At 40.4% G+C, this 72,089-nt stretch overlaps 2 protein-coding genes across 3 annotated transcripts in view; one reads left to right on the plus strand and one right to left on the minus strand.

Moving 5' to 3' along the window:
- Positions 1 to 32,266: 32,266 nt before the first annotated feature.
- wnt4 (wingless-type MMTV integration site family, member 4) lies at positions 32,267 to 55,011 on the plus strand. The gene is made up of 6 exons (XM_044350005.1): positions 32,267 to 32,931; positions 50,963 to 51,044; positions 51,998 to 52,151; positions 52,440 to 52,571; positions 52,806 to 52,948; positions 54,090 to 55,011. Exons 1-6 carry the CDS (start codon positions 32,855 to 32,857, stop codon positions 54,558 to 54,560), a joined length of 1,059 nt encoding a protein of 352 aa, XP_044205940.1. The 5' UTR covers positions 32,267 to 32,854; the 3' UTR covers positions 54,561 to 55,011.
- A 9,845-nt stretch (positions 55,012 to 64,856) lies between these two features.
- cdc42 (cell division cycle 42) overlaps positions 64,857 to 72,089 on the minus strand; it is a 15,934-nt gene continuing 8,701 nt past the window's right edge. Inside the window, exons 2-6 of one of the 2 annotated variants that reach the window (XM_044348976.1) lie at positions 71,918 to 72,056; positions 71,552 to 71,624; positions 71,067 to 71,176; positions 70,084 to 70,281; positions 64,857 to 66,756 (exon numbers count right to left, since the gene is read on the minus strand). In XM_044348976.1, the coding sequence (XP_044204911.1) occupies positions 66,667 to 66,756; positions 70,084 to 70,281; positions 71,067 to 71,176; positions 71,552 to 71,624; positions 71,918 to 72,022 (576 nt within the window). In that variant the 5' untranslated portion in view covers positions 72,023 to 72,056 and the 3' untranslated portion in view covers positions 64,857 to 66,666. Of the gene's footprint in view, positions 66,757 to 67,487; positions 68,577 to 70,083; positions 70,282 to 71,066; positions 71,177 to 71,551; positions 71,625 to 71,917; positions 72,057 to 72,089 lie in introns of those variants that run through there. The other variant, XM_044348978.1, reaches the window with a different exon arrangement.

The raw sequence follows: 72,089 nt of genomic DNA on the forward strand, positions 1-72,089 counted from the left end.
TGCCTCCCTCACAGTGAGATTTAAATCACTCCTTGTTGATTCAAGCACTTGTATTTTTAATCCCTGACACTTACGATGATACCTTTGGTAAGCCGTGGTGCGGTGTCTGAGTGCATGCACGTGTGAGCTGTTTTTCTTGGCAGTGTGGTTGACTTAGCGAAGGAGAGACGGAGCAAAATCAGTAGAAATGTTAACGCCATCTGAATGTCTGTACATGTTTTTTGCATAAAAAAGACATAAAATGAAATAGATGAAAGATTAGAGTATTCTTTTTGAATTATATTGTAGCTGCAAATAAATAATCAACTCAAATAAGAAATGCAGTATACAGCAGATTTAGGGCTCTAATGCAAGCTAATTGCAAGGAAAGACATAAAATAGAATGTGTAAGAACATGTTATGGGTGTGTAAAAAAACTGCAGCCAAGCACCAAAGAAAACATACACAATATGAAAATGTAGTAAGAGGCTTTGAAGTGGATCATACTGCTGTAGAGAATTAAAATAAACTTTTACTCAAAAAATCTGTCGTTTTGGAGCAGCTATCAGAATAGATATATACTGTACTGTGTATCTCAAATCCCTCTGATTATCCACAACATGCTGGTTAATACAGGACACGTTTTTTACATGTGCTGCGTTTGTGTATAGTTTATATGAAAAACACCAGTTACAAAACAAATCAGACAGATTCATCGCAAATGGAAACAAAAGTCCGGAGTCAGCTGCGATCAGATCTGATCCTCTGCCTATCATCAGATAGCATGCGGAGCCACCCAGAGATTCCACACAAAAACCACATCTGCTCAGCATATGACCCTGCAGCCATGCCATACAGTACTGTACAGCAGCCAGAGACAGCGGGGCTCTGCTCTGATGCGCTTTTACAGAGAAAAATGAGTCAGGGTTAGGGAGAAACACAAGACACAAGGGACGAGACTGGAGCAATAGTGTACGGCGAAGAAGTTGAGAAATGACAGCATCAGGGCAGTTATCACTTATTGATTTGTGGTGAATTTGTCTTGCGAGTGCATTGTTTAGGCATGAACGTGTGCTTTTGTGATTTCTTCCAGATGATGATTTATATGATGATATTGCACTGCCTGTCATTCACATGACTTACAGGACTCTGTGTGGTGACCTAACCAGCAGTCATATACCCACCCGGCATCATTCTTATGGCTTGGCGTTGATCCATCTGCGGTATTTCCCCCTCGTATATCCCCTCATCCCTCGCGGCTTCACCCTCATCACTCCATCCAATCAACCTACCCCACCACCTCGCTCATCATTTTGACCATGAAGGGCACAGACGGTTTACCCAGCCTGAATCTGTGCCTCTATATGTGTACATATTAATGTATGCATTTACAACCCATAGCGTACATGTGCTTTACGCAACGTTTTGCACCGTATCTGTGTTAGAGCGGAAACAGGTCCCTTTCACTGCCAGTAAAGTCCCATTAATCACCCATACAGCCACAAGGCAGGCCAGGCCAACGGATGGGACCGTATGTCTGTAACTCTAAACCACAATGCCTCGCTGCTTATGAACATTGTCCGTCCACCATCGATCACGCATCTGGATCCCATTGTCTCATGCCCCGACATCAGACAGTCATCTGGAGACCATGGAAGAAGAGAGAGGGAGCGGAGGGGAAGAAGGGCACTCCGATTACTGGTAGAGTGATTAATCATAACCATATTGGAAGCAGGATGAGGCAACAACAGAGTTGGACCACAGGGCAGAATGATAATGGCTGCTCCTTTGGGTCTAGGGTGTCAATAATACTGTAAGATCGAGGGGCTGAGGCCAAAGTGTGAATGTGGAGCCTGGATAAAAGGTTAAAGGGTAAGACCTGAACTGTAACCGAGAAGTTAAGGTGAATTAACACTTTGCGTTAGCAGCCATACTTCTGTTTTACATTAGCATAAGTAAGTAATTGCTCTGTGATTATTTAAGGATGATGCAGATCACTTGCACCTGAGGTTCCATGTTCGATCATGAGTTTGTTTCAGAATGGTGCTCTTTTAAACTCTGATAATAAGGTGAGTTTCCATTCATTTTTTTATGCATTTTTTCAATTTGCACATAAAAAATCATGAGTGGAAATGCTGGAAATTCAAAACAACGTTGAAATATCGCAAAAAGAACGTTTTTATGCTTGGATGAGGTGGAAAAGTTGATGTATCGATAAAAGCAAAATGCATTAAAGTGAGATGGAAAGAGCTTTAACAAATAAATGATCCCTGAAGCTTCCGCCCCACCGGAGAGAAGAAAAATGATGGCAGATGTTTTTCACTGTCAGCTCTCTTCTTTGTCTCTGGGCGGCATTCAATATATGTCTTTATAACTGACACAGGGCTGTTATCAAAACGCTTCCAAAAGCAAGAAGCTGTGATGTTAGCTGTTCTCTCCATTTCCACTGTCCATCATGCTCTCCATCACCAGGATTTGTATCACTTTTTCCATTGCTTCAGCTTTGACTGTCACTCTATTAATTACGCCATTGTGTTGCGCCATCTTCTTTTTGTGGTTTACTGCACTTGATAGGAGAATCAGCAAACTGTTTACTTTGATGGGCTCAACTATTAATATTTGCAAAACAGTAGTGGAAGGAAACTCAGATTATTTTGCATTTGCATTTATCGAATTTCTGAAATTTTGGTTAAAATTTGCACTGCATTTGGATGGAAACCTGATTATAGTCTCTTTTATTGTATTTTTATCCTGATTGACTGACGCAAGTGAGATGGAAGACATATATGCTGTTAGCCATCAACAGAAGTCTGTTTGATGACTGACTGTTTGATGAGTTATGAGTTGTGTTCCCTACCACTGCTGCCATTATTACAGTGGCACAGTCGAACTGAATGCAGATTCAGTGACAGTGTTAACACTCATGTTTGGGTTCATCATGGACATCAATCAAATGTCAAAGTCATTATGTCTCAAAACCTTGGTTTGAATTTTTTTATGACACAGGCAAGCATTGGAATAAAATAGTTTTGTCCAACCTCCACAATATAGAAGGGAAAGTGTTGAGACGCACTTAAACCCAGCCAATATCACTTGCTAGCTTATAAGTCAACAAATTTGCAACCCACAATTTCTTATATCATAAATACATAGTTCAATGAAGAAACAGAAACACATGGACTTGTAAAAGTGCGATTTCATTCCAGCTGTCAAGGGATCTTCACCCAAACTAGCCTTAATTGTGTTGAAAATGTTCTATTTGAGATTATAACCTTAATTGAAGTGGCATTTCAACTCTATTTTTCAACATGTAATCAAGGGTCTAGGGATACAGGTTGCCGTATGCTGGTATGTGGCTGGTCCGCAAGTCTATAAATTGAGGAGGCTCTAAAAGGGAAATATGATTTATCCACCAAACACTTCTTTTGTTATTTGCAACTGAGAGCCTTCCTGAAAAAAGTTAAGGTGAGTAGCAGATACTACTTGACCTGACAAGAGTGGAGGAGGTGCTTCTTAAATTGCTCGAGGAAATTTATTAGTTGGGTATATTCAACAATGATGGATCACTGTCCAAAACAAAACATGCATCGGTCAAGAGAGAGGTGAGAATCTGAATTGGGCATTATTATAGATGAGGATCTATGGTCTGATCTATGTCAGAGCAGCATGTTCGCCACTGTAAATGCCAGATTTAAGTTGGTCAACTACAATTTTCTTCATCAGCTTTACCTCACAACTCAGAAATTACACCGGAACAAACCTACAATCTCAATTATGTGTTTCAGATACACTGCACATGTGCCAAAGTCACAACATTTTGGTGTGACTTATGTGACATGCTGAGTAAGTTATGGGAAACCAGTCCCATTACACCCAGAACTCCGTCTCCTAGGAAACATAACAAAATTGAAACTAAGTCAGAGTTCCAGAGAATTCACTATCACAGCTCTTGCTGTTTCCAGTGAATCTGATCTGGCAGCCTTTTGTTGATAACATTGGAAACATTACCTCTGTCACCTGCAGACTCAATGTAACCTTGGAACTGGTTCCAGCATAGGCCAACGCTAACGTCCAGGTACAATGGTTGTCAGTGACAAATATGTCATGACATTGGAATTGTGTTTGGTTTTTTTTCACTTCCTTGTTTTCTGTTACCTGTGTATCGTATTATTGAGTTATTGATTTTTTAGTGGGAATACGTTTTTCAAATTTGAAAATTCTAAAATAAAATAAAAAATAAAAAAAATTGTGGAAGGCTGCAGATTAAAGAACGTGGATAGTGGTGCACATGCAGTTCTGTTTAAATTGGAATTATACTTTCCATGCCCACAGATGATGAAATTGATGTTGAAAATTATAATTTGAGTTTAATGTTAAACTACCAATTAAGCTCAAGGAACAGTTTCTAATTACAGCTTGCTAGCTAGCACAGTTAGCTAGGCAACACCTGAGCGGTCAGAAATTACATGACTAATACATAAATAGACTTCTGGTACTCTATTGTCCAAAGAATTTATTGGTAGTCTGCCATTTTTTGTACCTAGAAAAGATATATAAATGATAAAACATATATAAAGATAAAACAACAAGTAACGGTAACAGAGGTTATCTCTGAGTACATAGTAGTAGTATTATATTACATTTAAAGTACAGTTTGTTTCAAATCTGACCAATATGTAACCTGTAGCTGTTTAGTTTGTGGCCAGCATGGCATACATGAAAATACAATTGCAACCGTAGAGCATTAATTTGCTGTTAACATAAAAAAATGATTGATACAATTACTCCATTGTCCCTTGCCTGATCATGTGTGATGCAAGAGCTTGAAAGACAATGTCTCTGTTTATACTAAGCAAAGGACAAGGAGACATAGAAAACACTGCTGTGACGAAACATGAACATAGGAAGATGTGGGACATGATGTAGGAGAAACGGAAATGATTCAAAAGGGAGAGGGGGATTTAAAGAATCTCTTACTGTGATGACATTTTGGTTTTTGACAGAAGATGTGGAGGGAGTTAAGACTGTATGGAAGGTTGACTGGCTTGCCAAGAAGTAGTATTCCCTGTGTACTGTCTTACAAAGCTATAGTCTGTCATCCACATGTCAAAGTCTACATGGAGTATGTCAAACCCATCTTCAAAATACTTCATTTGATGATGTAAGGAGGGGACAGAGGAAGGAGTGGGACTTGTTTTTACCTGGGTGCATCCAGGATCACATCAGGAAACACCTATAGTGAACTAAAAGTGCAGCTTCATCCAGTTCACCTCACTAACTCACCTCCCTTCAGAGACAATTCCCTCCTAACAAATCCTATCACCCTCACCAACTGCCTTTTGGGCTTTAATCTCTAAATTCCTCTCAAGTTCACTCCATGACAATCCTCTCATTACGTGGCAGAGAAGAAGAAGAGCTGCTGAAAGACAGAATGTTTAAAAAAGAAATCAATAAAAGTCTCTTGTGATTTAAGTGAGGCTCTCCAGATGCTGCAGATGCCAGACAAAACTATCTACTTCTTCTTTGTCTTCAGCCTCCATTTCTGCTCACAACAACACCAGCCACCGTTCTCTCAGGTAACTCTCCACTTGCACAATGTAGTGTGATGTATATCCGTTTTATAAACTGCACGTCTGTTTATTTCCAGTCAACCTGCTGTCAACTCTACAGTAACGTTACCTTCGCCTCCACCTTACGGTTACTTCTCTTTTCACAGTTCATTTTGTACATATTGTTAATAATATTTGTCATTTGTTTTTTGTATATAGTGTTTTTACTGTTTTTGATCATTTTGATAATCACCTCAGTGTCTTAGATAACCGTTAATGACATTAGTCAGTCACTCCATGTAGCACCGACACTGATTTTCACAGCTTTAATGTTAGGTCACTATGGCTCTTTTTTACACTCGCTGCTTGGAAGAGCTGCCAAAACTGAAAGCAACTGACATACACTGTCTTGCAAAAGTGAGCAGTAAATCTCCAAACTCAATGTTGGATGAGGGTTTCAAATTGTATGTGTCCAGCTATGTCTTTAATTACAAAGGTGAGTAACGTTAACATAATTTAAAGATTCACCAACATTGTTCCATTAACTTTAGCTACCACAGACAAATTAATCTTGGTGGCTTTCAGTTTGAATCTTTCATGTAACATTATACCCGTTATTTTGCCAGGTAAGTTTTGAACACTGCAAGCTGTTGGGGGAAGTCAGCGTGAGAGCGTTAATGTTACTCACCTTTGTAATTGAAGATATAGCTGTACGTCTGTCACTTTCAATTTTGGCAGCTCTTCCAAGCACCAAGTGTAAAAAGGAGCTATAGCAACCTAACGTTAAAGCTGTTGGTGCTACACTGAGTGACCTGCTAATGTTACTAACGGTTATCTAAGACACTGCAGAGATTTTAAAACGATCAAAAATGCTAAAAACACTATACACCAAAACGAGCAGTAAATACTAATAACAATAAGTACAAAATTAATTGTGAAAAGTGAACTGTAAGGTGGAGGCGATAGTAACGTTACTGCTCCCTCGCAAGGATGGTTTTCCCTCACAGATACTGTTCTGTCCACTTCTATCATGTGCACATGCCTGGTTTTTATGTGTGTGGGTTTTGAGACTAATTAAATGCCATCATGTAGCAAGTGATTTGCAAACATGTTAGCCAAAACAACTTGAAGGTGTATTTCAGCTTTTTGTCCTTCTTCTGCCCCCTAGTGGCCAAAATCAATGAATGCAGCTTTACGTGTGTTAGCACTCTGACTTAGTGGATGTGGACAACTGAGATTCTGATGTTTCTATTTTCAACAACAAACAATAAACAATGGCAAGTGGAAGAGCTAATGAGCTGCATAAATCAAAAAAATCTTTAATTGTGTTTCTTTTTTAAGATTTAGATTCATCCTTTTACTCATTTATCTATAAATCAGGACTTTTTGAAGATAAGAGACACCGAATAACACAAGGAGGGCCTATATTCCATATTTGGCATCTTCATCTATCATTTATCTATTTTAAATTGTAGTAAATCAATCAAGTGAAAAACAGTAAATAAAACAAACTATATAGCCTATGTTGGCAGTTTTACTAGTTAAGCAGATAAGCTTAAGATAATCATAAATAACCAGTAGATTATTTTTATAATCACCAAAACTGTCTTGGGGGCATCCAATGGAGTTACATAGAAGTAACTGCACCTGTTGTCATCTACAACAATAAGAGAGAAAGAGAGAGAGGGAGAGACAACACTGATTTTGAAATTGGATTATTTATTCTGTATTTGGGCCAATTGCTTGTCTCAAATTGCCCCATGAGGGACAAATAAAGTATTTTGAATTGAAATGAATCAGTAATCCCCACTATAGGTTAGGGACAGTTAAGAAAAGTCCTACAATGATGAAGTACAATTGAAAGCTCAAAAAAAAAAATGCTAGTTAAGATTTAGTTTAGATTTTAATTACATCTATAATTACATTTTTTTAAGATGAAGAATATGTAATCTAAATATGGTTGCCTGGTTACAACTGGATAACCATGAGTGTCAAGCCTTAAAATTGAGATATTTGTCACAGTTTTAAAGTTGATACCACAGTTGATTTTTGAGCTTCACAATACATATAATCTGTATCCTGAAATATCATCCTATGACATATTGTTATATCCCTTATATGAACATGTGCATTCCTACTAGTACTTCTGCAGGTCTCTATGTGAAAATTAGGGCTGTAACTAACCATTGTTTTCATAATCAATTAATCTGTCAATTCTTTTCTTGATTAATCGATTAGTTGTGTGGTCCATAAAATGTCAAATGGTGAAAAATATCAATCACTGTTCCCCAAAGCCCAAGGTGATGCTCTCAAATGTATTGTTTTGTCTGACCAACAATCCACAACCCAAAGATACTGTCATAGAGGACTAAAGAAACCAGAAAATATTCACATTTGAGAAGCTGGAATCAGAGAATTTGGACATTTTTTCTAACTCAAAACGATTCATTGATTATCAAAATAGTTGACGATTAATTTAATATCCAGCAACTAATTGATTAATCGACTAATTGTTGCAACTCTAGGGTCAATAAATTGCGTTAAGGCTAGAGGGATCGGTCACGGTGAAGTTGGCCTGGACTTGCAGAGGTCAGATAGGAACTGTCAGGGGTCGGCCAGTATGTTGATAAAAGTTTTGTATCATTCCAATGTGTTGGCAATTTGATACAGTAAAAGTAACCGGACGTATCAGAGCCCGTCTCTACCCTGAGCAGGTTCCAGAGAATACGAACAGATGAACAGAACAGATGAACATCAAACATTTTGTGCTATCTTTGATCTGTGGATTAAAGTAATTGATGCTGAGTTTTATGGCATGGACTGTGTTCAGTATATGGAATATGTTCTCCGGCTGTGTGAGGCTTTGACCGTAAGAATCTGGATGACTCATTACCACCACCACCACCCCCACAACTCCCCCATTCAACTCCAACTCCAGTCAGACGCCCCCAATCCTGCTCTGGCACCTCTCCTTCTGCCCCTTTCAGGGCGATAAGCCCCAATTATGACTGCCCTCGTCCGGAGTTCACACACACATGCACACTCAAATTCACATGCAAAAACACATGTAAGTAAGCAAGCATATACATAAACACACACACTGAGAGGTCTGATGGTCAGGTGCCCCAGACAACATTCCCCTGTGTGATTAGGCTTAGTGAGCCATCTCCTCTCTCAAACCTGTCGCCAGTAGCTCTGCCTGGCCTTAACACCCAGCCAGCCAGCTATACAACACCACTGTCTGTGTCCGTGCGTGTGTGTGAGAGAGATTGAGTGTGTGTAAGTATGTATCCACAAATCCAGGCAGTGTGTGTGTGTCGAATTTCTCTTTCACATAGATCTACACTGTGTGTGTGTGTGTCTGCTGTCTGCAACCCCTAAAGCTGTGTGGATTAGTGACAGGACCCCACCAGAGCATGACAAGGCTTTTGTCTCTGGAGCCCAGTGGTTTTATGGTCGAGCACACTCTTGTGTGTGTTATGCATGTGTGTGTGTGTGTCTGTGTGTGTGTCCATGCAGCGATGTGTGAGATGTGTGAGTGTATTTGAAGGCATGTTCTAGAAAATTTATTTGTTGTCTTTATTTCCTGGCCTTTATTTCTTAATCATAGCGTGGAGATGGGTTAGTGGAAGGGGTAAAGGGCCTTGTGGTTTGAGGGCTGGTTCGTCACTGTGTGCGTGTGGTTGTGTGTGTGTGTGTCCTCCACAGGCTGGAGGAAGCTGCTGTGTCCCTGCAAAAAACCTCAGATCACTGTGTGTTTAAGCCCATACCTGAATGAAAGTGATGGATTCAGGCTACGTTCCCAATAACAGTTCATCATGAAATATATTAGCAAACTAGCTGCCAGCCTTAGGCACATTAGTTCCTTATGTTTATCAGTCTGTCAATCTCTACTTGAGGTCCTGTACTAATTTAAAACAAAGGTGACTTTGTTTTCTACCCTACACTGCCTCTTTGCTAGGAAACAAGTCTATTGAAAACATTACAAAAACTACAGACGTTACACTACTCGCCTTTATTTCAAATCAAAGAAGTGCATTATAATACATCTCTACAGGTCAGATGTGTCAGGTTCACCGACAGTGGACAGAGTCAAGAGCACAACCACCTCTCAGGGTGAGGAAAAAAATTATTGCACACAGTTCTGGCATTTATTGCTCATGGTGTGGTGTATTGGGTATTTGGGTCCAACAAAAATAAATAAATCACAGGGTGTACAACTATTCAACAAGAGTTAAGCTGGTTGGAAGTCAATGTCAGGTGTATATCAGGTACACTGAAAAGAGCCTTTAAAAAGTTGTATACATTTTTTTTTACATATATTTGTTTGTGTTTTTTACACTTTCTGCGGAAATTAAATCATTACACGAAAATCATTCATTTGAAATCTGACAATGAGCACACTTCTTTGCAGATGGGAATGCGGCTCTGCAGTGGTAGATGTCATTTTCATGACAAAGTTATGAAAAAAGTTATGACAACATGTTGTTGATATTTTATATTTGATTTTTTGTTAATTGTTTTGTTTTTTGTCAGACTCTTCTAATGAAACTGATCTGTGTGAAATAATAAGACAGGCAAAAAAAGTTCCCACTAAAGTACCCTTGTAATAGACGTTCTTGATCTGCAACGATTAGTCAATTTAACAATTATTCAATCTGCAGACAATTAATCATCAAATATTTTGATAAAAGATTAATTGTTTAGGTCATTTTAAAAATCCAAATATTCCCTTGTTTAGGCTTCTCAAATGTGAAAATCTGCTGTTTTTCCTTGTATTAACATTGTAGTAAATTGAAGACTTTTGGGTTTTGGAGTTTTGGTCAGACAAAACAAGGCATTTCATGACATCTTGGGCACTAGGAATTTGCTATGAGCATTTTACTGTTTTCTGATGCTATATAGGCCAAACAAATAATCGATAAATTGACAACATAATTGGTAGATAAATCAATAGTGAAAATAATTGTTAATTGCACACTAGCTTGATCAACAGGTCATAATGTGAGTGATGGCTGGATTATTGTTATTGTTGTTTGTTGATCATTCATACTCTTAATCAGACTTTGTGAACACCCTCAAACTGAAAGTCAAACAACAACTGATCTGACAGAAGTTTGTCAGAAGCCTGAGATGATCAATTTGGGGTAAAAATAGTCCATGGGCCCAGGCCAGAATTTTCACTGATTGGTACCACCCAAAGTGGCAAATTCTAGTTTGGTATTTTGAAAAAGTCTATATCTCTAGATGATATTTCAACATGATAACCCTTCCCAAGTGACAATTTTTGTCACTTTATTTGAACAGAACATGTCATACATACAAAAAAATTAGGAATTCTACCTCTTTTATTCCCTGAACATCACAAAAGCGTCTTGTGGCAGCCATGGTGGTCATTTTACTTTCCATCATAACCAAATTATGTATTTTGCGTTATATCTCCTGAACCAAACTTGATAACACAGAAAAAGGGATGTCTACCCCTATGTTTTGATAGTCAAAGATTACAGTGATACCATATACAATATCATAAACTCTTCAGGTGAATAGTTAATGGTATATTCAGTGATGCCGTGAGTATCTGAGAAGATGCAGAATGAAATTTCACTCTCTGGGGCCAGAATTGTCTATTATGTTAATGTTGATAAGGGGGAAGCATTGCCTGTCAGACCTGTGATGGGAACCTAGAAAACTTCTTCAAACATGAAAATCAGGCCTACGCCCTGTCACTCTCCCTTCATGGTGGACTACGCTTAAGAAAACAAGTTGCCTAGAGAACTCTGTAAGCAGTTCCCCAGACAGTGAGATCCAAATACTAGATGGGTCAGCAGTCATAAACATGCTAAAACCAGGTGTAGCTAAGACAGCACTGAAAGGGGACAAGAACAAGAGTGGATGGAAAAAACAAGATACCAACCAACTGGAAAGGCTTCCTGAGAGTGGATGAAAACAAAACAGAGCTCTTTCACTTTCTGGCCAGGAACCTTGTGGAAATGTTGACTACCAAATAAGTTGTTTCACATGTGGACCCAATGGTATATCGTCTCACCCACAAGAAACAGATCAGATTGCCCCTTTCACACATGAAGAGGCAGATACAAGGATGCTACTCCATGCTGCAGATGCTGCAAGAAAAGGATTTAAAAAGATACAGACACAGATGTTGTGGTCCTAGCCGTTGCACATGTGTCAGAGCTGGACATTGAGGAGCTGTGGGTGGCATTAGGGACTGGCAAGAACTTCAGATACATACCTGCCTATGAGATTGCCAAGTCTTTGGGTCCTAACAAATCGAAGGCCCTTCCTGTGTTCCATGCCTTCTCTGGCTGTAATACAGTATCTGCATTTGCAACCAGGGGCAAGAAGACAGCATGAGATACCTGGAATGCCGATGACATGGCAACAGAGGCCTTCATGGCTCCGTCAAAAGCTCCAAAAAGCATTCCACAGAAGGTCATTTCCATTATGGTGTGCTTCAAAATTCTCCTCTACGATCGCACGAGCAGCAAATTCAACATCGATCAAGCTCATCTTGGAAGAGGAATGGAGAAAATCCCCCCCCAACTATGGCCGTATTCAGACCAAATCAGGCAGTGTGGCCCAGGGTTGAGCGGAGGTGTGTGGGGGTGTGGGTGTGTTTATTTGTGCTCTAGACACAACCAATCAGAAAACAACATTTTATTGATCTGATTCACTGGCTTTCTCGCTACCATTGCTCCCTCTCTTTATTCACTCTCTAGCTTGTTCAACCACAGCATTCACCTCATGTTAGAGTTTACTGCTCTGATCAATCTGATCTCTGGCTGTGATTGGCCACCGCAGCCTTAAGCTGCAGTGACATCGGGTTGCGTTTCTCCAAAAGTAAACACTGGCTCAACTTTGCAGCTGCAGTCCAGTGTGGCACCACTGCGGCTAAAATGCCCGCCGACGAAATGCACTACCCCAATTCAAATGAATGGGAGAACTGGCCTTTTCACCGCACCGCCTGATTTGGTCTGACTACGGCCTAAGGATGCATTGGTGCCTCAGAAGAGCAGTGTACCGAGGACACTGTTGACACTGTTGGGGACAAGCACTTGAGATCGCAGCAAATATGCCATCTCCAACAGACTGGGGTTGGATGAACTGACAGCTCACAAAACTCTCAACTCAAACTGTCAAACTGGGCAGTGCTGATCAAATATGGATCAAGATTCTGTTACTGCATTGCCTATTTCTCGCCTCAAATGTTTTCGGAAACATATTTTAGTGTACTGTTATAGCTGTAATATGAGAAAGGTTGTAACCTGGTCGCCATTTTGAAAACAAACATGGAGAGGACACAGAGGGACTCACATGCATTAACATGCACACACAGCCAGACTGACTATCGAAACAAAGAACTGAGAAGCTTGGATATTCATTCTCTGATCAGGTTGCCATTACTCCACTATATCTTTACATAGCAAATATTTGTTTGCTGCTATATTAATGTTCAAAATGTCATTTATTGGACCTTTAAGTTTTTAAAACTCTACACAACATGCACACAATAGACATGATATTATAAATTCTAGCCTAGGTATTCAAATACTGTGATTTCCTTCTCACGGCGTTCAGAATATTTAATTCACTATCTTTAACTATTCACCTGAACAGTTTATGATGTTGTATATTGTATCATTGTAATCCTTGACCATCAAAACATATGGAAAGACATCACTTTTTTTCTGTTATCATGTTTAGTTCAGGAGATATGATGCAAAATACATAATTCTGTTATGGTGGAAAGTGAATTGATCACCATGGCCACCACGGGGCATTTTTGCGATGGCTCCATTTCTGAAAATGTTCAGGACCCCAAACTGTACAAGTGTGCCAAGTTTCATGCTTTTATGAAAAAGTGAACACATCACCTCAAATTTGGCACACATCACCTGGACTATGTGCAGATACTGTAGAGCAATAATGGCATAAACAATTATTGTCCCAAAAAAAGCTACTCATTTGAAACGGTTATCATGTTTCAAAGTACTTATATGGACCCCACAAAGAAACTGGTACCAAATAGATTTTGCCACCTCAGGTGGTACCAAATTCTGGCCTGGCCCATGGACTAAAAGGGCTGAATTTCTACGGTGTCTGCGTGGCATCAAATATACCTTTTATCCAGTTATTACTGCCCCTGCCCTCTGAAACCCAAGCACACACTGCTACTACTTTCTATACTGAGAAACGTACCTCTGACTTTATCCCCTACAGGTCAATAGAGTGTACATACCAAATCTAAGTGTGTGTGTCTTCACATTGTCCACATGGCTGGAGCTGAGCATTAACCCTGTTGTCCCCTGTGTGTGTGTGTGTGTATGTGTCTATGTGTGGTTGACACTGCGGTTTTCAGTGGAACTGTGATTCCGACTGGAAATACCAGAGCTTTGACCTCACACAGCAAAGATCCCCAACTCTAAATCCCTGTCTGCCATCTGATAGTCCGACACAGAGACACACAGAGGTGTGTAGAGTAGAACCACGGAGAGGAGGCAAAACCAAAACCAGCAGTAAGTTGGAGATTACGGGGGCAGAGCTGGAGAGGCAGTGATGATTGGTGCCAGTGTTGCAAAAATATTTATCATTCTACTTTAAGATGACACTGATTATTATACTATATATATGTATCTTCAAGGACTTGCAGCATGTTGCAAAAAAAACAGAATAAATCCCTGCAGCAGCTGAATGTAAGCTTATTGTTCTAGTGTAAAGTCAACACTAACTGCTATCTTACTGCTGCTGATCAGTTTCACACTAAACATGCCACTTTCAGCTGCACCACCTCTACTTATATTATAAAGTAACAATGAAAACTGCTTCATTTGGGTAATAAGGGAAAGAAAGACAATACTAAATATAGCCACAAGCGGCAATGAACGGGGTCCAAGCACAAGGGGCAGTCTTTGACTTAATATGACCTTCAGAGGAATTTGAAAACATGCCACATGCATAAATTGCTACATGGTTGGCAAGTTTGAATTGGCCACCTGGTGATTCAAATCCTGGACCTCTGAATCCCCAGAGAAGATGACTTACTGACTGCGCCATTGGTGACACATGGTTGCCACACATCTTCTTACAACTTGAGGTAATGACATCACATGTACAAAACTTCTCTCTGTTTAAACTTAATGCTTACATTAGTCAAAATGTTGGTGAAAAATTATGAAAAGAATCACACACCATTCTGCTGGTTTCAGATATATTGTCAAATATTTTGGTGAATTTTGTTTAAAAATGAGATGAAATAGAAAATGTTGTGCATACAGTACAAATTACAGCAAGATATTGAATATCACTGCAGACTCACCGTTTTACAGATCTGAACAATATTTGAAACACTTGATATCTATCATCAAGAGAATGTCTGGGTTCATTTTGAATGAAGACTTGTGTTAATTGATTTTGCATATTTTGAAAAATATAGAGTGATGGACTTATGGTATTGACCGTAGGTTGCAGTGAGGCAAACTCTTGTCATAACTCAGTGGATGTGCTGAAAAAAAATTAGCTCTGTAGGACGTACAGGTGATTTATTTAGATTTTTTTGAAGTTTGGAATGTGAAATGTTTAGAAATTTAGATTTATTGTAATAAGCCATGCCCACTTTAATTAATCATTACCAGATGTTATGCATTGACTGACATTGAAGGGAGATCATGTATATCGAATTTGTACGAATCCATTAAGCTGTTTATGTGATATAAACTTTTGGCATTTGTGGGTCCCCTAGAGGCAGAATACCTCAAGACTGCACAGCAAAGCTCAGACCTAGCATTCAAACACGTGCACTAAGTTTGGTTACAATAGCTTAACCCAGTTTTGATTTATGAGCGTTTATGTAAAATTGAACTTAAAGACAAAGGTTTAAAAATGTTTAATTTCAAAATGGTATGGAATATCAAAATTCCAAACTTCTTTTTCTGGCTCGATCCAGAGATGTTATGTGCCAAATTTGATGCGGATTGCTTGAAATTGGTAGGAAAAGCAGCAAAAAAACCAGATTTGGACAAAATTCAAAATGGTGGAAAATCTATTGAGAAAATGGGTGTGGCTTATATGGATAGAATCATCTGGACACACAGAATCCAGGAAAAAAAGAACTTTCTTTATGAGACTTACGGTTCAAAAGTTACAGGCCAAAACATAAAGTTCATTGTTATAGCGCCACCATAGGACCAATAGGTATAATATTTTTTGTCTAAGTCATGTATGAGATTTCCAACCTATCTGCCAAGTTTGGGAACTGTAGCTATTACAGTTTCTGAGACCCAGATACTTTTAGGGCAGAATGATAATAATAATAATAATAATAATCCTAACACAATACACAATAGGATTCCAGCAGCTTCGTTGCTTGGACCCCTAACTACGGAAAGCAAGAGTCTTACAACAACTGTTTTATGAAAAAGGAGGGTAATGTATGCTATCATGTGGACTAGCTAACATGCAAAACATGTTTGTCTCTCACCTCATTTATAATTCAGAGATAATTTATTAATCGTTTCTGTACTGTCCTAATTAATTTTATTAAAGTTCGCAGTGGAACCACTTTACACACACTTAGCCTTATACATATTTTGTGTGTGTGTGTGTGTCTACGTGCAAGCATGTTGTAGCCTGGCCGGCCAAAGAGGAGCACATTTGTGGTAAATCCCTGACGGTTGAGTCGTGGTGACAGCGAGAGGTGACGCGGTTCAGCACCCTCAGAAAACAGAGGAATGAACCAAATTAAATTCAGCTGTGTGTGTGTGTGTGAGTGTGTGTGAATGTGTGTGTTTATGTGTGGGCCAAAATGACACTGGGCTGGACAGGGAAGGGAAACCCGCGGTGAGAGCGAGGCCCGGCAGGCTGGAGCTGTCGGCTGTTGTTGTTTTCACACTGGTGCTGTGGTTAATGCCAGGAATACTTGGACAAACCTTTCGCAGCTGAAGGCAACTATCTGATTTCCTGTCCGCAGCAGAAATGGCTCTGATAAAGTAGGTGAACACGCCACGAGGACCTGGACCTCTCGACACATTGACATACACACTTACCATGCAATACGCTCCTTATCGCCTCAACGATGGCATGGGGCACTGCCGTCGACATGCAAGTGGGAAATTGGAACTTTCAACGCCGACACACAGGCCTCACAAACACAGTTTAATCTCACTTTCCACCCGCCAGTGAGGAAACTGTTCGCTGCTGAGTGACGCTGAGGAATAAACACATACATAGTTGTGGCCTCTGTCACTAAAAACAGAGGAAGTCACAGCCAGTAAATGTGGGGAAAGAGAGGGCCAACCAACGCTACAGCCAGCACCTCTGTAGTCAACGCCTCGAGGACCCACCCGCCTCTTACTTTCTCTCTTTTTCTCTCATTGTTGAATAACCAGTGTGTGTGTGACCCAGGCAGGATAGAAGTGAAAGGCTATTCTGGGATCACTGGGACCAGGACAGGGTCACAGATGTAAAGCTGTGTGCACTTACGCAGCATGCAAATTCCTCTGTGGGTGAGGAATCATTTAATCATTACTGACTCTTAAAGTGGGATGACCCTCTTCACCAGTGTTATAGTGGTAAATAAAAATGAAACTACTTATAGTCTTCATCACAGTTTATCAATCATATTGTTATTACGGAGCCCCCTTGGGGTCAGCTGACAAGAAAAAAGAATCAATGTGTAAATCGTGCACACGGATTAACAAACCGTGGCGATAGTTGGATATTGGACAGACATTCACTCCGGATCCAGCGTCTTCTTCTTACTCAGTTCCACCCAATGTTGGCAGTAAGAGGACGGTTAGCTCACCTCTGAGCACTCGCTCTAAACCACAGGGGTTTCACTTAGGGACCATCAATAAATTACTGTTTGAATGACACAAAACCATTATTTTCAGTACCTTCGTGCTGACTTGCCCATATTAGTGAAAAGTATGGTTAAAAAAAACGTATTGAAATGGTCTCATGTAGCACACTTATTTTGATTGCTAATGAGTAATTCATTTGTTTTACATAAATATTTGAATGGAAAATAATTGCATGTGACCCAGTGACTCCAAATCAATACCAAATTGTATTACTACATTGGACAAATAAGACACACTCTTTGTATTGGCTTTTAGTGTTTCCTCTATTATATATTAATATTTTTATGGTACATTTACCTTTTTTTTCAGTAGCTTCCATGTCATGTAATCCAGTGACTCCACTGACTGCAAACACTGGGTGGAACTGAGTAAGAAGAAGCCGCTGGATCCGGAGAGAATGTCTGTCTAATATCCAACTTAAAACTAACTTCACGGTGGTTTACAAATCTGTGCAAGGTTTACACGAGGATCAATCAGTCATCACTTTGATGCTCAATTTATGTTTTCTGTAAATTTACATCTAAAACTTTATTCCAAATGTAAAAAGGTTGACAGCACAAAATAAATACCAGGTAGGTCAGTTGTTTCCAACCTAGGGGTTAGGACCCCCACAGTGAGTCGCAAAAAAATTCTGAGGGGTCATAAGACTTTTATGCTGCACCAAATAATGTTTATTTTTTTCAGACTTTTCTCTAATCTTTGCTTTTTTGTGCATTACTGGATAATTTTATCACAAAAAAATATTCAAATGAAACAATCAAATACAAAATCTTTGGTTAAAGTGGTTATATAATGTAGATGGTACCAGTGAAGACAGGTCACAAGTAGACAGTGCTTCATTTACCACTGAGCAGTGTTGGGCAAGTTACTTTAAAATTTCAATTCATTACTGATTACACATTGCTCATTGTAAAAGACATTACTCGGCAGCAAAAGTAATGTGTTATATTACTCATTACTTTATTTTTGCTTCTCAGCCATCAGCTCCGTCAAAGTTGAGTTTTAATAGCTCAAATAGAAAATTAAAAAATTCTAGAAATAGAAAATGAGATGCTTTTGGTTTAATATGCATGCAGGACACAGTTTGGAAGGATTTACTGACCATCCAACAGCTAGCATTAGTGTAGCCTCAGTGACTCCCAAAGTCCCGACGTCAGCTGTACGATTCACATACCTCCAATTCTGAACTTAACCAGTGTCAGGTGACTACTGGATGTAGGTGTACCTGTGGCTAATATTAGAAAGCCAGCTAAACTACAACACAATTTTAGAATTACTGCAAATTGCATTTCTCCTCCTCTGGAGCGTCTGTCAGCTGAACAGGGAGACCACACTGATATCAATCCTCTATTAATCCCAGTAAGACAGCGAGTACGTCGATCCCGAAGTATAAAAGTAACGGTGTTACAGTGATTAGTAACCGTAATATTATTACGAATTACGAAAATTTCAAATTGTAATCCCTTACCCTACTCGTTACTGAAAAAAGTAGTAATAGGCTATTAAAATCAAAGTAATGCGTTACTGCCCAATACTGCCACTGAGGTAGGTAAATGAATTTGAGTGGTCCCTACCATGGTCAGTTTAATTTTAGGCAACTTAAAAACATTTTAAATCTAGTTTTCCTCTGTGAAATTTCAATTTTGTTTTTGCCTCTTGTCTAATTTTTAGTGTGATTGTGGATGTTACTAGTTTTTTTCAAAAACTGGTAAAGTTATCCAATATTGTTTTTGAAGGGTGGAGGATATGTTGTTTTTTTTTATCAGGAGCATAATGTGTGACTCAGGTCATTGAGTTAGATTTTGCTGTACAACAATGATTAGTTCATATGTCCATTCATCAGTCTTTCATATTATTTTTTAGTGTGTATTTGCTGATGATACTGTAATAAATTTTGTCATAGTTTTTGTTTTTAAAGATTATGTTTTATTTAATAATTATTTGTTTTCAAGTCAGTTCATAATGGTTGTCAAATATTTTTCATCATAGGCTTCATTGACAATCTAATGCTATCAAACTGCAAGTAACCATAGGACTAATACTTATATTCTTCACACAGTGCTACTAGTTAACTGTTATGTGTGAAACTAACCTAACCATGGGTTGAACTGGAAATTCAAACGCAGCCTCTTCTTTTCCTTTCATGGCAAGTGACCATGGTATTAGGACTAATGCACTCAGAGGTGCACTGATTAAGAAAATAATGGATGCAGAGGTCCAAGAAGTTGCTTATTTACTACTCTAGAAGGAAGAACACCATCAGAGCTGCCACACCATCCATCCAGCAGGCTCCCTCACATCAGCTTTTATCCTCTGAATTAAATCCTCTTAGCTGAGAGGAGAATCATATGGGACCCTCTGGAAAATATTATGCTGACTAGCCTGATGGGATCAGCTCAGCATCATCTTTAGAAGGTACTTAGCTTCGTGTACAACTTCACCAAAGTTTTGGAAAACATGATAGACTATTAGATGGAGCAAAATCTTATTTGATGGAATATTATCAAAGTTCCAGTCACATGGAGAAGATTCAAGCCTTTATCTGTAAAACTGCAAATTCAAGTTAGCATTGTAGCTAAGCTAATGTTAAAAAGCTAACAAGACAAGTGGGAGAGTAGTGTTTCAAAACTCATAGCGTGTAAAAAGGCTGAAGTTATAATAATAATAACAATAATAATAATCTTTATTTCTACAGCGCCTTTCAAAACCAGAGTTACATGGTACTTCACGAAATACAATACCATCGAGTATAATAGAGAGACAAAATAAAACAAAAAATTAAAAGAACATCATACACAGAAAATGCAATAAAAAATATCATTATCATTATCCCACATTTTCTGACCAGAACATCTCCAGATGTCTAATTATAATTTGATCAAATTCCACCCAACTACGCAGCACTGTGGTTTGATTATTCCAGTGTGGTGTGGGAGAATTTTTCTCCAAAGTCTATAAAACTTGCAGTGAAACTTGCCTCGCCCAGTCTGCAATCATAACTCAGAAAATTTCACCAGTATGACTTTCAGAGGAGAGTTTTAGTTCCCCTTCATGGTGAAAACCCTGTTCCGGTGGCATTTCCACCCGGACGAGAAGAGCACTCTGCGGCATCTGATTTTTCCAGCCTTTATGCCAGCTTGAGTGTGTACACGTCGTGTTGAAGTTGTGTGGTCAGTGTTGGCTTTTTGCTGAAAGCCAAAGCTCTTCCAAAGCCACAGACAAAGCCACAGCAGGTGGATGGGTAGCAGGGTGGAGGAGAGGGGGGAGGGCGGGGTGGGCGAGGGGGTTTACAGAGGGCTCAATGCCTCTCCTCATCACGGTCCTCGACTCTGAAGAAAAGGCTGATTAATCGGAGCCTAATAGGATGGAGAGGCCACGCTCGTCCTTTTACTGCGGCTGGACAGGCCTGCAGGACACCGGCTGACTGACGAGAAAGTGAAGAGAAAAACTTCAGAGGATTCGTGGAAATAATGTTTTTCAATCAACAGGGTGTAAAACAATCTCCTCTAAATATTAGACTGAAGATGAAGTACCACAAAAGAACTATAATTATCCTCAGTTCCATTTCTAAAAACTTTCAGCTATTATTTTGATGAGACGAAGTAAAAAACACCACTTCTTTGTCATATCCTTCCACTTTCTGATCTGATGTCTTTATGGTTAAGGTCTGGTTGAAACTAACTGCTTAAAGAATATTTCTTTGGGCCACTTTGGGAATAACCAACACTGACATATTATCAGTTTAAAAAGTCATAACTTCTTAGCAAACATTTGCCTAATTTCACATTCAGCAGACAAGGAGAGACATTAACATTCATTTGTATCTGTCCACCTGATGAAAGTCCAATATTCACACTACTTTTAGCCCTTGTTGGGATTTACCAACTACTTAGGGGAAATATCTGGCTTTTTAGCTGCTACTTGGTGCAGAGCAGCTCATGGACAGTGTGCTGAAAACATCCTGCTGCTGCTGAAAGCAAAGCTGATGAGAGCGGTCAGAGTGACCCAAAACAGTAAAGTTGTGGGCTGTAAAACCAAAACAAGGAGCTGAAAGATGTTAAAATGTTCCGTAGAACTGAGGGAGTATGAAACTCTGGAACCAGGAGATTGTTCCCTGTGTGTTCGTCACTCTGAGTAATCTCTCTCACTTTACACATAGTTATTTGATGCATTATTCATATAAAAATATTGATTAGTACAGCTTTAACTTTAACTTTAGAATGTGGTTATGGTTAAAAGAGACCAACTTTGAGTGTTGACAGATGATGGGATATGATCTATGGTCTTCAGTGTCTGACGGCCCTGATGTTTTCCAGAGCAGACAGCAGGGCGGACAGTGGTTACAGCCACAGTTCTGTTTATGCTGCATTGGATGTTTGCATATGTAGATGATGTGTACAGTTATAAATTATGGGCTGCATATGGACGTCAACACAGAGTTGTGTTTAGACACACACTCTCACAGACATAGAAGATGATAAAAACTGATCCTCACAGCTAAACTGATGCAGAAAGTAGACACCTCCCAAAGCTGTTTCCTTGGTTATGATATTTGCTGATGAGGCATCACCTCTGATGATGCGTGAGGGTGCCAGTGACGGGGCCCATGGGTGACAGGACCACTCGCCTGTTGTGGTCCTTTGACGCCTGCCAGGCTTTGTAATGGACGCCTCTCAGGTCCTTTCAACCAAGCCCAGTCTGGACCCTCACAAGGCCTTTGGGAGCCCTCTGTTGACTCCCCATTGTCTGTGTAAGTGTGTGTGTGTGTGTGTATGCGTGTGTGTGTGTGTGTGTGTGTGTGTGTGTGTGTGTGTGTGTGTATTATATGTATGTATGTATGTATGTATGTATGTGTGTGTGTCCAAAGGGGTCTTTGGAGGCCTCCTGGGGGCCGGTGACTCCTCTTTGTCTCCGCTTGGCCTGCTGTCAGAGTGTCTTTGTTATGACAGTTGGGCTGCTTTTATACAGACTAAATCACCGCTCTCAGCTGTTCATTTACTGGCCTAACCCCTGACAGCCCTCATGACACCTAACACACACACACACACACATCTCCGACATCATCCTCTTCTACTTCATTGCACCGCTCTACCTCCTCTACTAGAGAACATACACCCTGTGAAAATCTCCATGGTTTGAGAAAAGAAGATGAAACGAAAAGGAGGATGAAGAGGAAGGGTAACAAAGCGTGGGAGGAGAGGGGGGGAGGCCAAAGGGCATTTGACCTCTGACCTGTGTGTTGTGGCTGGGGCACTGGGGGGGTCAGAGGACACAACAACCCAGGCTAATCAGTAACTACACGCTAGATACGACAAACAAATAGACAGAAAGAGGTAGAGAAGCACAAGAAGAGTCAATCCAATTTAAATCTGATTTATTTGTGTGACAGGAAATAAACCTCTGTTATCAAAGCAGTAAAATAGCAATTATAGTTATATTGTAAGCATAGCAATTAAAACACAAACGTAACAGATTCCCTCTGGCACAATTTAGTCACTACAGTAGTGAAAGTAAAATAATTATTGGGTTCATTGGGAAGAAAAACAGAATTTAAGCTAGCTAGTAAATGAATATAAGAAAATGTAATCAACAAATCAAATTATTTTATCTCGACATCTGTTAAGCTGCAGAGCAAATGAAAAAAAAACATCAAGTTAATGTTGCACCGGGAACTACTGGTTTGGAGAAAATCAGACTTTAACATCCATCAGTATATTAAATAGCTGGTACTGGTGGAAAGTAACTAAGTGTATTGCCTCAGGTACTGTACTTCAGTACAGTTTTGAGGTACTTGTACTTTACCTTCCATTTGATAGTATTTTATACTTCCACTCCACTACATTTCAGAGGGAAATATTGTACTTTCTACTCCACTACATTTATTTGACAGCTTTAGTTACTTTTCAGATGAAGATTTGACACAACGGATAATATAACAAGCTTTTAAAATACAACACATTGTTAAAGATGAAACCAGTGGTTTCCAACCTTTTTGGCTTTTGACATCTTACAAAAAGCAGTGTGTAGTCGGGGTCACATTTCACATGTCTATGAGTTGTTAACAGCTCCACCAAATAGTGATTTTTCCCTCTAAACTTCTCACATGCTTTCATTTCAATAAATGTTCAAATGATCCAATATTTCACCAAAAATCAAAGATTAGAGAAAAAGTCTAAAAACTGTACTTTTACTTAAGTAGAATTTCTCATGCAGGACTTTTACTTGCAATGGAGTATTTTTACATTTCTTTATTGGTACTTTTACTTAAGTCGAGGATCTGAATGCTTCTTTCACCACTGATAGTTTGTAGAGTCAGTGTGTTCAGAGAGAGAGAGCATGATGTCATACATTGATATCTACAGCTAATATTGAACAGCACTGACCTGACTTGTGTGTGTAGATGTGTGTTTGAAGAGAGGAGACAGGACATGCACACATCTAGTGTGTGTGTGCCTCTGTCTGAACGCTGAGTCTGTTTACATGTGCACTAGCATGCTGGTTTTGAAGATTATCCTGCTTTTTACGTCATTTTCAGGATATATCACATGGTAGTTCTCACACCTGTTGTTCACTTTGGTCCAGACCAAAGAAAAAATAAGTTTCAAAATGACACATTGCCTTTTAGTTCTGCTCCAGTTCATGTTCATGCTATCTTATTATAAATAAACCCTGAGGAGTCATCAGTTGAAGCTGCCAGAATATATTCCATTGGACACAAGTAGGTTACAGCACACTTTTGTTTTCACTTTCACTTTCTGATTGATCAGGAAAAACCCTGCACCAGTGTGCTGACGTGCACACACATTATACAGATATACAGATGGCTTTCCTGACAGTCATCACTTTCTTGATAATCAGCACATGCATTTAATAGTAGTTTAGCTTTTGAATTTATGCATAACTCATATGTCTACTATCATAAAAGCCTGTGGTCGGTTGGCTCTGCTTCACATGAAGAAGGATAGGTGTGAAAGCACCTTTTGACTCCATATCCAGCAAATCTGTAATTTCTGTTCTAACAAAGTCCCCTTTAACAGTAGAGGATGGACCCAATATGGTTCCTGAGGATGTTTTCAAACCTGTAGTTCGAATCAGTGGATGAATTGGTGAACTTGTGGCATTTTTCGCTTCATTTTGGTTTCTTTTCATACAGAAAAAAGAAATCAAGCAAACCAAAATGCATCACTTAAAGCCACATGAGATCACTCATCTCATTGATTAGTTGTGTCTGAGGCGGAGCGAGAATGTAAACACAGGAAGAAGGTCCTGAAGAAGGTCCTATCTGTCCAAATATTAAGAATGCAACGTACTTCATTGTTAGTCCAGGTCAGATCTTTGATTCATTCTCTGGCTAACTGCTAGCAACTGCTGATTTCGGCCATCCGCATCCCAGCACGCAAAGTGCACCTGGCGACTGGAGCCATTTAGCTCAAACATGCAGAGTACACCTAGTAGTTGGGTCAGATGGAGGTTGGATCACGTTCCCACCGCAAATAAACCGCTCCAGTATTTGTTTGTGACTGAACCAAGACCACATCCTCTAAACGGTCTCGGTACGGTTGTTTTGGTCCGCACCCGAGAGCACGACTGCTGTGTGCAGATCTGCCCAAATGGATCACACCAACGGGGAAAACCAACCACAGTCCCTTTCGACTGGACTAAACAATTCAAGCTTGAAAACTCCCTAAATGCCTGGAATCTGCTGTGTTAACCACTTTTCTGGATTTGACTTCTCCATCTTATCTCCACTAATGGAAGACAAAGTGACAGTTTATCCTCCTCATTAACAGTGTCAGACTACAAACCAAGTGCTATGTTGAGGACACACACAAATTGGAGAATGATCAGAAATTCTATCAGACTCCTCAGCCTGGAATTCAAATGTTTCTTAAAACCAGGATAAGTGTTGATCTGGATTTCTGAAAGTTAGATATGATGTTTACATGTGCAAACACAAAAACCACATATCTCCAAATATCTGATCATAACTGGGATACTACTGCGCATGTAAATGCACTCTCCTCCACCTTCTTCCCCTTTTTCCACCACATCCTCTTCAAACATCTCTCTCTCTCTCTTGTCAGGCAGCAGGATGTATGAGGTCCATCTTCAGAAAGAGAGAGACAGAGAGAGATTGAGAAACAGCGGGAAACAGAGACAGAGAGAGGAAGAAACTTGTCAGAATTGTCATAACTCTTCCAGGGGTCACACACTCTGTGTGTGTGTGTGTGTGTGTGTGTGTGTGTTGCCCGAGAGTAAATGTTAGAGGTCCGAGCAGCATTAGTGTTACCGGGGTGATGGCACAGGAGTGTAAAGCCAGCGGCAATATAAAACCTGTGCTTTCCCAGAATGCCTTTGTGCCGGGCGTGTGTGCCAGCTCCCGTTGCCATGGGGATTGGGGGGTCGTTAGGGTAACACGTCCTGACTCAGACCTTTTCTCTCATGATCCCTCCCCACCCCCCCTTTCACTATGTTTCATGTGTCCAGCAGGAACACACACCATGCATGCCGTCCGTCTCTCTGTCTCACTGTCTTTATCTGTCACACACAGTCATGCGCAGATGTGTGTGTGTGTGTGTGTGTGTGTGTGTGTGTGTGTGTGTGTGTTTGGGGAGGGGGGGGGGGGGCTGCCTGCACACTGTGTGTAGCGAGCCCAGATGTCTGGGGCTCTGTAGGGGATAATGGTTTCTTTCACAGGCAATGGTGTGTGTATGTGTGTGTGTGAGCTTGTGTCTCCCTCAGCAGCGGCACAATGCACATGCTCACAACAAAGTGTATGTAAGTTAAAATGTAAGTTAGTTGCAACACATACACACACACAGACGCACACACACGCACACACACACAGCGTTGGAGAGGAAGCGGCGGGTTGAAACTGCTGAGTGTTGGCACGAGCGCTCGCATGCTTGTGTGTTTGCAAATTAGATTTGATCCTAATTGTGAGCAGCAGAGGACACTTCAGGACACAGCTCAGAGCTGGAAACTGAGGATTCAATCAAAAACTCCACGTCTGCTGACAGATGCCCAACTTTCACATACTCTGAAATACATAAACAATACAAGAAAGTAAATAACTTCAACTGTAATTAAAGCCATAAGAGAAGAAAAACACGATTCATTTTTAAAATTATGTTTAAATATGATCTATATTTGAAAAGATGCAACACTGAAAAAGTTTTAATGTCAGTAAATTCTGTAATGAAAGTAAAACTCAAAACATCTGTTTCAAATTAATGATATTCTCAATGTATCTTCAAATGAAATATCAATTTTAAATTTAATCTTTAATAAATTACAAAAATAATTCCTGACATATCCTCTTATATTGAGCCTTAAAATCTGATTTGTGTCAAGTGAAAAATTCTGACATTGATAATTTAAAGCTTCCTGTGGAAATGTGTATATATTTTAAATATAAAATAAAAATGATCCAAAATCATTCAGGGACCAAAATGAATATAACTCAGCATATATGTGATATTCTTTCCACACCAAGAAGATTTAAAAAATCAAGTCATCAACAACTCAGCTTCTGAATCTACTCTGTGATCCACTTTATTTCTATCTATTCTGTGACAGTAATTTCAAAGGAAATCCATTAAACAAGTGACACTGCTTCTCACACCATCATCTGAGAGATTCCACTGTTTGTTTGTTTTTCAAAAAGTTAAAAAAAAACGGTTTCTGTATCCTGGAAGATGCAGTCATCTGACAGACTGAGGGGGGGAGGGGCATTAAGTGGGTGCACTTTACCTCATGAGACACACTGAAGGGGGGATGGGTCAAGTACTCAGGTCATGTGACTTCATGCCAACATTCTAAAATGAACTCATCATTTGTATCAAAATCCAAAATGGCAGCGTGCGTGGACAATGAAAGTATTATAAGAGCTGGATAGGTCTCCGCTGCTCAGCCTTGCAGCCAGTTTTTACCCAGTGGCCACTTGCAGTATTGCAACGAAAAATCCCCCTGTGGCTCATAAATCATTTTGCCCATAGACCACCATTATAAAACTGTTGACAGGACACCTCGAACTGCAAACAATGTCAATTATGACTCTTTCTATTACTGATTTTTGATCCATTGAGGTTTTTTATATTTGTCAAACTTTCCTTGAGCCGAAAAAAGCAATTTAAAAATCTGTGGCGTCATTACAATGTAAAGTCTATGGGCCGCGCAAGAACTCGGGGCCAGCAGGGGAAACACTACTGCACATATTCAGTGGGCCGCACAACACGGAAGCAATCCCGGAAGATAGAAACTTTTTTGGTGTATGTGCCAGTCGAGCAATTATATTGGAATGAATAGGCACCATTTTCAGTCCAGTATGCAGCTGTTATGATACACCCATGACGGGGACAAGACACTGGCCATGAGATAAGTGTTGTTATTTTGTTTTAGAAAATATTTTTAAGGTTGATTTAATATCTTCTTGTTGAAAAAAAATGAATTACATTTTCACAATTTTGATAATCAGGCATGAAATGTCTGTATCCTGGAGGATACTTCAGCCAGACTCTCAAATGTGTATTTTTAGTTCACCAGTGAGTGCTCATAATTTCAGGGAATGTCTGTCAACAGTTTCTACAGTGCACGAAAGAGAGAGTTTAGTTTTGCCACCTGATCAGACTCAGTGGAGGGAACCAGTGAGGAAGACGAGGAAGATGAGCTGTGGTCAAAGGGCCAGGGAAGATGTTTGGGTCATGATTAGAGGAGTGCTGCAAATTGTTGTGGTTTTGCTGTACATATTGTGTGTGTGTGTGTCTGTCTGCAATAATACATGACGTGTAGTCTCGTGATATGTGTGTGTGTCTCTCTCTCTCACAAACACACACACACACACAGAAGTTTGTGTGATAGAGCATATAGTTAGATGTTCAGTATAGGTGGAAGGGAGTGTATATGGTTTGTTTTTTTTTACATCAACAACTTTTTTCCTTTTTCAATAGTTGGAGAAAAACGGAGTTTCAGTCTACTGCTACACTAAGCTGCTTCACTGAACCAGACGAGCTCTCCACTCCACTCCTCCAAATACAAAACATATGTGAATAACTATGTATTGTTCAGTTTTTTCACTTTTTTAAATTTTGTTTGCAAAACATGAAAGAAAGTAGTTCAGTAATTGTTTATAAAATGTTTATAAAAGTTGGCACGTGAACAATTTATGTTAAATTTACAGCCTTTAATGGGTAATGTATCTCAGGAGATACAGAGTGTTAACTGAAAAATACATGTCATATTTTGAAAAGAATCATTTTAGCCTAGACACATTAGAAAATAGAAATTAATTAATTTTCCAAAAATATATATATGTGCTTTGCCATTTAAGGGTTAAATGTAATACTGAGAGAGAGTCATGATGGCTTATGAATCAAATACTGTATTTAAGTAGAATTTTGACTTAATTTACTGCACATTCTTTGAGTATTTCCATTTTCTGCTACTTTTTACTTAAAGAAATATTTTAATATTTTACAGATAGAAATTTTTTCATGCAGGATTTTAACTTATAATTCAGTATTTTTATTTTGCAGTATTACTACTTTAACTTACGTAAAAGATATAAAAACTTCTTCCACTATTATTGATAATAAATTGCAAGTTTCACTTCCATGCAAGCAAAACCTTTACTCATTATACGCGCTCTCTCTGCTGCACTTCATTTCACTTTGATTTGGCTGCTGCTGTTTTATGTTGTGTGTATGGTGTATCCATTAACAGGCCATTTAGTTTGCTTTTGACATTGCAGGTCTCATAAGTGTCTCTGTTGCAGCTGTATTTATCTTGGAATCCTTCAAATAGTGTCATTTTATCTGTCTGGCAGCATGTGTCACTTGTCTCAGGAGAAATATGATTGTTTGAATATTGAATGACTTATTGCAGTCGACAATTTAGTAGAAAAGCGTGAATATAAACCAGAATCAAGTTTTACTCTCATTAAAGCATTGACTAAATGTATGTGAGTAGAGTGCTGCAGTTTTACAAACATAAACTTTACTTTTTGATTAATATGAACAACATTTTATACATCTCCTTCATGAATAAGGATTTTCCAGTTGTGATGGTATAACAGTATGATAATAATGTAGTTCAGTCATGTAAGAGAAACCTAAAACTTGTTGATTTCCTGCTGATCATTGAGAGGCTGCTTTACTCACTTCCCCCCTCTGTTGGCCAATCAGCAGCAGAGCTGATGCAGGTGACCTCAGGGAAAACACCTGAATGCACTCTGGGGTGTTTTTTTTCATTTCATTTCATTTCACCGCTGGATGGTGAAGCCTTCGCCAGCCGCGGACTACAGCTCTCACTGCAATGCGTGATGAGTTTAACACCACTCCCCTGAGCTCAGTGCAGGTGCCATCTGTCTCATTGTAAAGCAGAAATGGGTTCAGTGGGAGCAAAAGTTTGGAAGAAACTGTCAGCCCAGTATGTAGGTCAGCAGGTTCCCACACCAGTCCAGGAGCTCTGACTCTGTGGCTTTCACTGAAGAACCTGCAGACTTTCCGCTCAAATGAGGAGAAAACTTTAGAGCCCCTTGTCAGTTACAGTTTTCAGAGTTTGCTTGATACTCTGTTTTTTGGGCTTTTATTCTACTTTTTTTCCCTCCTCTGAATTAATTTAGTTTGGCTGCTGCATTAAAGTCTCCCCGCAGGGATCAATACACATTTATCTTATCTTTAAGTATCCAAAATCAGACAGATGACTTGTCTTACTCAACGCTACAGTGTGTATGTGTGTGTGTGTGTGTGTGTGAGTGTGAATGTGTGTGTCTGGCAGCCAGGAGCCACACTGCACACAGCTGGTGGCGCGGCTGCAGCGTCTCGTCCCAGCAGGGTGTATTCTTAGCTCCCTAAAACCCAATAAGTGAAATGAGATTAGACGACACACACACATAACCCAAACCTCAACCACCACCACCACCCACACATGAACACACACACACACACACACACACACACACACACAAGTTTAAGACTGGGCCCATGTGTGAAGAGAGGCTGCAGCTGAAGTCTCTAGTCTGTGCTTTCTTTACTTAGTGTCTCCACATCTGTGTGTTGATAAAGCGGAATCCGTGTTAACATGCATGTTCACTCCTCCACTTGACATACGATTTCACTCTTTATTTCTGTCTTAATTATCTTTAAGATTGGAAATGATATTCTGTACGTATCCATTTAAAAAAGCTACATGATGTTTACACTGAATGAAATATTCAAATCCATTTTTTTATGGCTGCAGGATTTCAACAAATTGAAATATTCTAGATGTCTTGTGAATCATTTTATACACATTTTCACTACAATTCAGCTTAATGTAGTTGGTATATTTTGAAACGTTTCTCTACTAGACTCCATTAAAGTTTTGTGGGTTTAAACAAAGTTTGGCTGCACCGCATGAGTTTGTACTGACTTGCCTATCAGCAGGTTAGTGGGTTTAACAGCAGTTGGTGTGTCTATTTTTGTGGGTTTTGTTCTCTTCTGTTTTTCCCTAAATTCATTATTTTTCTTTTGCAACTTTTGTGTGTGTGTGTGTGTGTGTGTATGTGTGTGTGTGTGTGTACACATAGTTATTCACACAGGTTTAAAGCTGCCTAACTTAGATTTTTTTGTTATCTATTTATCTGCATCCTGGTCCTATTTCTTCTTCTTGTGCTGTTGTAAAGCTTAATTCCCCTCCTGTGATCAATGACGTTTGATCAAATTTTATCTATATTGTACATTTATATGTATAAACACATGTATCTTTGTGTGTATGTATTTATTTCACTATTTGTCAAACATCTTGGGCACAAACATTTCCTTCAGGCTGTTTTTTCTTCAATTTTTCCTTATAACTAAATAACTAAATAACTTTGTAGGTACAAAAACTTTTGTCCACTCTGTTTAATATCTCATCCTGTATCTGCTTGGTTTACCATTTCATTCAATCTACTGTTGCTTTTACTGAATGAAACTTCAAACTTATGATTTAATTTCTAATGGCTGCGACATCTTAGAAAAAAATGTACATGTTTTTGCATCTTTTTATACACCTTTCCTCATAATTCACTCTGACATATTTGGTTTGAGAATCTTTGGGATTCTTAGTGGTGTTAAAAATAAATTCAGTGGATTTGAGAAAAGTCATTAGTAGTGATGGACGCATGCAGGCAGGATTGATTCTTGCACAATAAATGTGTGTTTTTTTCTTCTTCTTTTTTTTTTTTTGTTATGTAAATGATTACTGAATATCATCTTGCATTCTCGAGTCCTCCACCTCGCGCTTCTTCCTCGCCAGGATAGGTGAGTCATATTGAGTCCTCAGTGGTATTACATTAGGCCAGCATGGCTGCCTCACCTTATTATCCTCCTACAACGTTTTCATCAATCAATAGTGTGTAGCTGACATTTGTCATATTATTGGGATTTGCTGGTTTCAAATTCAGACATTTTGCAGCCAAGCTTTAAATAGCCTGTTGACCGCAGAATATTTGGTTGAGTGTGTGACAGGGAGAGTGAGGTGCTGCCAAGAAGTGTGTGCGTGCGTGTGTGTGTGTGTGTGTGTGTGTGTGTGTGTGAGAGAGAGAGAGAGAGAGAGAGAGAGAGAGAGAGAGAGAGAAAGAGAGCGTGTTTATGTGTGTGTTGGAGAGGAGTGGAGGGTGGCTGGGGAGGGCATTAGTGAATGGCTGTGCTATTGCATCCTCCCAGGAGACCTCTAAAACACACACATAGTCCCGTCTATACACACACACACACACACACACACACACACACACACACACACTACCTTAGCAGCGTACTAAACCCGCCTCCTTCATCCCCAAAAAACTCCCATCTCGCTGCCATACCTCTATATCCTCGCACCGCCCCTCAACTAAAGTCAGCACACACATTCTCCCCTCTGCCAGTCGCACCGAGAGACGGTGGTGTGTGAGGAGGTGCCGTGCGTATTTACGCTCAGAGTGTGTGTGCATGTGTTCGGGGAGAGTTGGGGAGCCTGCGGCGCGCTGACAGGAGAGCCCCCGCTTGAACTGAGAGTTGGACCCGGCAGCGGGTGATAAACCTTCCGAGAGGAGGAAGAACCGCCTAAGAGCTCGTAAATTTGGCTTTTATTTGACTGCTTCTCCGCGCGCTCTCCCGGTTGGCGTTAACGCGCAGCTGAGAAGGAAAGCAAACAAGTTGATTAAGAAGAAGGGTCCGATTCAGAGTTTTGACCGTATTTTTAGCATCCCTCTCTTCCCCCTCTCCCCGTCCCTTCTGAGCGCGGAGTGGCAGAGGGAGGGACGGGAGAACCGGGCGGACGGACCGTGAAGCTGCGCGCCTCCCCGGTGGATGACCCACTGGATGCGGGGACGATGGATTAACAGCCTTCACCGGACCCCGCCGCTGCTTCTTTTTCCACCGCCGACCCCCCGTCCACCTCGGGATTATTTCAGCTCTCACCGACCTCTCCTCCCTCCCTCTCGAGATGACCGAGGAATATGTTTTGCGGTGCGTCCTGATGCTCTGCTGTGCGCTCCTCTCGGCCAACGCGAGTAACTGGCTGTAAGTTGGACTCCACATTTCTAACATTGGTCCTGATTTTAGAAAGAGGACCACGGAGCACATGTCTCATGTCTTTTTCCACCTCCACTATTGTCATTCACCTGTCCTTCTTCTTCTTGCACATCTTCACATGGCCGCTCATCTTCTTCTGTCCTCTTTCTCTCCAGCTCAGTGGCCAGCTCAGGTTAATTATTAACCAGCCACACACACACACACACACACGCACACACACACACACACACACACACTTTCTCTCGCTCCCTCACCCAGACTTAATAACTTACCAACACCGCTACATCCCCCCGCAAAGACCCTTACACAAGTGAAAACGCACATGTTCTTTTTGGAAAGGTGCAGCTTCCCGTAAAGGTGAAAATTTATATTCCTTATTGAAAATGACATAGCATTTTGCACGTGAAAGTTTTATGTATGAAATTAATATATTTAATGGCAGGTGGAAACGTGACAGTAATCTTCATTTACAGCCTGAAGAAAAAAAGTTTGCAAAGTTCTTGTCAGATGGGATTTCTTTACTCATCCTGATAATCCTCATTTTGAGATCATTGTTCTTATTGTTCTTAACTATATCAGAATATTTTAGAAATTATTCAGTAGACTTTTCAGAAGATTTTTTTTAGTGCAATCTGTAAAAATGAACGCACTACATTTCTTGTAAATAGCAAGAAACTGAGCTATTATTCACCTTGGAAAACCTTCAAGGCATTGCTGAGGAGTTCACTGACACTTTCTTTTGAAAAGTCAACCAATTAAACCTCTGACCTGCATCCTTAAAACATTTTTGATAGTCCTAAATTCATATGTTTGTCATCACCAACAGGCGAGATTACAGGTCAGTAGAAAGACAGCCAGTGATGCAGTAAATATTAGGCAGGTGTGGACAGTTCAGTTGCATTCAAGCTTAAGAATTTCTTACGAAGAAAGAAAAATCTATTATAAAATTGTCAGTGCCTGAACACTATTAGGACTACTATCAGTGATACTAAATACTTAAAATACACAGTAGAATAAGAACACTATCAGCTGAATTCTGCAGGCAGACACTAAACGTTTATGAGCGTCATAGTAAAAATATCTCAGAAACAGAGATATAGAATAATGAAAAGTTCAACAAGGTCACTACAAGCTCCAAGACAAATGTCGGCCCGCTCTTAAAGTGTGATGTATTACTCGTTTATTGATTTAATTCGGGGGGGATGTTAGAGCAGTCAGACAGTCAGAGCTCTAAATCCCTGTTGAGGATAACACACACTTTGTAGTTGAGCTGCACAGTGCCACCTCTTCCTGGGGCCGGTCGGTTGGGTCGCGTGTGTGTGCCTGCTCTCCCGGCAGCCTGTGGGAGGTGGTTAGGTGGGTTTCTGCATTCCTCCGCAGGCTCTGCTCCATTTTCTGCTGCCATTCATTCCTCTTCAGCAAATTTACGAGCGGCGCTGATCATTTAGGGAGGACCTTCCAGTTTTCTCCCAGAGAATCAGCCTAAGGTGATATGATCTATACCTGACAATGATACTTACTGTAATATGACGCAATCACCTACTGATAAATCACTGCTATGTTCTTATTATGTATTTATAGTGTGGCCTCTGTGTAGTGAGTCTAAGTTTACCCTTATAATTGTATTCCCATTTCACGGTTTCTCCATAACACTACTCGTGTAAGATCTCTAATAGGATTACAGCCTTGTATGTTTACATCAGGATAGCGCAGCAAACGGCCCAGCTGATACTGCTGACCGACGTCATTTCATTGGATGGCGTATAAATCACAACAAGTCAAATGAAAATCTTACCAAACAGCACTGCCTGCCTTGAACTCTGTCACTGAGTGCAGGGTAATTGTGCTGTTTGGGGCTGAAGGCGTGGTGACAGCAGCACAGAGCAGGCATGTACAGGCAGGCTGTGGAGCTGCCAGTCTGCTCAGCGGGATTACACTGTTGTGAGGCTGTACGGACTGTATCTGAGTCCTCAACTCCTCAACAAACCCTCAAGCTTCAGTTTCACCTCCGCACAGCAGCAGGTACACTCAGGGGTCAAAGGATGGGAAGCAATTAGAAGAGAGAGATCATTGCTGTGACGGAGCAGACAGGTGGTGGTAGCTGGACTATGTGACTAAAACCTACTGTAGAACAGAGCAGTTTACTACTATACAGCACATGATCTTATTATATTAATGATTTGGTGATCTTGATTGGTGGACAGGACATCAGGAGTGTGTATTATAGAATATTTAAGAATCCCAGGAACATCTCTTTCTATTGCTGTTGTTTTTTTATCTTCAAAATGGCAAAGGTTAACTATTTAAATTGTTGAGAGACAGGGAAAGATGTGTCAACTATCCTGGCCTGCACCCTTTACTCACTGTTATTTTCTGCCATGTCATTTATTTATTATGTTATGTGTTATCAGTTTTGGATTACTGTATCTATCAAATATTTCAAAGTAATGAGGCAGGAAGAGTCTCATTGCATGTCTATGGATTTTTATAAATGCCCAATAGCATCACATAATAAGAATAAAACATTATTATTATTATTATTATTATTATTATTATTATTATTATTTGTCTATGGTTAAGGGAGTCAAAAGAGATAGATTTTAATAAAAAGTTCAAAATCAAATCAGCAAAGATACTTTTTGTCCCTAGCATGGGTCAAGCTCCAAAAATGCTGCTTTCCTACATTTCCCACAATGCCACTTCCTAACGTCTTTTCATTAAATCCTCCCGTCATGGTAAATGCCTCCATCTTTCAAACTCCGTGCCTCCAGTTCGTTATGCAGGTTCCATTTTATAAATGTGCCGTCTTTAAATACAAGGCGAGATAACCCTGATGACATCACTATGACATCATCAGGGTTGTTGCGTTTGTTTATGCATCTTGCAACTTAATTTGGATTTAGTTAATTTTTCAGTAAAGTAGATTAAAGTTTGCAGAATTAATTTTATACTAACACTGGTACATCATAAGCTGAAAATAAAACCCAGTGCTTGAAATATTGTGAGGTTGCAGCCTTTAGTTGTGTGTGCTGAGTCATGTTCCATAACACAAATCCTCAAAAACAGGGAAAACACCTGCTACTTAGATCTGACACGCAGCCACGTTTTTTTTAATGTTCTGAGAGTAGTCAATCAACAGCAATTAATCAGCAACAATTTTGATTAATCAATCATGATTTCTTTAAGCAAAAATTCCAAATTTTCACTGGCTCCAACTTTTCAAATGTGAATATGTTGTTTTTCTTTGTGTTTTATGATAGTGAACTCAACACTTTTGGTGTTGGACTGTTAGTTGGACAAAACCAACAATGTGAATATCTCAGCTTGGGCTTTTGGAAATTGTGATTAGCATTTTCTGATATTTTATAGACCAAATAATTAATCAATTAATTGAAAAAAATAATCTTCTGATAAATCAATAATAGGAAATAACCTTCAGCCCTATTTTTGTTTGATAACTGCATTACTAGCAGACGTAGACTAAAACATAAAATGATCATTGTATCAAATATATAACATTTCTTAAAATCTGCACTCAGTGATTGAGAATAGCTAAAATGTTTCCAAATCTCTGTTGTGCTGAGTCATGTTTTGTGCGCCCAATAGGGACCTGAATGCTACTTTTCATTAGTTTGTCTGTCATCACCCTCCTCCTCCTCCTCCTCTTCGTCTTCCTCCTCTTTCCTGGTTTTGCTGCACCTGCCCACTGCTCCAGGTCCTCCATGTGTGTGTGCGTGTCTTGTGTTTTGTGATTTTGTGATGTAAGCTGGCATCTCCGTCCACAGTGGCACACACTCAGTAATTAACACACTGACTGCAGAGGAATGGTAGCCACGCACAGTGCACCACAGACGCTCCAATACACACACACACACACACACACACACACACACACACACACACAAACTCAGCTGAACATAATGTTAGAGAGAAAGCAGGACGGTTGTGAGAATTTAGGAATGTACTGGCTAGTAGGAAATCAAATGTAGTAGCACATTTTGGGCTTCACTTTCATCTACAGAAGAAGAAAATCAGTTGTTATACCCGTTAAAAGTTTCTTATTACATTAAAGGAGTTTTACAGTGGAGGTGTGAATGTGAAGGATTCTGCTCTGTAGTGATGTGTAGCTACCCAGATGCTTTAGGTGACAACTGGGTTTAAAATAATTGGACATTAATATTTTAACACTTAACACATAAAAACAAGATTTAGAGTCTACAGCCATGCTAGCAGCACACAGCGGTGCTTTAAGCTAAATGTTGTTGTCAGCATGTTAACATGCTAACTATGAAAATGCTAACATGCTGAAGTTTAGCAAGTAAAATATTGACCGTTTTCACCATCTTAGTTTAGTATGTTAGCATGCTAATATTTGCTAATTAGCACTAAACACAAAGTACAGCTGAGGTTGATGGGAATATCTTTCATTTGCAGGTATATAATCAAAGCATTGGACAAATTAAGATTTTGGGACGAGCCAGTGGCTTACAGGTTGAAACACTAATCATGAAGTACAACATCTAGCCCTTGTTTTATCTCTTTCAACCTTTTTTCCTGTCATCTCTCTACTGCCTGTAATAAAGGCATAAAAATGCCCCAAAATATATTTTCAAAAATGTTCAATTTTGATGTAATTGGTCGCTCTGGAAGAAAAGATAAGGGATCACCAAAGTGATTAAAGTTCATTTCGAAGTAGACATGAAATTTCGATTAAAATCCATCCAATTATCTGTCAACCTCATGAAGGCGCTAGAGAAAAAGTCAGAGGGCCATCAAAATCAGTAGGATTCATCCTCTAGAGAATATGAACATCAGTTCAAATTTTCATGACAGTCCATCCAAAAGCATCCATTAGTTGTGAGATACTTGAGTAGTGGATCAAAGTGGTGGACCAACCAACCATCCGTGCTATCCCTGGTGCCACACTGCTGGCATGTTTAAAATTGTGACTAATACCTCTAACTTCATCTGTTTTCTAAAGAAATGTTTTGTATTACATAGTATAGTAGTTTATATAAACAGTTTTTGTAGATAATTATTTCTAATATATCTTTTTTATATTTTTTTTCTTCCATATTCTTTTTTGAAACCATATCACAAATATCTGTAAGTCATATTTCTAATATTAATACTGATTTGTGTCAAAATGTTTTCAAAAGTTACTTAAATTGTAAAAAACCTTAAACACTGACCTAAGAAACAGTAACCCCAGTGGTTGTGAATAGTTACTCTCAGTCAGCACTGCTGTGGCAAAAGAAGGATTACAACTGGCACCTGTCTAAAGAAAAGACAAAAACACGAGAGCGGCTTTGCTTAGTTTTCGTATATTTGTTTAGTTAAACTGTCATGAATCTGCTCTGCAGAAAGGATTATCATCCTTATTTATTTGCTTAAGAAAGCACATCCCTTTTAAAACCTAGAAAGAGTTGAGTGTTTGCTTTTTAAACACACTTCACCTTCAGTAAGCAGCGGTGCTGTGTGCTACTGTCAATAGCATGATGCAAACGATACGACAGAAAAGCTACTATGATTTTAAAATCTGGCTGTCTTGTTCATCCCCTGTTCATGTTACAGCTCACTAAACTACTGAACAGTAAGGTGTCACTCATATCCTAGAAAGCTCTAACAGCATGTCATTGATATTCATTTATATCATAACACACACAGTGGTCCTTCTCTCAGTTTCTCTCTCTTTCTTGTCTTCAGTTTCTTTGTATGTGTGTGATTGTGTAAGTGTGTGTATACTTTGGTGTGAACATACATGTATATGTCCTGGATAACCATGGTGAGGTGCTAAAGAGATGGCAGCTGATGGGTAACCAGAGAAAGCAGAGACCTTGGCATTGCGGTACACGCTGGCGCCTCACACTTCTTTCACACACACACTCTCTCTCTCACACACACACACACACACACGAGTGTGATGAAGCTATGGCATGTTATTTCAAGCCCTCTTGTCACCGTAGTATGTACAATTATTGTGATACACTTGGAGCCATGGGGGAATCGCTCAGGATGACCAGATTACTGGCAGGACAGCTCGGGCTGACGAGGAAACACCAGGCTCGCTGAAAGATGAAAGACAGTTCTGGCAGATCCACAGGGAGGTGCTTTCAGGAGACATAAAACACCCTCTGACGGCCATGCCGGAGGGCTCGTGCTCCTGGGCAACAATGGCTGTGAACAGCTGATTGCATTTCTAAATGTACACTACAGCCAGTGGTGGAAGAAGTACTCCGATCCTTTACTTAAGTAAAAGTAAAATCACTATTTGGTGGAGCTGTTAACAACTCATAGACATGTGAAATGTGACCCCGACTACACACTGCTTTTTGTAAGACGTCAAAAGCCAAAAAGGTTGGAAACCACTGGTTTCATCTTTAACAATGTGTTGTATTTTAAAAGCTTGTTATATTATCCATTGTGTCAAATCTTCATCTGAAAAGTAACTAAAGCTGTCAAATAAATATAGTGGAGTAGAAAGTATAATATTTCCCTCTGAAATGTAGTGGAGTGGAAGTATAAAGTAGCATCACATGGAAATACTCAAGTAAAGCACAAGTACCTCAAAATTGAACTTAAGTACAATACTTGAGTAAATGAAATGTAAATGTGAGATTCTACTCAGTAGTTATGAGGTGAGAACCGTGTTGAAAATGTATTCTAACTTCATACACAGAGAGTGCTTTATACATGCAAATATGTGTGTACAACACACAGTTTACACACGTGTGTTAACTGTGTAAATAGTAAGTAGGAGCATATGGTGCATGTCCAAACCCGCCCGCCTTGCATGAACGATGTCAATTTTACAAGCAAGCTTATCTTCTTATCTCTCCAACTAGATGTGAAAATAAAAAAAGCATAAATTAGTCTTTGACACAGTAGAAAAGCCCTGTTCATGCAGAGATATGGAAGCAAATCAGATTCTTTTCAGTTTATGGTTTCATGAACTTTTTTATCCTACCAGTGGACCATAACAATAAGAGATCAAATCATTAGCCTGCAGTCTTTTAATGAGTTGTCTAATATCTTTGCCAGTTTATTATTGTAAAGCCTTCCTGTTCACTTGCTCGGTTTGCTCATCTGTCATCAGACACTCAAAACTCAAATTGCATATTACGACCTATCCCAACTAAATTTCCTCAGGGAACCTTCTGCTGAGTCTTTTCTGCTTTATATTACTTCTACTTATAATAGGCCATAATAAAAATATAAAATAATATTCCCTCAAAAAAATCATAGTATATTTATATATGTATATATATATATAGGAAATGGTTATTGCATTTATATTGAGGATATACTGTATATATCTTCAATATAGATATGCAATACCTACTGACATATTTCTAATCTCCCATTTCCTTCCAAGTGAATTTACATTTCAATGCAGCTTTTAGCTCCTTTTAGCTTGAGTTTTGGTTATTCAGCCCACAGATAGGCTGTATGGTTGAGTCTCACTGCTCTCATAAATGTAAAAACATAGGCCGCCGTTTCCAGCAAACAAGCTCAGACAAGCGTGTACCCGAAGTAAACAAGCGGCTGGTGAAGAAATATGAAGTTCTAAGAAGCAGATCATTGTCCTGAGGACTTGCTGAAGACAAAAACGCAAGAGCTAAAAGGACTTGTCAGGTGTTTCAGGAGACTGAAACAGGATGATAATGTTGCTAACTTGATAATCTGATGCTACATCAGGTCTTTGTCTCTGTGAGTTTGCTTTGTCTCTTTGACCCCCTTGTGGTCAAAAATGCAGCTTAAGAAATGTTTATTCTCATAAATTGCAAATTTAGTCATGTATATTATTATACAATCATGATGCACCATGCCCTTTTTTGTTTTGGAATAGGAATTAAATACCATGCTGTTATCATCTAATGTTTTCAACTGATGGAAAACCCATCAAGGTAAGAGTTAATACACTGTTACTGTTACCCCTCAGCTAATACACAGTACCTTGCCCTGTAATTCTGTAAAAATGGACAAACTGACAGGGGTGGATCTGAGGGATCAGGGGACACTGGCCCCCACTGGAATCTGATCGGCCACATATCCATTGAGGCAGAACTCACCAGATTTTCAAGCTAGCTGCTGGCTAAGACTTATGCAAGTTTTGAAGCTTGTTGAATACAAACTACTTTCTTTTCAAAAAATTGGTTGAAATGACAGGATGCTTACATTTTTACTATCTACTAGTATGTGCTAGTTATTTGCTATTTTTAAATGAAAACACCAGCAACATGTTTCAATTTTCCAGAAAGTCATGAAAAAAACTCCATAAGAAAAATACATTGAGAATTACATGCAAGTTAAACAGAAGCTAAAGGCTCCAGTATAGTATAGCATATACTCCATCAGAAGTGCTTGATGGATAGTCAAACACCTTTCCAACATCGGAACTAGGGGGGCTGCATATGACCATTTCTATGACTCTCCGAAACCAACAATGCGACAATCACACCCACTTCACGCCATGATTGGCCAGCCGTGTGGAGGTGAGAAAGTAAGCTTGGTTGGAACTTCTCTCTCGAGTTCTCATTTTGATCTGTGACACAACTATTTCCAGCACTATGAATTCCTTCCATTAGAGACTATCTGAAAACGTGCACCGTTATCCCCATATTTTATTTTCAGTCTGCCTTTGAGTGTGGCCATTCGGGATAGCTCTAAACACTTTTTCCTTCCCTCATGGTCAGACAATACATCAAATGAACTAGTTCTTTTATTGCATAACCTGGTCCTAATGTGGACGTTGTTAGAATAAAGCTTGAAAAGCACCTGACTGAAACAGAGGCACTGTTGCGTGTTCCGCAAACTTAACTGTTTAGTTGATATTTTACCACTACTGTGATGGTGTCATGTTTTTTGTTTTTAATAAATAAAAAAAATCTCCTAAATGTAATATAATAATAATCTATAATCTGTACATGTATATATAGCAAAGGCAGCAGCCCCCACCCCTTTCAAAATGTTGGAGACATACCCCTCTAAACACATGATGTTTTACAGAGATGTAGAGACTTGCTTGCTCAAAACTGATATGATCATGCATGCCTGTCATCTTTGTACAACCACCCCTGACAGCACAAAAACCATTACGCCACTTTGGTGCTATGATACATTTGTATCAGCTCACTTTACCTAAACACAGAGATGGTCACAGGTACACAACAGAGGAATCAGCTGCAGTCAAGTCCTGCATTTAGAAACAATCAGCTGTTCACAGCTATTGTTTCCCAAGAGCTACAGACCTCCGACATGGCCACCAGAGTGTTTATTACATCACCTGAGAGACCTTTATTGTTGGATGAAGCTGGTGTGCATGGACATTATACACATACACACTAGATGGTTCCTAGTCTTTTGGGGCCCCGGCACTAACACCAGGAAGGAGGTTAATATCATGGCTTTTATTGCCACTTTTCCCAAATGTGTGTAAAATGTTAGTGTGTGTGTGTGTGTGTGTGTGTGTGAGGGTTGTGGTGTTGGCAGAGCATGTTATTTTTAGGGGGAAATGAGCTCTAGTGGAGCCAGCAGCATATAAATACACCCAGACATACGCATGGACACACACACATATACACACACACACAATACTATAGGAGCACGAGTCACTCGCTGTGCAGTGACTTTGTTAATTGAACTCCATTCTCAGTCATCATGTGTTTAAATCTCCTCAAGATGCCTCAATCAAATGGTTTTCATTCTCTCTCTCTCCTGCAGCGTTTTCTCCTCTCATCACTTCACCGTCTCCCTGCTTTGCTTCCACGTTTTCGTAACTCCTTCACTGTCTGACTCTTAAATGATTCCCTCTTCCCACTTACATCCTCCCTTCTTATCTTTCATTCTTTCCATTGAAGGTGCTGTCTCCCTCCTACATTTATTTTCTGTCTGTGTCACTGAAAACATACTGAGAGCAAGGCTATTTTCAGTATTATGACTCAAAATTAGGTCCATGTAGTCGTTCATACCCTCACACCCACCCATTATTACCACCACCACCCTAACATTCCTGAGCCAACTACTGAATATCAGCAGGGCTTTGTTTTTCATTTCGATGTTTTCCTTCATATGAGGAGTTTTATTCCTCGGGGAGATATTCATCATTTGAGAGGTTATGTGTTTTTTACTCCTGAGAAAGAATGACAGATAGCATATTACTTGAGTAAATGCAGGCTCTCATTCAAAGCGCATATTATATTTAAGGCCTTTTATTTTTATATTAAATTTTTTTTTTCAATAGATTTCTATCAGATCACCATACATTTACTGTAATATTTGATTTTAATATTCCATCTGTAATATGAGATCAACAACATGTGTTCAAGGTGCAGATTAATTCCTGGATGTTTCCACTAACACAAGACCCTTGTTTGCAGTTTGCAAATAGACTGTATGATTCTGTGATCCCCAGACTGCGTTTAATGACAGTGGTGTTGAACTACTGTCTGTGTTTATATTTTATTACATAGCACCAAGCTAGTGACTTTTCAGCCATCCCTGGTCGGTCTTTTGTCTGCGAGCTGGTCAAAATGCAAACACACAATGAGGATTTTATGTAGATTTATGAAAGTATGATTTATTTCATGGCACAGAGACTCATGGCTTTTACTTTCCCTTTTTTTCCAAAGTTGAAATCTACTGTTAGCAGCTGATAAAACTGGACAAAATTTAATTGAAAGGTTTTTTTTTTTATTATAACCTTTATTTTAATGGTGTTTGATGACTATATTTTCACCATATAGCCATTTCTACGGGATCTCCTGGACTGTTTTCTTAGCAAAAATGCTTAAAAAGTGAAATCCCTTACAGTCTCAGTGCTTCCTGCATCGATAAAGACTGCTGGCATTTGGACTTGTAAGTAATAACACATCCTTATATCCTCAAATAATGAACAAGAAAGCGGCCACGGCATGAAGCAGAGTATATTATCTTTTACATTAGGACACGCTGGAGTGTATTATTACACTTATAACATGGATACCTAGCAAATACACCTGAGAGAGAAACTTAGCCTGTGTTTAATTTTATCCAATGGATAACTTTGTTTTAGCAGTGATAGTGAAGTTTTAATAGCAAGAAGAAGAAGTACCGTTGCTATGGTTACCATCAGTTTAATACACATTCTTCACTTATTAAGAATAATGGACACTGGAACTACATTTGAGATGTCCCAATGTATGATTTAATCCAATCAAAAACTAGTATTATGTATAGACATAAAATTGCTTTAGCATAATAATTCAGTGGTGATTCAACATTGTGACATTTTACATCATTTATTTTCAGTATTGGGTCACTTCATTAAGCATTAATGCAACAACTCACATTTAAGTATCTTTGTAATTGAGAAGACCAGAAGTTACTGTAAGTCACAATCATTAATTCAGTCTATCTTTAAGTAATTCTATGTTAATCCTGTAGCAGCTCTACAGTAATTATAACCCTTTAATACAACAGCAGAGCAGTGTCAGACCCACATTAGACCCAGGTCAGGAACAGGGTCATAAAACCACATTTATAACATGTATTGATCCATTCAAACCAACCTGAAACATGCTTTTAACCCGGGTCACTATTTGCCTGGGAAGAGATATCAAACAGCTCACGCTGATCATTTGAAATGAACTTTAATACAACACACTCTACGCTGCTTTCATGCCCGTCATTTTGCGCAAGCTGATTTCTATTTTCTGAAATGATTAATGTCTTTTTGTGCAAGTAAAATTCTTTTAAAACTTGTCATGACTTCAACGTGAAAGCTGAAACAACAAACTTGGCTGTTGTCTGCCTCTGTGTTGATGTCTGAAAGCTTCAGTCTTTTGTTCACTCGATGGATTTCATTAATAATTCTGAGAGCTAGAATTCAGACGTCAGCTGCAGCAAAGAAAAGCTGGGAGTCAGTGTGCTTACCGCTTAAGGACACTTGCTGTCTGACACGGGAACTGACAGGTTCAGAGGTCAATATATGGTTAACAAGGTTCAGTGCAGAGGTTAGGTTGGTTTTCACTTCAGATCCTCTGACAAATAAGCAGTCAGGTCTGATGTCAGTGTCTTTTGATGTTTAGAGATGTGTTTTTATGCTATGAGTTACAGACATGGAAAACACATACATTGAAGGGTTTTGCTTATGTTACTCAAATCTTTTTAACTTAGAAGATTTCTGGTTTCTAGAAATACAAAAAATCCATATTCCAAGTTCCAACTTTGTTAGAAATACAGCATAAGCATTTTACTGTGTTATGTAACTATATTCTGAGATTAGTTTCATGAATGTTGAAAAATTATATACATAGGTTTATTCTTTCCTTTCTGTTTTTCCATTTATATGTATTTTAAGCGCTTAACTAGTTGTTTATTCAGAGCAAACACAATGAATAGACTGAGGTTTCCTCTTAAGAACACTTAGAAACACATGACTACAACAAAGAACCTCCAGTCAGGATCATCTCTCAGGACAGTCTGAATATCTAAAGCCACCAGCAGTGCCAAACAGTGTTCAGGAGGTAGGAAGTTGAGCTCAGTGCTGTACTGTAGTAAGGTGTCTGAATGTAAACTGAGAGAACAGTGCCCTCTACAGGTCCCAGTATGTCTCACATACTGTAGGTATCCACTGCTGAGGGGACAGGGAGGGTTAGCTCAGGTCACACCAGTCACACTTGTCTTTACAAGCACTGGCTCTCTACCAGCAGGATGAAATGTAAAATATGACTTGTTTGTCTTTGTGAAAGTGAGAAAGTTTAGTTCTCTTCATTGCACTTTATCGGCCTAAAACTAAAGAAAAATATCTCCAGTGCATTCAATTAAAAGCTCAGCAGTGCTGCTCTTTCATTTACTGTGTACAGTGTCCGCGCCTCACTAGAAAAGACGTTTCTTAGATTCTTTCTTGCAGCTCTCCTCCTTGCATTTCCCATCCATGCTATATTTACTTGTCACTGTGTACCTCTGCTGTGTACTCAGTGCTGGAAAGGCAAACATGAGGGTATTTTCATATAAATACACATTAGAGATGATGGATGCGCAGAGAGTGTGCTACAGTTTGCAAGCATTTGTGTCATTTTGTGTGTGTGTGTGTGTGTGTGAGAGAGAGAGAGAGAGAGAAGTTCACTGAAGCACATTACTGTCATCCAGATGTGTCCGGCTTCTGTATCCCCCCCCCACCCACCCCCCTCCTCTGCTTTTCCTCTTTTCTCTACTGTGCATCCATCCATTCATAAAAAGAAGAAAATATCTAACAGTCAATTCAGTATATAAAACTGAACGGTCATGCATATTTCACTCAGGAAATGAGTGCTGTGCTACGGGTGCTTTGTTCTATACGTAAAAAGATGGTTTCACAAGGAAATTTTGATTCAACTACAAAGAATATAAAGATAAAGCCAGAGGATGGTATATGGTTGGAGGATCTTACCAGCATGTCAATAAAAAATTCTCCTGCCTTTGTCAGAACTACCTGTTTCTGAAAAATCCAGCAGATTTTTTGTATCTGTATCCATTCTCTCTTTGATTCAAGAGAATGCAGGGTCAAACTGCAAACAGAAATTTACCACTTTTATGTTGCATTGCTCGTGATCGAATGTACATAACATGCAGGAGACAACTCAGAAAGACAACCTCTATCAAGTCACAGGGAGTCATCTCAATAGAAATGGTGAAAACATTCAAAAATAACTTCGACGTTTTATGTAATTCCTATGCACACTTCAAGACAGCGGTTCAAAGGTGATTTTGCATGGTGTTGTAACATTTCTACATTAGCCTTTATTTCCTGTCTACAGATAACAACCTGCGTCATAAGTATCTTCTCTGTTTAGAATTATCTCTTATTTTCACTTTCAGCCTCCCATGAGGCTGTGGGGGGCTCTGGGTGGGAGGTATGGAGCATTCCACCTGGACTGTGGTGCGTTCGCAGGCCGCTGCATGTTTGTGTTGCATTACACATCGCAGCCTTCACAACACCACTGGCTCCACTGGGCTTAGGCCCCTGGGATTTCAGCACGCAACCACCAGAGGCCAGAGAGAGAAGAGAGAGGAGGGAGAGGAATGAAGATGAGATGTGGGATGATGGTGTGTGTGTGTTTGTGTGTGTGTGTGTTGCTCTGTCCTTCTACGGGTTGACTCCTCTGTCTCCTTGTTGAGGTGTTTTGTTAACCTCGTCTGTGGGAAGCAAAGAGTATACACAGCAGAATGAACAGATAAAGAGAGAAAATGCAGAAAACACACACACACACTCACTCAAGGCCTACGCCGAATTTATCCCACGCATGCATACACACACAAAATCACAAAATCACCTGAATAACAGCTCATCCAATGTTTATTAAATGTTTCCAGGGTGAATGTCAGGCCAGTGGGATGCCATCCAGCTGTTCGTGTCTGTGTGTGTGGGGCGCTGCCCGTCAGAGGAGTAGGTTTCTGTTGTTGTCTTGCATATTCACCATGAGTTGTTTTTATCGCTGTTTGATGGTCTCCCAGCTGGATGCCTGGACCTAAACGCAGCGCCCAGCCCAAGGCTATGCCAGACAACAAAGAGGGATCAAACGCCACACATGGATTTGATGAAAGCCTCGCAACTACAATCGAGCAAGCAGAGCAGGGCAGAGCTGAGCTGGACTCGGTCCACAGCGGGTGGAGCAGGACCTGTAGATTAGGGGAGAGAAGTAACCTCACAGAAAGCTTGAGGACAGACAGCAGGATCAAGGAGACTCCTAGAAGTTTATATTTACTGCAACGCAATTCAATTCATAGAGGTTTTGAAAATGACTATATAATCATCAGGTCTTGTTCTCACCACTCCGTCTTCCACATTTGATAGACAGACAGTTACATGTTTTCATACCAGTTTCCTTCATGGTGAAATGACTCTCAGAGAACTTCATGGCCCAAGTCTTTCATTACTTCCTAGTTTGTTAATGAGAAACTGTGTAACATTTGAAAGAAGAAATAATATTTTCCTTCTCTTACACTCATACACAGAAAAATACAATCTTTGTTAGTTCAATGCTTCAATGTAATGCTTGTTACTAAAGCATTACTCTATATGACCTGTAGCTTCTTGTGGATAATATTAGCAAACTTTATGTATTATAGTGTAACTGACATTTCAGTTTCAAGTCAATTCACCAACTTTATGACACTGCTCTACTTGTGCTATTGTGTGAACACCTAATAAATGTAAGTCCAATATTCACTCATCTTTTAGCCCTATTTTGGTCTCCATCAACTCTTGAGGGAAATATCTGGCTCTTGAGCTGCTAAATGCTCCACTATGTTCACCAGCCAGTCGCTAACTTTGTCCACTGTTCTAAATGCTTTGTGGAGCTGAGGCGAACTGCAAAAGCATGTGGTACAAGCTTTCACACTACACATGATGATATAATCTATTGTTTAGCGCAGCTTTAAACAACATGTTGGGAGTTCATGACAGGAACACTTTGCAGATGCTTTGATGAAGGACGGTGGTGTTTCTTAGGAAATGGAGTCAACCTTAGATCACCTCCGAGGGTGGATGTGAGCGGATGTAGCTGAGATGTTGTGGAGTGGCAGAGAGCGGGGTTATCACAGCGATGAGTGCTAAATACTGACACTGTCTGGATGGAGAGAGAAGAAGAAGGTCATCAAAGAAGCACAGAGAGAAAGATTATCTGGACTGTTGAGAGGAGGAGATGAGAGGGTGGATGGAGAGGAGGAGCTGTTTGACCTATCAGGCTTCTGGAAGGACGATATGCTAATTATACCACCACATAGTATTTCTGTAAATCTACCACTTCTTTCAACACAGTTTCTTTCACTACTTTTAATACCACTGCTAATACTTCTATCTCTTTTTTTGCCATACAAAGTTCATGAAGGTTGAGAGAACTGACATGTAGTTTACAGCCCATCCAGACATCATAAAAAGTCTGAGAAAATGACATCAACTTCAAATTTATAACAGAAACCCTGCAATGCAAACTGGGGATGTGAAGTTTGAGAGACGTGAGAGACGCTAATGAGTTGCATTGTGGTGTGGCACAGCGTTCTTAGCGTGTATGTTAAATTTTGTGCACACATCCAGTGTTTTTGGAGTTTGACCCATACTAGGGACTAAAAGTCTGGATATTTCAGCCTCTGCTGCATCACTTTTTATCGTTCTTTTAAAAATCTCTTTCCTGCCAGTCCACAAACTTTATAGAAGTACAACACTTAATTGTTGGAGCACCCCTTTAAAGCTCTGTCAATAATCTGACAGCAAAATTCTCCTCAATCTCGATCTGTGCCACGGCTTGATTGAGATGGGCATACAGGGCTTTGCAGAGGTATGTGCGGTCTTGGGAATTCATAAGCCAAGACTCATAAAACGAGCTTGAGAAACCTTAAGGAAAAAACATGTCTACTCATATGGAATAATAGCCAAAAAGTTCATTTTGTTGGAATTTGCCTTTATTAATGTCCGTTTTGATATTCAAACTCTGTCCACTATGGAGGAGGCTGCAAATACCGAATCCATTCCTTCATGTTAACATAGTAAGGTAATCACAGTCATTGCACACTTACTTAACACGTATTTTCTCTCTACCTGTAAGTGAAATGAGAAGATCAATATCAAAGTCTGTGCATTTTGGTACAGAACTGGAGTCAGGGCGTGGTTAGCATAGCTTAGCATAAGGACTGGAAGCCTAGCTCTATACAAAATTTGAAAACATACTGACCAACACTTATATTTCTAACCAAGTACTATTTTAAATATAATTAGTTTAATCGGGTTGCCAGATATAGTCAGCCTGCACAGGTTTTGATTTTGGTCTTTGTACAGGCATGATGATACCAAATCTCGCAACCTCAGACAGAACGCAAGGCACAGTCACTCTGCCCAGTTGTTATTCACCAAGAAATAGTTCCAGTACATAACTAAAACCCCAAATTGTCGTTTGACACATCTGTTTGAGTGAGGATTAAATAAACACAATACCACATGTTAATTAGTGAGCTTTAGAGGTGATGGTAAATGTTTTTTCACTTTGGACAGAGCCAGGCTAACTGTTTCCCCTGCTTCTAATCTTTATGCTAAGCTAAGCTAATCACTCCATAAATTAATTGATTTGTTTTGTTTATTGGTCATTTTGTTTTCCTGCCAGCTCTATTAAAAAAGTGTGTGGAACACTGAACAAAACAGGTCAATTAAAAAAAATCCAAAATATTAAAGTAATTCCACTGTTTACAATGTAAATAAACGTATTTCTTTGAATTGAGTGTTTTCAGGAGTAATCTGTCTTTTTGTGCCTCATTTGAAGATATTAGCATTTGTTTCTAGACTGAAACAAGTGAAATTGCAATGAAAACAAGAGGAGTTATCTCTTCCCTTTGTTTCAGGGAAATGTTTAAGACTCAACATGCAATCAGATGACGTATAAGGAGCCTTTGAGCAGTGTAGACAGTACATAATCAGGGCTGCTGCCTCTGTGTGACACTCAGTGCCAACTTATGAGAAAGCCTATTTCTGTAAGGTGCAGCTGGGCCTGGAGATATGAGACTGAAGTGAGGTGAGGTGGGTGTGTGTGAGGGTCAGGACATCTAGACCGATGTCATTTTCTCACACATTTTAGATTGTGTGTGTGTGTGTATGCAGTATATCTCCATGACCTGTCTGGCCTGAAGGTGGTGTGTGTGATAAACCACTTTCCCTCCTCTCAGTGTCCTCACAATCAGACATTTATCCAAAACATTCCCACAACGTCATGGGAACCAACCCTCCCTACACCAGCTCTGCTTCATCTGACTGGTGGTTTTGAGGAAAACTACCGACTGAAATCCAACTATCGCTGGTTGGGCTGTAACCATAAACAAGCGACACCATGATGGAAGTCATGTGTAGCTTGAATCCTTCAGATTCAGTACTTTTCAAATCTTTTTCACCTGGATGCTCCGTGGCTCCCCTCATGTTATCTCAGGCCACATGTCAACATTGACTTCATCCTTTTACTACACCTTGTACTACTGCACATTAAAGAAGTCCTGTTGTGTTTTCTTTTTCTGTCAGGTACCTGGCCAAGCTGTCGTCAGTAGGAAGCATCAGGGATGAGGAAACGTGTGAGAGGTTACGAGGCCTCATCCAGAGACAGGTACACCTTTAAACTGCTGACAATAATGACTTGATAATCATAGATGTACGTGCACCATTCTTTTCACAGTAAAACACAATGAACACAGACACGCACAGCTATAAACACAAGTCAGTGAGACTCCTCCAATACCTGTGGAAGGTTTTATCCCGTTAGCAGAAGCACCTGTGTTCAGTCTCACTCTTCAGTCATGGTCTGAAAGTCTTTTTGAAATCGGCAGTTTCTATTTTCAGCAGGAAGCACAACTTTTGGAGTGATGAGGAAATAAAATTTGGGGTGAAAACCAGTGTGCTTTAGGTAAAGGTGTGAGCACACCTGTATATAGAGCTGAACTATGAGGACACACTTCATCTTTGAACTGGGTAATTCATAATGTGAGGAAAAGCTTCCCAGTTATTCAATTATCAGGAGTCATCATCATCAACTTTACATTCAAAGTACAGCATTAAATTCATACACGCAAGAAGAAAATAATATAAACGTATTCTTAGAATGCTGTGCTATATTAGAGCCTTTAAGAAGACGATTTTTGGTCAAAACTTTGTCATGTCCATGTAGAATAAAATAAATATTGGGAACAAGTTAGCAGTGAGCAGATATTTTTCTAAAACCTTTTTATGCATTTTATCATCACTCAGCTTTTTTTTTTTTTTTTTGATGTGCAAGTGTCTTCTGATGATTCCCTCATTTTATAAAATCTTGGTACTTTGCATTGAAAACCAGTAAAAACCTAAATGAATGAGCCATTGTTGTGAAACTGACTTCTCTGGCAGGTCTTATTTAGGAATTCCACAATGTTACCACAATTAATTTAATAATGGCATATCAGTGTCTGAATAAACAAGTGAATCTTTTTTTTTTTCCAGGATAAATATAGTGAACACATTCAGTATTTTAGTTAGTATCTGGACGCTGTATGTGGCTGATGTAGATCCTGTGTGTCTCTGCTCCAGGTTCAGATCTGTAAGCGCAGTGTGGAGGTGATGGATGCTGTGCGTCGTGGTGCTCAGCTGGCTATAGACGAGTGTCAGTTCCAGTTTCGCAACCGTCGATGGAACTGCTCCACTCTGGAGACCATGCCTGTGTTTGGCAAAGTGGTCACACAGGGTAAGATAATACCCTCCAGTCATTCCTGTCATCAATTACATACCAACAAGTGTTCGCACACAGTAAAGAAGATGATACGATAAGCTGATTGATACTAAAACAAGTTTATAAGTCAACCTTTCTACCTGTATACATTTCACTTCACTTCAAAACTGTCCATTAGTATTGCCTTCAATACAGTCTTTATCTGTATACAAACTTTTTGCCATTGAGAATGAACAGCTCTTTTCAGTTGCATAGTGAAACAACATGACCGTGTGTGTGTGTTTGTCTTTTTGTGTGTGTTAGGCACCCGTGAGGCAGCCTTTGTGTATGCCATCTCAGCAGCCAGTGTGGCGTTTGCGGTCACAAGGGCCTGCAGCAGCGGAGAGCTGGAAAAATGTGGCTGTGACCACAATGTGCATGGAGTCAGTCCAGAGGGTAGGTCTCTCTCTCGCTCTTTCACACAAACGCACACACATGCAAAGGAAACAGAAGAAACAACCGATCAAGTGTATTTCAATGCAAAACTTTTTATTTCATTTTGAAAAGAAACCAGATTCCCTTGGTAACATATTAATTATGCCATCTTGTGGCTGAATATTGTAGTAGTATTTATGTTTGAAGGCCATACAGATAACCTCCACCTGTCTCTATCTCTACATCTTGTCATAGGGTTCCAGTGGTCGGGCTGCAGTGACAACATTGCTTACGGAGTGGCCTTTTCTCAGTCCTTTGTGGATGTTAGAGAAAGGAGTAAAGGCCAGTCCTCCAGTCGAGCTCTCATGAACCTGCACAACAACGAGGCTGGCAGGAAGGTAACTCGCTGCTCTGCCTTCCTGTCGTTTTGAACCGAGTCACATGCAAGAAAAATCTCACATGTGAATAAAGTATCCATTTCACTAAACACGCCAAATACTGTGATGCAAGCTTAGTTTATTAGAAATGATTGAGACGTACGTTGTTGTGTGCTGATTAAAGCAGCTGGCAGTTTACAAGAGCAGCAACACTGAGAAGAATGAAAATACAGATAGAATGATTTAAACTATAAAGTAAAGTGATACATTAAGTCAAGTTTCAAGTTCTTTGAGATAATTAATCGTTCAAGACAAGTGCAAGTCAAGTCCCAAGTCATTTGAATTAAGTCCATATCAAGTCTCAAATCATTCAAGACAAGTCCAAATAAAGTCTCAAGTCATTTGCGATAAGTCCAAATCATGTCTCGAGTCATTCAATAAAGTCCGAGGCAAGTCTCACGTTATTCAAGCCAAGTCCAAATCATGCTCTATGTCATTTGAGTCAAGTCCAAGTCAAGGCAAGTCAAAACAACTGCATGTCAAGTCAAGTCTCAGGTCTTCAAGGACTTGAGACAAGTCCAAGTCAAGTTTCAAGTCTGTTAGAACAAAATTTTAAGTCATTTCCATGTATTGGAAATCAAAGTCAAAAGCCTTTATGATCAAATGTTCAAATCAGTCGAGTCTGTGAATGTTGGAAGATAAAATGGCAGAGCATTTCAACATTTTCATTTCACATCTGTTAATGTTGTGTTTTACATAACTGAGAATGATGTGTTTTACATAACTCATGACATGTCCTCTCATTGCCTAATTAATTAAATATTGGGGCTTTGTAAGGTTTGCATGTTACTGGTGATTTATAAATTTAAACTTGACACTTGAAAGACGCAAGTATTTAGGCAATCAGATCTGAAGTCTGTAAAGTCTCCAGCAGTCAAGTCAAAATCCTGTCCCAATCTGTGTAATTTAAGAGTCTGACTCGATTCTGAGTCTCGAGTTTACAGCTCTGGTAGTAATAGAACATTTTGTTATAGTTTTAACTGTGAGCACAAACACATTTTTCTTTAGTTTGAGAGCCAGTCTTTATGAATATGATGCATTACTGTCATCGCCGTTTTTCAAGTTCTGTCAGCTAATTAAAGGTTCTTTGGCATCTCTGCAGGCCATCCTGTCCCACATGCGTGTGGAGTGCAAATGTCACGGCGTGTCAGGCTCGTGTGAGGTGAAGACCTGCTGGAAAGCCATGCCGCCCTTCCGCAAGGTGGGCAACGTCATCAAGGAGAAGTTTGACGGTGCCACTGAGGTGGAGCAGCGCAAGGTGGGCACCACCAAAGTCCTGGTGCCTCGCAACTCCCAGTTCAAACCTCACACGGACGAAGATCTGGTCTACCTGGAGCCTAGTCCAGATTTCTGCGACTATGACCCGGACACGCCGGGCATGCTGGGCACAGTGGGCCGGCAGTGTAACAGAACCTCAAAGGCCATCGACGGCTGCGAGCTGATGTGCTGCGGTCGCGGCTTCCAGACGCAGGAGGTGGAGGTGGTGGACAGGTGCAGCTGTAAGTTCCACTGGTGCTGTTATGTCAGATGCAAAAAGTGCCGCAAAATGGTGGAGATGCACACTTGCCGGTGATGGGAGTGAGGGGCACAGAGGGCACTGCTGATGGACAAAACAAACGCCCCACACTCCTGCTCAATTACCAAGGCCAGAGGGAGCAAGGAGGACTTGTGAAGCTCTTTCTTCTCCTGCTTGAAACCACCCACCCCTCCCACTACTGGTCAACGGAAACAGACTGAGTGGCTAAGAGGTCAAAGGTCATCCTACTCATTTTAATGCCACCGTAATGGATATCAGTAGATTATGCATGGGATTTCCTACAAAGCTACAGAGGCAGTTTGTTTCTTCTCAAGTAGAGAGCATCTTTCACTTTCTGTCTCCCTCCCTCACTCTCATATTTGGTTTGTCATTGTTGCTTCTTATTTTTGTAATGTTTAACTTATTTGTTGAGACTGAGGAGATTGACGGGGGGTGGACCTAGAAGGCGGGGACGGATGAGTGGAGATAATAGGGGACAAACTGGACCCATGGGTGGGCAGATGGGCGGGTGGGGTTAAGGGGTTGGGGTGGGGTCAAGAGGAGGGTTGTTCGCCCTCTGTCCTTGCTGCTGCTGCTGCTGCTTCAGGGACTCGTTTGGAGTGCTGGATGTCAAAAAGGGAGAGTCTGTCAGAGGACGGACTCCAACAACGAAGAGGAACGTGTCGCAGACAGACTGTCTGTGATTTGCTTCCCAAGTATACATGGCTGTGCTGCGCTGAGGTTCAGTTGCTGTTGAGTCATTTATTTTGCCCCCTGCAATGCCCTGAGGCTGCTCCACTCACACACAGGATGATGGAGGAGGAGGATGATGATGGACAGGTGAAAGTCACTGTCAGCTCCTTCCTGTCTTTTCTGTAGGCCCATCGCACTGGCAGGTGATGGGCATCAGACACAAAAAAACACACACATAGCCAGCAAACATTGCTCCAAAATGAAACCTGTATTTATCCACAGCTGCTACATGCAACTGGAAACCAGAAACCTTATATCAAAACAGGTTCCAGATCCGATTTAATATGATTTGTTATCATTTCATATTGTGAAAATCTTGCGTGCTCATTTGGATTGATGTTGATCTTGGCCTCCTCCTGCACGTCATAGTCTGTCAAATGCTAGTGGGCTTAATGCAAACACGAGTAAACACACAGAGACATGCATGCTACGGCAAACACACGTAATGTAAACACACACAAAGGGGTCTGCCAGAGGGTTGCCGAGCATGTTCACCATGCATGATGACTGAAGCACTTTCTCTCCAAGCGCACATAGAGCCCTCGCCCCACAGCAACAAACATCCGACCGCATATTCATTTTCCCCGTTCTTCACACACAAACACACACAGTTTCCCATGCCACTGTCAAGACTGTATTGTTGTCTGGGCCAACTTGTACCACCACCATAAAGCCAAGCTTTCCTATAATAACGTGCTATCATTATAGACATACTGTAGATCTGTAAAGACTTATACACTGAAGAAGACTATACTGCCTATGAATGTATGTTAATACGGAATATATGCTGTGTCAAAAATGACTGTTGTCACTTCTTTCAAAACTTGTGTGTGTGTGTGTGTGTGTGTGTGTGTGTGTGTGTGTGTGTGTATGTATGAAAGAAGATAGAGAGAGAAAATGAAATGCCACAAAAACAATGTTGCCTAGAAGGAAAGAAAGAACATGAGAGAAAAATGGAAAGTGAAAGAGAGCCGATCTTATTCCATCACCAAGCCTGAAACACACACACACACACACACACACAGCCTGCTGACAGACATACACATATTTCAATAAAATCGTCCATTTCCCGTGTCTTTCAGCTGCATTATTATGTGGCCACATTGTGCATCGTGCAGCATTTTGTGTGTATGTGTGTGTGTGTGTGTGTGCTGTTTGTGTGAGGTACATTACACCCTGAGGTCCCTCCCTGCACCCCTGACACCTATAAACACAATTTATGCACCATATATCAGCACATACAGTATATCAAGCAGAGATAGATGGATGTGTTTCCCGCGGTGTTGGGAACCTGGTAGTCTGGTTTTGGGAAGAACCAGAGCAGCTGCTCGGGTTTCAGCGACCGCCTGATTGGGTTTGAGCTGAAGAGGGAACAGAGGCAGGAACACCAGGCTAGAACAGGGATTACAACGAAATGCAGACCACATGGCACAAGCTTTTTCCCTCCTTCTGTCTCTATCAATATCATACTGCACCCCCTACTCCAGCTTTCTCGCTCTTTCTCCTGCAATATCTTTCACTTATGCTGGTTCCAGTGTGCTCCCCCTCTGCGGAAAAAGTAACCCTAACCGCTCTCAGTCTGCGATGGCGGGGATCTGTCCTTCATTAAGCCACCATGATGGCCTAGATGAGGTGGGTGGTGGTGGCCACACTGATTGGGAATGTCTGTGGGCTCATGTGTTTGTGTGTGCTCAGTCTGTCAGACAGCCAGATGTACAGTCAGGCAGTCAGTCAGAGAACTGTAATGCCTCTTGTGGTTTGCTGCGGTTGTGGCGGAGACAAGAGGCTGACAGTAGGGTTTTACCACTTCATGTATGTGTGTGTGTGTGGGGGAGTGTGTCGAAATTAAGATGCAACAAATGCGGGTTTATGAAGGCTGATACACTTATTTGTGGAATGAAGCTACTCATAGCTGATATTTTGTGCTGATACTTAGCATCTATATAGACCATTTTCACGCCAAAAAAAAAAAAAAGAAAGAAAAGAAAAAGAAAACATATCGTCTGTAGAACAGACAGACCTTTGATAAAAGAAACTCTGAAATATTCCACTGAGACTGACTGCTTTGTTATCATTGTGTCTTTCTTATGTCAGTACTCTTATTAACAGCATGTTCAAAAGAGAGTTTAGCCTAGCTTACAGCTCAGTTACTGATTTAGGTAGCGTCTATGCTTACATAAAGGGAAATGTTAGCATTTAAATGTTTTTTACAAATGTTTTCTGCAAGTAGATACGATACGCTAACAATTACATGAATCTGTGTTTGTGCATGTGGTGCATGTAAATAGGGAAGGGTTCAGATGTTTGGCTCAAAGCGAGAGTATAACTTTTGAAAAAAAGAAAAAACACATTCTCTTACAAATGAAAAGTTGAATTCATAAGCAGTTAACTTGCTAAATTTGACACATTCAGGGTTTTTGCTGCTACAGCTTTACTTGATCTGGTATGACCAGGAGCTTATGGGGGCTAATGTGAGCTAATGTTAGCAAACTTCATATAGATACCCGCTGTGTAATATGAACCTAACCTGGGACACTTCTGCACTTGTGCGGCTGCTGTAGCATTTAACCATGATCCTGTCATTTTTAGGTGAAGTTAACGTCTTCATAAACATGTAAATCACAGAGAGATTACAAGAGAATTTTCTTCTTTCTACTAGGTTTTTCTACTTTTGTGTGAAGGTGCCACCAAAACCCATGGACATAATTAAACAAATTAAACAGTAAAATTCCCTAACCTGCAATGTTAATTTAGCTTGTCAATATTAATGACATCTTGACAAACCCTCACAGATTTGGCTGTAGTACAAATACACCCATGCACACACCACAGCAAAAGACACATTACCTATTATAAAACATAAAAAACTGAAGATTCACCATCTATCAACAAGTGCTTCAATTCCTGACTGGTCATTTCATCATAGCCATAGCATTACAGTGTTAGCATTACTGTAAGACTACATATTGAAGGCCCAGAGACTCGATGTGGGCCTAAAGAAGGTTGTGAAGTGGTCCTGTAAATACCCGTGCACCGTTTGAACTCATGGACAGGCGTCTCCTCGGCATTCTGTCATTCTGGATCCAGAGTGCACAGACCAAAACTTTTATCAGCCCGTATCTTCATTATGTTGTGTACTGTTTTATCTAACTCACAAAACACATTTTAGATCAGAAATAATGTTTACAAAGAGGGGAAGAAAAAAAAGCACTGATTATAGTGAGAACAACATAATGAAACAACGTCAAGGTGATGCATACAATTTGTCAGATGTGTTATTCACAACCCACAGAGGCACCAGCGCTTCTCTAATAAATATTTCCTAAAGGTATGAAAGGTAATGAGAGAACGATGGTGTGATTTCATCCTGCCCCATAAATCTTCCAGACAATTCTTCTCCCAGACAGGCAGCTAATAGTTCAAATTACACCTCAGGTGGCTCTGCATACCTTGGTTTAGAAGTTTTCTGATGCTGTCTGTCTTTCTCTCTAAGTGTGTGTGAAGGGTTAACAGTGCAGGTTGGCTGGATATTAATGCCACTCGCTCAGAGAACCCAGGAGAAGGCTGGCTTTAGCCCAGGGCCCGGCCCTCCCAGGCCTCTCTCAAACTCCCAGATCTCTTCAGCATACTTCTCATATTAAAAGAAAACAAGTTACACAAATGAGACAGATGGTTCTTGTTTGTGATGACAGTTGCAATTCTTTCTCCTCCAGCCCTCCTCCCCTCTTCTTCCCTCTCGGCTTTCCTCTGGTGTCTCTGCTGTTTTTTGCTCTGAAATGGCCACGTTGTGCAACACAAGCGGAGCGGGCGAGAGAGTCGGCCCGGTGGGCATCGAGACACGGACACCAGGCTTCACATCAGACATGGCTACATACTGGGTGACTCACTGTATTTTACCTTACGCTGCCTGTAAGTTTCATTTCCTTTCTACCCTCAAGTGATCAATTATTCAATCGATTATTAAATTAATCAATCAAAAGGGTGGGTAAACTGGGACATCCAGTAAGTGTTCTACTTTCATTCATGCTTTTTCCCACCCTCTTCATACACAAGCCTATCTCCAGTGAATTGCATTCTCAACTATTTAGCATTAACAAAACACGTTGTCAGCATAAATTACAAGTACGAGAAGGACATGAACCAATAACCTCCACACCCGTATCTTCTTTTGCGATATGAATGACGTGATTTCCTGCACTGCAGCTGCATGTTGCCATTGAAGGTAAGTCGCCAATAAAGATTAGCTGCATATGAACATATTGTAAGTCACAAGAGGAAAATGTTTTGTTGTCACATGCCATAGAACTTACATCTTATACACTGACAGGCCACACAGCTGGATAACACACAAACGGAGAGTTAAAGTAAGAGAAAGTATGAATCATTTGGCAGAGGTGGAAAATTTGGCCATTAACTGGAAGTCACAGTGTCCATCATTCACCACCTAAGGTTGTTTCACTGATTTGAAATTGACCGTGCTGTCAGGCCTTATTCTGTGCTGCATGAACAGACTTATCACTATTACTGGCTACACTCTCAAGAAACAGCTGATACAAACCACAGGAAAGGTGCATAATGTGGGCAGGTGGTTAATTTTGAAGACCTACAGCACTTACATTTCTCCACTTTGTGCTGATAAACCCATGTGGGCCACAATAATTAGACCAACAGCCACTGAAGCTGCAGCTACAAACAGAGACAGAGATTTCTCAGTTTTCTGACTTTCTGAAAGCTTTCCTCAATTTGACAAATTCAGTCTAATGTTGTGGTCCCTTAGCTCATAAATGAAATACGCAAGAGCAATGAGTGTTTTGTCCTGTGAGGCTGCCAACAGGGACAAATGCTCAAACATTTATGGATAGAAGGTGTGTGTGTGTCAGCAGAACCAAGCCATCAAGACATCAAGGGAGGCAAATGACCATCAACTGATGGTGGAGAAGGAGCACATCTGGTGATTGGAAACTGTCCTCTTGTGAAAAATGACAGAATCGTGGTCTCATCAAATGATTTGTAACAGTTTTTTAAAGACACACATAAAGGATGTCGTCCTGCAGATAACTGCTGATAGAGGTGTAAGATTAGAAAACGTTTCTGTGTGTGTTCTTCTAAAAGGCAGTTACAAATGACGTACTTTGTCATCTAATTTGTCAAAACCCTACCTACTTTCACAACTCTGCATGCCTGGCCAATCACTGTATAAAGTGTGCGTGATTGTCGGAATGTCTGTTTCAGAAAGTTACAAAAATCAGAAAGCTGAGACACTTGCATGGTGACTTACGGTTCACTCATGAACACTTCTGACTTTTCGACTCGCTCTAAAACACTTGAGACTTGACTTGGACTGGAGTCAAAAGACCTAAAACAGGCTCACTACTGACAGCTTTCAGAGACATTTAAAGGAGAGATTTAAAGTCAATTTTAACCAGGTCTGTTTTTCACATCAGTCCTTTCACAACCTCACAGAGTGAACTTTTCATTTCAAGACACTGATGAATTCAAAGCACTCATCTCGAGGCCGTTCAGGCTACATTTTATCCCAGCGTGGACAGATCAGATAAAGATGGATCAGAGAGAGGAGAAGAACATCCAGGAGGAGTGAAAGTGACAACACACACGGTGGATCAGGCTGTTGATGGGGGCTTTAGCTGCCACAGCTTCATCTCTGGATGCTGGTATGGAGGATCACTGTGAGCTTACCTCTCCTCACACACACTATCTATCCATGTGTCTGTCATCAGGGAGATTTCAGCTGAGCCTTCCCTTAACACCTGGACACTAAGCACACATATACCTGAAGATGTGTGTGTGTATGCGGGTGAAAGGGGTTGGAGCGTGTGTGTTACATGTATCTATTAGCCAGCAGCAACCTGCCGTTTCAAAATAATCCTTGCAGTGACCAGTGGTAGCGTCACTTGATGGCCGCATGGTTGTCAAACACGTACTCGGCTCTTAAAATACACCTCAGGTTAAACTGGGATACACACACTCACACCTGAGTAAGCTGTTATTACTCAATATATTACTCATAGACTGACTCATGGACTGATGAGTAATATATTAGGAATGATATTATAATCCTTAATTACTGTTACGTTGGGTGGCGATAAACACTTTCATGGGAAACGACATGGAGATGAAGTGATATGATAAGACCACCACGGAGCACCACAACCTGTGAAGAGAGAAAGACAGCAGCTGCAGTTGAGAGCGGAGCAGGTGGAGATGGAGATGGTGTTGATACGGATGTTAATACTGAGATAAATACAGCCAAACACTCACTTGAATGTCTTAACAAAAGACAGAAAGCTTTAGTTTTAGCGTCTAAGGATTTTACAGTTCATTGATGGTCAAATTCAAATTAAAGTTTGATTAATACAAAACTCAGATTTTGTGTTAATTAATACAAGCCCAATTGCTTCATTTTTTTCCCCTAATAATCATTTTTAGTTATATACAAGCCTGTATTTAATGCACATTTCTTTTCCCCACCACAACCCTCTTTGTGGCTCTTGTAAATCCAATCTGTGCTCTGTTTACACCCAGTCTTCAGAGGTGGGGAATTTGGTGAAATGGGCCCCAGACTTGCAAATTGCATGACCATAATAAATCCAGCAGAAGACATAATCAACCTCTGTTAACCTCTGTTAACCTAACTGTTAATTCCTATTATTTGAAATGAACATGCAATGGGGACAGAGGCGCACCTTGTGAACATTTGCACAAATAAGATGTAAACTGAGACCGGGGGCCCATTTCAGAAAGGCGACTTGCAAGCACTGCTTACACATGCAGATCACAAATGGTGCTAGAGTCTTGTTTCACTGTCGCTGCAAATTGCAGATGAATTTGAGTCCTACAGCCCTCTTGAATGCTCATGCGCGGGTTGCAAATATGGTGTTTCTTTTGATCAGTTAAAATTAACATGCACGTGAAATTATCTCATAAATTTGGTGACCTGTGGTTCATCTGGACTCACACCATCTGTGTTTGGGACAGCATGATTATTGCACCTGAAAAACAGGTGCAATAATCCACAGTGAATCAGTCCAGGAGACGGTTAGCTTAGTTTAGCATGAGGACTGGAACAGAGGAAAGCAGTTAGCCTGGCTTTGTTCAAAAGTAACAAAATCCACCTACTAGCTCCTCTAAAGTTCAGCAATTAACTAGTTATATCTTAAAAGAAAAACCAGTGTGTTTCACAAGTGTGCGCTTCACTATTTGTGGGCCAAGCACAGTTTCTTGGACAAATAAAATATGAAATACTTGCTATTGGTATTAGCTTGGCTAGCAAGGTGAGTGACTTTTTGTTTTGGTTGGGGGGTTGAGGGTTGTGCTGGTGTCTGAAATACCAGCAGTTTTCACAGAATGCAACCATAAATGGACATTTTCTTATAACTTGAACAACACACGTGATGTGAGAAGTACGACAGAGCTGAGAGGAGGACAGGACACCTCTCAGCTCACACTGTAGCTGAGAGAGATACTTTCCCCCCTCATGATTTTATGGCTGAGTTCAAAATAAAGATGGCCTCTGTCCCTTTTCTTGTACTCTCTCTTTACCTCCTCCTACCTGCTGGAGAGCATTTATACCAGGCAGCCCGGGCCAAACCTGCACCTCTACACCACCGCCAACATCTACATGAAAACCACATTGTGCTCCATGTGTTGGCAGGAGCTTTGGATACTGGAACAACAGAGGCTGTCAAAGGTTTAGTACCGGCGGGGTTAAGCAGGCTGTGTCCTAGCTCCAGCCGGCAATGGAGATTTACTTTGACACACACATAGCAGGCATGCCCTCGCCCTGTAGAACTGTGATGTCTTGAACACTGATTTACTGCTGAGCTCTTGATAAACTGCTAAAGCGTGCTTTTCATCACAAGTCAGTATCTGTGCAGATCATCATAAAATCATCTCATAAAAGTGGGTGCAGCTCTCCGTCAGCATCGTGTGTGTGTGTGTGTGTGTGTGTTTCAAGTTTCTCAAGTGTGCTGCTGGTGTGTTGCCTAGTCATTACTAACATCCCCACCTATGCCTGGTCGTCCCACCCAGAGGAGACGCTCGGCCAGGCTCGTTGGTGATTGGACGATCCCAGAGGACAAAACATTTAGACTCATTTGTCAAACATGATGAAGACCAATGGAGGCCAGGTGGTGTCTCTCTGCGTGTGTGTGTGCGTACAGACGCACAGACACCAATATTTCAGCAGAGAGGAATGCCCTTCGTTCAGCCTGTGTGATAATTAATGGCTGTCAGCGTCTCTTTAGCGGAAGAAGGCGCTGACAGACAGCACTCCAGAAACGCAGGGAATGTGTGAACGCCTCACAGAGGGTGGATGAGGGTGGAGGAGGAGGAGGAAGGCAGGGGTGCAGTGAGTGCAACATCCCTCACGGCAGTCTGCAGCAGATGATCCAGGTCACCAAACCTGGGATATCACCCTCATTTGCTGCCATTTGAGGAATTCCTGGACATCTGTGTAAGCTGTGTGAAAGTGATAATGATCTCTCAACACCAACCTCACCGCAATGCACACACTGTAAGATACTGTGTGTGTAAGATAGGGGAATACCTTGTGGGAAAAACCTTGTAGAAACGACACAATATTTCTGTGTTGCATATTAATTGGGCTTCTGATAGCAAATTTCTTCAGATTCTGAAAAAATGTCTATCAAACATCAATGTTAATGTGGCTAACAAACAGAGTTAATAACATGTTGGATTAGAAGTAAAAGATAAATATAGCAAATGTGGTTCTAAAAAAGTAGCCAAAAGCAAATTGTATGTGTGAGTGTATTGATAATCACACATCTGTAATGTATTGATTGCCAGAGGTTTGATCAACTGACAAGCTGGACTTGAACCTTGAGGCCAAAACATGTGGGAGAAAGTTTTAAACCAGCGATTTAATCAAGTTTGTCATTGCACATCTTATTTCATGTTGTACACATCTGGATATTTATGGACATGTTTTTGTCCCATATTGCAGATTTTATTTTTATTTATTAGCTTGTTATACACTTTTCTTCATAAGCTTACTCGCGCCTCACAACTGCGGACCACATGTATATATCAAAAACAACCCACAAAACAACCCAAATGTTGATATCTAATTATCTGTTTATTCAGAAACACCTGCACATCAGTGGGCTGTAAATGACATCACGGTTGCCTCTATCATGTATGAGCGCCACTGTGACCCACAGAGCAGCAGCAACAACAACTGGGGTGATAATGTTTGGGTGGACAGCACCTCCTGCTGGCTCAATGTCCCATGACAGGTTCATACAGCTGTGGTGCTCCTAGCATGTGAGTGGAAACACACATGCTAGGAGCTCTATCAATACAGCTTTACATCAAGTCGTGCAATGAGGTCAATCCCACTTACATTGGTTGATAAAAATATATGTAAGCAGACACTTTGAATTTTGGGTCTTGATGTTGGTAGAGAATAACACCCATTTTGCTGGAGGACAAAAAAATCATTTACTTGTCCCTTGAAACGATCAATATTACAAGTACGGACAGAAATAACTTGGCATAGTTTTTTTTTTTTTTTTACCGAACACAAACAACAATCAAAAAAGAACTGCAAGGGAAAGGTGGTAAAGGCAATTAAGGTATAAGTTTAATATTTTTGAAAAGAATGCATATACAAAGAACAAAGACTTTAGACAAAGCATTTGGTTTTGCACCAAAACAACAACAGGTTATAATAATTATACTGACTTGGGCTGGACGTCGACCCAACTCTAAGCCACCAGTAAAGAAAAACAACCAATCACAAATAATCTTAACCAAAACAGTCTCTCTGCCATTGGAGGTTTTTATTTGACTAAACCAATCACAGGTTTTCTTGGTATAAACTGGCAGGTAAGAGTTCAGATGAGTTCCGACCCCTAATGGAAAAGGAGTGAAAGTAACCTTTTTTTTTTTATATATATATTTATATATATATAATATATAATAAAAAAAACAGCACAAACAGAAAAAAAAAAATGAAGAAAAAAAAAAAAGATTTTGGTAAAAACACCTGGAGCCTACATCAACATTGTGTGCCAGCTTACATTATAATTACATCTGTTAAACCTATCATTTAGAACAGAGACCAAGGCTCAGCTACACCCAGCAGTGTACAGTTCGAAAGGGTACAACGGAGCGGACAGCCCTTCACGCCTCAGACATACAAGCCTGGATAAACACGCTACAGGAAGGCACCGAATTCTGACCTGGCACAGAATTCTGGTGGAAATTCAGATTGTTAATCAGTTGTCTAAATATGGCTGCCGGTGCACACCACGCGTTTGTTTTACACAGAGGTCTCGGCTGTACCCATTCTAAGTGTACGGTGATGGAGCAATGTTTTAAAACAGTATCCTTGCTTTACCCTCCCTTGGTCCCTGGCAACGCATGAAGAACACACTGCTTGTTCTGCTAACACTGTTTAAGTTCCCTGCATCTAAAAAGGCCAATTCCTGTGGTCGACTAGTAGACCCATTACTACTGGATGCCTTTAACTCTTCAAGTGATTACCACGCTCCAAATGGACTGCCACTCTGTACTGTGCTAAGAGGACTGGATACAAGATGGCAATATTTACTGATTCGATTTTTGTGTGGAGTTTTTGGCCGTATTGCCCTGAATTACCACGTCCTTTCAGTCCTACAGTTTCCTTAGTGGTTGAGAGTGCATCTATCTGGAACATGGAATATATATATCTCAGACTTGTTATGTGTTTGAGGAGAAAAAGGGTGTTGGCAAACCAAAAAAAAAAACAAAAAACACTACTCTGTTAGCGTTTCTTCTGGTAGTGCTGAGAGAGAACATAGGGGTCGGTCGATGAGTGTGCTCGTCAACAAGAGGGGACAGGACCAGCAGCGTGAGCAGCCACCAATCAGACGGCTGGGAGGGGCTGGGGGGGGCGGGTGCTTTTTTTTTTTTTTATCCGTGAAACCTTTACATTGGCTGAGGACAACTAAATGGTTGGGGCATCTGCAGGTTGATTAGGCCACAACATCGACTGAATTAAAAATCAATCTATCAAAAGCTCGACATGACTTGGATTCTACTTGTGAGTAAGCTTGATGTCTGGATCCCCGTCCGAGTCAATGCCACCCTGCCCGGAGCCCGCAGCGGCCTGTTGGCCAGGTTAGGTTCATCTTCTGTCCCAAACTCAGACTTGGGGGGGAGGGTGAAACTTCTTATTATTGCAGAGAATTATCTGAAACTTGGTAGGCTGTTTTCTTTCTAGTCTTCCCTGTGGAGGACAACTCTGTCAACCAGCCTTAGCAGAGCAAGGGAAGGGGGTGTGGGGCAGGGGGGAGGGGGGGGAGGGGAAGGGGGGAGCATGTGTGTATGTATTTAAGATGTGTGTGTGTGTTTTATGTGTGTGCGATTTGAAAAAGCGAGGAGCCTCTCATAGCAGCACACATTTGCGCTTCTTCTTGGGCTCTGGGGGCTCCAATGCAGCCAATATCGCCTCATCAAACACATTCTTTAGGCCTTTCTGTGAACACAAACACACAAACACACAGGCTCAATGAGGGGGCAACGCAAACATGCACAGGTCAACAAAAAAAAAAAAAAAGAGAGGTTAAGGGGAAACACAATAACAGCTTAAACAGAGGAAAAATAACTGGGTGAAAACAAAAGCAGCATTGAACGTCATTTAGAGGGGTGTCATAAGAAACAGTGGAATGTGAGAGTGCTGTTGGGGACAAAAGAATGTAAATAAATTCAAAGAGATCAGATGAGATCTGCAACTCAAGCGGATATTCTGTGTTCATTTAAATGTGGTTTGTTAGTTGTGTGAGCGAGGACAGGGAAACGGAGTCAACAACACAAATAACAGGTGTTTGAGTGCAACAAGAAACAAACAAGAAATTGGAGGAAGAAGAGAGCATAACCCCTGACCCTGACTCTGCTCCTCAGATTAAAATCACTGACTAACTCACTACGACAGGACGTTCAAGCCATATTTTAAATACCAACCAAAAAAATGACTCAGCCTAAGAGGTGAATGTTTCCTCTCTCTTTGTATTTGCCCCTGAGCAGAGCTGCTTACACCACAAGCTTGGTCATGTGAAGTAACCAGAGCTGCTCTGACGCAGTGATGCACTATGCAATAAACCAGTAACCCCCCCCGCCCCCCCCTCAGCGTTGCTTAAGTCAGTTGACTAACCCTCCTGAATTCTGCTCTGACGAAGCACTGGAAGAAGAAGCGAGCCAGAGAGGAGAGCAAGTTCTTTGTCCTTTATTAATTCATTTCACAGGTCATTTCACACAATTATAGTTTTTTTTTTTATTATCTGGACTTCCAAGACAGCAGGATATGTACCACAGTTAATGGCACATTAGTGTCATATATAGAGGAGGTTGGGCCGAACAAGTCAGAAAGCATTTTTCGGAGGACTACAACTTTAAGAAACGTAAAGAGAAGCCCCGCTATAAACCAAATCAATACGACTGTGTCAACATGGTACCAAACAGGAAAACTTAACAGTTATGTTGTCAAAATGGCCAAACACTCCCTATATATGACTTCACTGCTTAAAAGCCCTAAATATATATATCCATAGTTCTGTTTAATCAACAGTAGTACAAAAAATACATTAGCGTTAGAAATGGAAGCTCTGTTAAGTGTTCAGATCAATCTCAGTGTGGAGCCATGGAAAGCCACCGCCCTCGCTTTAGTCCAAATCCTCCCCACAACTACTGCAGGACGTACATCCTCTGTAAGCTACTGCTCCACTGTTGGCCAGGGCCCACATTAATGAGCGCTGGCCCATAGTAGATTAACTAGGAATGATACAGTGGTGAATTACAAAATATATGATGTAAAACTAAGCTGACATAAACCGCTCCAGTAAGTTAAGTAAGATTTGAAGTATGTTAATGCACCAACCAAACCAAATGTTAGCTGTTACAAAACAAGTAAAAGTCACTGAAGTGCAGAAAAGCCTCCAGTCAGTGAATTAAGCCATAAAAAGATTAGTTTCTATGTGCTCTCAACACGGAGTAGCAGTTTAGGTCGGGCGTTAGACCAGAATCAGACTGATGGATTGCTTAGTTAGATGGCTGAGATTGAGATTGGTCTAGATTTCAAAAGCAGCACATGTAAAGAGATAGAGAGAGAGGGAAGAAGATGAAAGAAGAGATGGGAGAAAGGAATGAAAAATGCAGAGCATAATGGCAGAATCTGAGGAGGAAGAGATGAGAGCAGTGGCACAGAGAGTTTTAAAATATACAGCATTTCCTCTTTCTCTGCGTCTCAGGTGGCTCTAGGGCAGCTAGGATAGCTTCGTCAAATACATTCTTCAGCCCTCGCTATAATGACAGGAGAGGGAAGAGAACAATAGCACAATTAGCACAGCGAACACAGAAAGAGATAGATGGGGGAGGAGGATAAGAGGAACATGGCAGAACAAGGAGGAAAGTGTCTGTGTGAAATACGGAGAGACGGTATGAGAGTTGCAGCGGGACTGTGTGAAAAGACATGCATGGTGACGAAGATGAAGAGTGAAGTGCGATAGTGTTGAGATGGACTCTTGCAAAGAGAGAGAGGGGCAGTCGTTGAACAGTGAGCTGACGGTGAGGTGTGGACCGGAGTGCTGAGATCCCAGTCAGGAAACAGGAAATGACATCAGCAGCTATGCAACAGTTCTGCCAGGGACAAGGGGGGGGGGACAGGAAGGAAGGAGCAGAGCTGGGAGGCGGGGGCTACACCTCGGCTCCATCAACACTATTGTTCTCCGCATGAGTGAGGCCTAACTCATCTGTTCTCTGAGTCAGACTCCCTCTTCTCACTTCCCTCCTTGAGTTCCTAACAGTAATGCACCGATGCCAACACAAGTACTCAAGACCTGACTGATTTATTAATCAGACAATCAAACACGACTACTGACTACTGCAATATTAAATCTAATAGTGAGTACAGAAAAACTTTTCTTGATTTTACAGTACCTCATGCAGTCTACTTTTGGTCCTATTTAAACGTTTCCAGTAATAGCATACAAATTGTTGGATCTAATCACACACTGGCCGCATTAAGAATGTGTAACTAAAATAGCAAAGTAGGAAAGACGCCAGGTGTGTTACCCAAGAGGCTGGCAGTGGGTTTGTCTGCACAACCATGGCTCCTCTCTTTAACTTCACGAACAACATTACCTCCCAGAGGAAATCTGAAGCCACTTTGACATCAAGTTATTGATATCCTAATATCTTTATTTGCTAATCCAATTCATTGTCCTGTAAAGCTACACTCTGCCCATTTTGGTATTATACGCACTATCAGCACACTTTAACTGGGTGTGGGGGGCAGAACCTGGGACAAGGCTGTGGGCCATATCATGCTGGGAGAGTCCAAGGAAAAGGGTGCAACACCAGATTAGTGTCACTCTCACTACACTTTAGTGTTGGAGAGACTTGTAGGTAACACGTGAACTGAGAAGAAACCTCACAAGACTGGTTGCAAATTCTACTACATACTTTACATACTGCCTAAACTGCTCTCTCCAGCACTAATACAGCTAAAAGGTAGGCTGCCTTCTGTAACCAGGATACACTATACCCATAGGTAAGCTTTTTAAGCTACATGTAAAACATCAGATGATGCATAATTAGCAACACCACTAAGCATTGAGTCTCCAATATCAAACCAGCATGCATAACAAAACTCATCAACCAAGGCGTGCACAAGCCTGGGGTAATATGAACATGTTCCTCTTTCCTCCACTTTCTTAGTTTTTGCAATTGAGGTGTGAATCATGTTTGTCCAAGAGTGTATGTACTGTATGTGTGACTGTAACTCTTGTATATGTACACAGTGTATTACCTGCGTGAGGGCTGAGCACTCCACATATTTCACAGCCTTGAGGTCTCTTGCCAGCTTCTCGGCTGTCTCCGGAGTGATGGGCTTCTGCTTGTTCTTTGCCAGCTTCTCTATAGTGGATGGGTCATCCCGCAAGTCAATCTGAGTGCCGACTAGCAGGAAGGGGGTCTTTGGACAGTGGTGGGTGATCTCTGGAACCCACTGGAAACACAAACACAGGATTATGCAATGGCCAACACAGCACTGGGTTCTGTGGTTTCCACCACAATAACTCAAGTTTGTTAAATTTCAGTGAAGGTCAGCATGTTCAGATCTAGCAGAAACAAGACCAGGTCAAAACCTGGTACGTGGCTGGACCGTGTATGGTCAATGTGTGAAACTGTGGCCAATGTCTTACAGGAACAGTCAGTGTCTATAATGTGAATTTCTGACATTTTCTGTAGTGGTCCCAGTAATAATTGTTGTTAAAGTGTACTGAAATAGTGTTTCACATGACATGGTTATATGATATGCTACCAGTCCGGCCAAAAAGTCAAAATTCTTCCAGAAATGATGAGAACAGACAGCCTCCTTTCTAAGAAGGTGTCCACTAGCCTCAGCCAAACAATGTTTTTTCTTCACACAGGTTCTTTTATAACTGCCTTTCTGGGAAGCTGCAACATGCTGTTGGGTTTTATATCCATATTTGACACTAAATAGGTATCTAATACTGAACTGGATGGTGACGTTTGGGTAATGCACTATTTTACAAAGTAAAACTTAAATGATTATTTTGTTAAAAACTCTCATGAGGTTGTACTCATGCCCGTGGCTAAATCTCAGGAGAGCTATAGCTGCTGAGTGCTTACAAAACTGTTGCTTCTTCTTGAATAAAATGACAAAATATGAGGTTAAAAAACAAAACAAAAAATCAAAACAAAGCATCCATATTTCATGATGGAGTGGTAAGACCAGTGGCAGGAAGAAAGAGGAAGGGCCAGACTTGCCTTTTCTTTGACGTTTTCAAAAGAGGAGGGGGACACGACAGAGAAACAGACGAGGAAGACATCTGTCTGGGGATAACTCAGAGGTCGTAACCTGTCGTAGTCTTCCTGACCTGGAGAAACCACATACAAACATGTCTAAATCATACTGTCTGGTCATCAAGTTTCTAGGATGGATAAACTGGACAAAGGTGATTTCACCAAAGCCTAAAATAAAACTTCCATTAACATACATCCTATGTTCACAAAAGCTGTGGATGCAATGTGAAAGAAGACAACTCATAATACAGTTCAATTCTAACCTGCACAAACTACCCAACAGTATGATTTCCATCTAACTTCATACAAACATCCACTTCACAGTATAACATGTATATAATGAAAAGGGCTTAATAGGCAATTTACAATTCTTACAATCGGAGAACATGAGTTGGATATGCTGGATGAACAGAACTAAACAAGTGTAGGATTGAATAAGAAAGACATACCTGCTGTATCAAACAAGCCCAGAGTGTAGGGCTCACCTCCAATCATTACAGTTACAGCATAGTTATCAAACACCTACAACACACAGACCAAAACCAATGGTTAGCCACTCATTTGCTCAATAGGAATTTAAGCATACATTTTATTATCACTAGAGTTTGATGAGTATGGTGTTGATCACCATTTAGTACATTTTAAGTAGGGTGGAGAACATATTTCTTGTCACATTCCAAACTAAACATCCTGTTCTGAATTGTTCAAAATGAAACTGTTTTGGATGTTTATATTCTGTTGCCTGAGAATTAGCAGAATCTGTCAACTCCATATTTACATTCACACATGTTAAAGTTACGTGTTCACACACTTACCGTAGGTACATATTCAGAGGGAAACTTGTTTGTAGTGTAGGAGATGAGCAGGCAGGTTTTACCCACAGCACCGTCCCCAACTACAACACACTTGATGGTCTGCATAGCTGTGTTTTAGTCTTCACTACTCATTCAAGATCTACAACAGAAAAACAAGAAACTTCATTAGTTG

Source organism: Thunnus albacares, chromosome 4, assembly GCF_914725855.1.
Source record: "Thunnus albacares chromosome 4, fThuAlb1.1, whole genome shotgun sequence".
NCBI classification, from domain to species: Eukaryota; Metazoa; Chordata; class Actinopteri; order Scombriformes; family Scombridae; genus Thunnus; species Thunnus albacares.

What these genes read in the sequence shown, in the direction of transcription:
- wnt4 (XM_044350005.1), top strand. Translation starts at nt 32,855, where the DNA reads ATGACCGAGGAATATGTTTTGCGGTGCGTCCTGATGCTCTGCTGTGCG. An exon ending in TGGCAAAGTGGTCACACAGG is followed by an intron (nt 52,152 to 52,439) that starts GTAAGATAATAC and finishes TGTGTGTGTTAG; the next exon opens with GCACCCGTGAGGCAGCCTTT. An exon ending in ACAACGAGGCTGGCAGGAAG is followed by an intron (nt 52,949 to 54,089) that starts GTAACTCGCTGC and finishes GCATCTCTGCAG; the next exon opens with GCCATCCTGTCCCACATGCG.